At 33.6% G+C, this 72,089-nt stretch overlaps 5 protein-coding genes across 7 annotated transcripts; 1 reads left to right on the forward strand and 4 right to left on the reverse strand.

The window, feature by feature from the left end:
- Nucleotides 1-644: 644 nt before the first annotated feature.
- On the reverse strand, nucleotides 645-2,680 carry LOC115953990 (60S ribosomal protein L24-like). 2 transcript variants are annotated; one of them, XM_031071832.1, is made up of 5 exons: nucleotides 2,573-2,680; nucleotides 2,260-2,335; nucleotides 2,014-2,115; nucleotides 1,303-1,451; nucleotides 645-1,083 (listed from the first exon to the last, which is right to left on the reverse strand). In XM_031071832.1, exons 1-5 carry the CDS (start codon nucleotides 2,581-2,583, stop codon nucleotides 927-929), a joined length of 495 nt encoding a protein of 164 aa, XP_030927692.1. In that variant the 5' UTR covers nucleotides 2,584-2,680; the 3' UTR covers nucleotides 645-926. The 2 variants fall into 2 exon arrangements, with proteins under 2 accessions (XP_030927692.1, XP_030927693.1); XM_031071833.1 differs by lacking the exon at nucleotides 2,573-2,680 and having other exon boundaries at nucleotides 2,260-2,346.
- Nucleotides 2,681-7,698: 5,018 nt separating this feature from the next.
- LOC115953011 (SRSF protein kinase 2) lies at nucleotides 7,699-14,139 on the forward strand. The gene is made up of 4 exons (XM_031070419.1): nucleotides 7,699-8,195; nucleotides 8,456-9,439; nucleotides 13,065-13,112; nucleotides 13,201-14,139. The coding sequence occupies exons 1-4, from the start codon at nucleotides 7,941-7,943 to the stop codon at nucleotides 13,639-13,641; spliced, it is 1,728 nt and encodes a 575-aa protein (XP_030926279.1). The 5' UTR covers nucleotides 7,699-7,940; the 3' UTR covers nucleotides 13,642-14,139.
- A 2,792-nt stretch (nucleotides 14,140-16,931) lies between these two features.
- Nucleotides 16,932-22,797, reverse strand: LOC115954137 (sulfite exporter TauE/SafE family protein 4). The gene is made up of 12 exons (XM_031072040.1): nucleotides 22,517-22,797; nucleotides 22,212-22,371; nucleotides 21,491-21,691; nucleotides 21,266-21,327; nucleotides 21,120-21,168; nucleotides 20,955-21,010; nucleotides 20,583-20,669; nucleotides 20,352-20,402; nucleotides 19,970-20,209; nucleotides 17,733-17,826; nucleotides 17,462-17,602; nucleotides 16,932-17,327 (listed from the first exon to the last, which is right to left on the reverse strand). Exons 1-12 carry the CDS (start codon nucleotides 22,700-22,702, stop codon nucleotides 17,245-17,247), a joined length of 1,410 nt encoding a protein of 469 aa, XP_030927900.1. The 5' UTR covers nucleotides 22,703-22,797; the 3' UTR covers nucleotides 16,932-17,244.
- Nucleotides 22,798-56,948: 34,151 nt separating this feature from the next.
- LOC115953952 (late embryogenesis abundant protein At3g53040-like) lies at nucleotides 56,949-59,182 on the reverse strand. Of its 2 annotated transcripts, XM_031071789.1 has the most exons (4): nucleotides 58,825-59,182; nucleotides 58,171-58,791; nucleotides 57,735-57,844; nucleotides 56,949-57,422 (listed from the first exon to the last, which is right to left on the reverse strand). In XM_031071789.1, the coding sequence occupies exons 1-4, from the start codon at nucleotides 59,131-59,133 to the stop codon at nucleotides 57,206-57,208; spliced, it is 1,257 nt and encodes a 418-aa protein (XP_030927649.1). In that variant the 5' UTR covers nucleotides 59,134-59,182; the 3' UTR covers nucleotides 56,949-57,205. The 2 variants fall into 2 exon arrangements, with proteins under 2 accessions (XP_030927649.1, XP_030927648.1); XM_031071788.1 differs by having other exon boundaries at nucleotides 58,171-59,182.
- Nucleotides 59,183-66,451: 7,269 nt separating this feature from the next.
- LOC115952605 (probable glycosyltransferase At5g03795) lies at nucleotides 66,452-71,031 on the reverse strand. Its single transcript, XM_031069781.1, has 4 exons — nucleotides 70,373-71,031; nucleotides 68,610-68,869; nucleotides 67,660-68,008; nucleotides 66,452-67,435 (listed from the first exon to the last, which is right to left on the reverse strand). Exons 1-4 carry the CDS (start codon nucleotides 70,682-70,684, stop codon nucleotides 66,758-66,760), a joined length of 1,599 nt encoding a protein of 532 aa, XP_030925641.1. The 5' UTR covers nucleotides 70,685-71,031; the 3' UTR covers nucleotides 66,452-66,757.
- Between the last annotated feature and the right edge of the window lie 1,058 nt (nucleotides 71,032-72,089).

Raw genomic sequence — 72,089 nt, forward strand, 5'->3', positions numbered from 1 at the left:
AACAAAATAATTAGCTAATCTATTATTTAGAGACCAGGAAGCTAGTACATGGGCTGCCATGTTAGCTTCTCTTTTGGGGTCCAGTTGAATTCTAAAGAATGAACCATGTTAGCTAAAGACACGGTATCAGCAGTTATCACCTCAATTCTCCATAGAGGCCTAGAGCTTGAATCTAATATGTGGCTTCAACTAGAGATTTTTTGAAGTAAAAAAAGTGATCAACTGGAGATAATGGGTATTTAGTTAAAGGAAAAAAATTAATTGGCCAAACGACTGAAGATGGTCTTTACATAAAATTCCCAGCAACCATTCAAAAAACCAGATATGGGTAGCAGCCTAGCACTTGATGCACAGTAGTAAAACACACAATTCTTTGCAATAATAAACAACTCTGTGGAATCTTTCATTATAAGTTTATTATAACTACTAACCAAAAAAGCCAACAATTCCTTGAATATGTATCGTGTACCAAACTGCTTTTCTTCCAAGGGCTACAGTTTTATTCAGAATAACACTAGATTATGAAAAGCTCATATAAGTTTAGCAAAAGCACACTAGCAGTAACTTCAGGGAAAATGCTAATGCTAAGTTTCACACATTCACCTCAACCCACCCACCATGAATAATGTGCAAGTACTCAGATGTCATAAGACTCATAACAGCAACAATTGCAAATTCACAAGGTAGTAATACCCCCAAAAGAAAAACAAAACAGCAATCAGCAGGTTTCAATTTTGTGTAAAAACAGTTAAATGCCAGAATTGACTAAATAACTAAACATCTTCAACAACCAGGTGCCAGGCATACGATAAAAAGACGGGGAAAAATGATTGCAACAAGATCAATCAATTCTTACACAGCATTCAAAAAAGAAAGATTCTACTAACTGTTACTCCATGAAAAGAAAATACGAACAAAACAGTGGCTCAGCGCTTTCCACCACCACCTCCAAGCTTAGGACCCTTTGGTGCAGCTCCCTTGGGATTGCTACTCTTACCCTGCGACTTCTGTGTTTTGGCAACTACTTCTGCCTTCTTTGCCTTCTTTTCATCCTTTGTTTTCTTGATCCTTTCCTTAATTTCACTGCAAAATACATCCAATCAGTATGTCAAAATCTCCTTGTAATCCATATATAATAGTCAGTAAACAAATCCTACACATACAAAACTTCCATGGGTAAGGAAACACTAAAAGAACAATTAGGATGTTCACAAGATTTAACATGAGTCACATAACAATAGAAAATATATCATAAAAAGAAAAAACTGTCAATCCAAACGTAGAAAATACAAGAAAACACACCGGAGAGCAGCTTCCCTAGCAGCATCACGAACTTCTGGCTTCTCAGCTCTCCTCTTCTGGATAATCTCTAAGGTGGCACCAACGATGGACCTAGAGTAGGGCTTCTTGGCAGCACGTCGCCTCTTCTTCACAGCCTCTTGAGCAATATCCTAAGTGTGTCAAGACCATAGGCACATTCAATCAATTTGGGAAAATATATCGTAAGGTTTTCAACAATTTGGAATACGAAGCAATATATATTATCTTGCCTAGAAGCAATAGCGGTGCAAGAGTTCTCAAACCAACTTAATATCCAAATTTTTTTCTAGGCTAAGATACTAACACATCTAATTAAAGCTAAGTTATTGGAAACGGGCAAAACTTGTCCAATTCAACCAATTAATTTCAACATTGTGGTTGCATTCACCAATGCAGCACAAAATGGATCATCATCTCTCAAGGACAACATAATTCAACTATATGGTTGTGTTAGCCCAATGCACCTAAGTAATTATGGGTGCGTTTGTATAAGCTGTTGGAAAACTATGTTTTGAGTTTAAAATGAGCGTTCGTAAAAAAGCTATGAGTTTTTGGGTTTTAAAAACGCTATTTTAATCTCCCAAAACTCCTAACCGAAAGTACCCTATACCTAAGTTTTGTCTATAAGTAAATTCCAACCCAAGTGCAAGACATAATCTTCAAATCATATACAAAATTCAAAAGGTTTCACACCTTCTTATGTTGCTTTCTGTACATGGCGGTCCAGGTAAGCTTCGATGGCTTCAATTTGTTGTGGAAGTACCTCTTGCATTTTGAATTGAGAAACAGGAACACCTAATGATGAAATTTGAAAGACAGAACAAAAAAAACCCACCACATTGTCAAACATATCAATAAAAAAACAAAACAAAACCCAAATCAACTCTCTTCAAAAACATGCGGCAATACGAGAGACAGAACCTTAAATCGTTAAACTACCTGAGAATCAGAACGAATAAACCTAATGCCTCTCCCAGGGTATATCTTGGATCCACTGAAACGACACAGTTCCGTCCTGATATTCATTTTTCCAACATCATCGTATATATTAATCGTTAGATTTGAACAGCGTATCAAACAACAACTTTAAATATTACTATCTTTGACTCAGAGAAACACGAGCTGATTCTATGTTTGGATTTAGATTATTTATTAAGCATGAACCAAATGAAAAAAAGTCATTTCTATTTTGAGATCCTAGTTCTGATTTAGCTAGAAAGAGAGAGAGAGAGAGAGAGAGAGAGGAACATACTTGAGAACCATGGCTGCTGGTTTGGTTGCTTAGCTGCGCGCCTTACCTTTGATTGCAGAGAAAGAGAAACCCTAGAAAGCTGAATCGGTGAAAACGCGGTATATGTATATCAGGAAAGGATAATGAATAGCCCTCCTATTTGAAAAATAACTACGAAAATGCCACTTTGATGAGGGGCTCCATTGCTACTTTGTTGCTAGGCCCAAATAGTTAGCCCCATTTTAGCCTAAAATTCAGATCAAAATGGTTAAAGCCCGTTTCGGGTTCTTAGCCGACCAGCTCGTCCTTTGTTTTAGATGGATCCTATTGCTCGGCCCAATTTGTTGCATAGAGGAGAGTACTAGGACTGTCAACGAGTCGGGTTTGTACCCCACCCCGGAACCAACCTGCCAAATTCAGGTGGCAGAGAAGCTTACCCACTGCCAACCGTCGAAAACCACAAGTCAAGTCAGTTTCGATTCGAGTCGGCAGTGATTTGTTTTGGGTCAAAACCGACTAATCTCAACAGTGGAGATCTTGACGCTAGTGGTGGTAAAGATCTTGATGGATCTCATTGAAATCTTGCCGGATCTCGTTGAAATCTGGCCGAATTTCAATGGATCTTGTCTAAATCTGGTCAAATCTGGATGGATCTCATCGAGATTTGGCCTAATCTGGCTGGATTTGAGTCTGGAGAGAGGAGGAGCCCAGTCGGTCAGTTGGCCTTGGTTTTTCATGCGAAGACTTGTCAACTGACTCGTCGAGTTCAGTTTCTGAAAATGAAAATCCGTCGTCAGTGGCTGGTTAGTTAGGTTTCAGTCCAAGTTGGCCGGTTTGGGCGAGTGGGTCAGGTTGCGGGTTAGGATGGACAGCCCTAAGAGTATCATGGTCAAAAATATTTTTAGTATTTTTTTTTTTTTTGTTTTTTTTAATGTCTGTGATGGCTACTTACCCATGGTGGATGGGGTTAGCCATTGCTGAGGTCTAAAAAGTCACAATGTTGCACTAAGGCCCAAATTGGCACCGAGAATTGAACTCCATACAAAATATATATATACTTGAGCCTACAATAAAGAAAAAAAGATGATAGGTCCAAGTTCATTAAGGGTTTTAAGGAGGAACCTAAACCCACAAATGGGTAAGCCTTAAAAATCATGAAATGAAGGGAATAAGAAAAGCCCAGCCCACCAAGGTCAGAAAATCGCTAGGAAGCCCAATGGTAAGAACTGGGCTGAGATACCTAGGGACAACTAGGAGATCGGGATCCTCAGGAAGTACAGCAAAGCCAGGGTTGGATTAAGACAGTTCAAGGGGGGGTGCTAAGAAACATAAGGAACGAGAAACAGATATGTCCCTATCAGCCACCCAATGATGCAGAAAGGAATTAGAAGACTTGGGAACCAACAATTCATGAACAAGGGGTTGATACCTTGAGGAACCAAGAAAGAAGAACCATAAAGGGAAGTGGCTGGGAAACTTTCAACCTGGCAGGAAGGAATCAGCTCACATGGGAAAAATGATAAAATGAAAGGCAGCCAAAAGCTGAGTCTGAAAAGGTGGGGTTTAGAATCATTGAAGGAAGAAGGACCAAAGGTCAGCTCTTTAAGGACACCCCAAAATGGAAAGTTAGCAAGAGACTTTTAGGGAAGAAACCCCAAAAGAAGAAAATTATGAGGAATGAGGAAAGTACTAGCCACCAAGGTTACTGGCACGACATTGGTTCTGGTATCCAGGGGAGCAAATGGGGGGAATCAGTGATACCTTGGGAATCCTAGGATGACACTATAAAAAGGGGAAGCAGCCAATAGTGAAGGGTAATTAGTAACAGTGAATTAGAATAAAATCATGGAGAAAATTCTATCAGAATTAAAAAAAGAAAAAAAAAAAAAAGAAAAGAGAGGGAAATACTACCTGGTATTCCCAAATAGCCACTAAAGAACATATTTGGATTCAAACTTTGCAAGTCTTAGAGGCCTGAAGAGCCATCTATAAGCCTGTGATTTTTAAACTTATTTGGACCTTGTAACATATCCTAGTGAGCATAGTGTATTACATAATTAATAAAGTAATGGAATATTTTGCATTGTTTTAAGGATCCTTAATGCTTCATTTTTGTGTCTTTCCTTATCACTTCGTTTCTTTGCTATTTCTTGTTGTTTCAATGCATATATTTATTGTTTGTTAGCATGTATGTGTTGTAGAATTCGTGCTCTGTGCACCATTTGGTTCGTAATCAGCCCATTTAGTTGCGGTGAACCAAGCTCAGTCCCTTAAAACAACAAGTAAATGGCCTAGGATCTTTATTTCTACTTAGGACTGGGTACTGTCCAAAAAGGACCCACACACCCATTAACCCATGGGTAAGGGAACAAAGTCCAACATAGGCCAAGTCACATTTGTGTAATCTCACTTTAGCAATTCTCACATAGATCCAATCGTTTTAATGTTTCACTTGGTGACAAAGCTTATGTTAACTAGATCAACATTTTTAGTACTTCATATATTTTTTATAAGGCTTGTCTATGCATTTGGATTTTTTTTTTTCAATGTAATTTAATCATGCTCTATAACCAATTCCAAGAGGTATCCAATTCAATCAAAGACCATGTCTTACAAAGCGAAGATCATTAATTTAAACATTTTCTTCCCATGATTTGTATTGGTGCTATTACTTTTATTTTATTGTTATTGATTTTTGTTGATGGTAGTTTTCGCAACAAATTTTCTACAAGCTTGATTCGACTAAGCCCAACTTTCTTATGGGTCCAATTCATGTATTATAATTTATTTCATTATTTTTATCCTGATCCAAGTCATTTCATTATTTTAATCTTGACCCAAACTCATGTGACATAAGGAGAATTTGAGAAAGTGTGCTTTGGAGGGTATGAGTTAGGAACGAAGCTGGGACTTAAAGTTAGGGAAAGCAGTTATGCTATTGGCTCCAACCTCTGACTATTTTGTTGCTTAGTAGCTGGGGTTTTTATTTATTTATTTTTTTGAGTGTGTCTATTACTGGGCAAGAGTAAAATTATTTTGTTTAACATTTTTTAAAGATCCAGGTTGTTTGTTTTGAGTGAAATTAGTTGATTAGGCTTATTTTTAGTTTTGCTATTAGTAATTTTTGTTGTTGGGCTATTTTTTGTGGGCTTTGTATATTTTGTTTTAGAATTTAGATCTATAAATTTTTGTATGACCCTTAAAAGGAAGAAGATACTTGAGCTACAAACTTTTTTATAATTGCTAATATAGTGAGTGGTTATTGGTAAGTAAACAAATAATGTAAGTGGTGGGTCTAGATGCAAATTAGTAAGAAATTTTTTACTTCAATGGTTTGTAAAAACGTTGTAGAAAAGTTTAGGGTTATAACATTATTCTTAAAATAACCAATGATATTTGTTAAGAGGGGCAAAGTATAATTTCATATAACAAAAATGCTAAAATTAGTACCTCTCTCTCTCTCTCTCTATCTCTCTCTATGTGTGTGTGTATATTTTTAATTAAAAAAAAAAAAAAGAGTGGGACATTTCCCCCTAAAGTCCAAGAGTGCCTTCGTCCCTGGTATGGGTAGACTTTTCCTTAGGCCTTTTGCATCAACCCATGTCATGCGTGTTATAAAAGTTGGATGGAGATACGCACAACACCTTAGGCTTATGCAAAAGGTTTGATACTTGAAATTTTCACCCAATTGGATACTTCTAGCTCCTATTGTATGTGGCTAAACATTTTGACCAACCCATTTTAGCCCCTAGAGCCTAGCTGACCTTGCATGCTAGACATCACTAAGAAGAGTTTCCCAATGCTCTATGAAAGAGAAACCAAAGACCCTAGGTCAATTTTTTCCCAAATTGTGCTAAAAGGCATTTTGTTTTGTCCAAAAAAAGCCTATTAGAAAATTACTCTTTACCTAACATGTTAGGGGTCCAAAGCCTCATTTATTGTTCAACATCAATTAGTAAGAGCACTTAAAACTCAATATAAAAGCTCCTCATTCATATCAAATAAGGTCTATCAAGTTTTACCCTTAAAATATTAACTTCATAACAAAAGCCCATTCAGCCATCAAGGAGTGACATGATTATGAGGCATAAGGGGTGAAAATAGTGATAGCAAGGAGTCTTTTCTCTTTCCCCCAATCACCTCTTTCAAATTGTATGTGAGAGGCGGTTAAAGATTAATGAATTTTGCATATTCTTCCACCCTTTGTTGTTTAACACTCTGATTTTATTCTTGTGATGCACCATTAACCTCTATTTAATAAATATTAAAATATTGAGTTTGACTCGCTCAAATTAATCGCACTTTAAAAAAACCTAAGGGGAGTTTTAGGCACGTTCTATAATTTCAACCTCATCATAAAAATGTTCTTGACAATTTCATAATATGACTAATCTAGTGATAATTTAAAAATTGCATATTATAACTCATTTGTAATGAAATTGAATTGTAAATGGTTGGGTTAAGTTTACTTGGTTAACATTCTTTTTTATTATATATAAATATATATTTTTTAAAAGACTAGACAATAAATGACATCTCGCAAATAAAGAGAAAATTTATAGGTATAAAAAATTTCACCATTATTAATGTGACAAATTGTTAATAATAGTTAAAAAAAATGACCTTAGTAGTCCGCCAAATAAAAACCAAAATCTCATTAAAAAAAAAAAAACAAAATTATGAATCTTTTTGTGTATTATATTATTAAGCAGGCAATTAAATGACCACATAGCCACACGTGTCTATCAAATCAGTCAATTGAGTGGAAACTAGAAACTTTTATTTCCCCACAAAATGGGTTGAAAGTGGAACAAAGTCTTCACTTTTCAATAAAAGAAAATAAAATATAACTATTAAAAAAAAAACATAATAATGTTAAGAGACTTTTTCGGTCATTTATTAATAAATTATTTTAAAAAGTTTTGATGTCATCATAAATATAAAAAAAATTGTAAAAAAAAATCAGTTATTTTTTTTAATTTTTTCATAAAAAGTTACTAAAAACATTTCATAATTCATAGCATTTAAAAAAATAAAAAAAATAAATAAACGGCAAACTAAAAAGATTGTGGCAATGTGTAAGTAGTAGACTAGTTAGTTGTGCTCATTAACACTGAGGAGGATGATGACGATGATGACACCTCACTCAACAAAAAGATTTAACTGTGTTTAAACCAAAAAAAAAACAGACAGGATCCACAACAATCCACATCCATTCCCTTCTGCACAAACTAAGAGAAAATCAAAATCTCTCTCTCTCTCTTTCTCTTCAAAACTCAAGGTCCTCAAAATAATCTAAACCAAAAATCGCTCTTTCTTTTTGAAGATTTTTGGGCAAAGCACCCAAAAAAAAAAAAAAAAAAAACCCTAGTGCAGAGAAAATTTTGGAATGGATGAGAAGAATCAGAAGCAGAAGCAGCAAAAGCAGCAGAAGCAGCAGCAGCAGCAGTGTTGTTCATCGGAGGATCGGAGCGACAGCAGCGAGTACACGTCGGAGGACGAAGGAACGGAGGATTACAGACGAGGAGGCTACCACGCTGTTCGAATCGGCGATTCTTTTAAGAATGGCCGCTACGTTGTTCAATCGAAGCTCGGTTGGGGCCACTTCTCCACCGTCTGGCTCGCCTGGGACACCCAATTCTCTGTACCTCTCTCTCTCTCTCTCTCTCTCATTTTTGTTTTCTGGGTTTTTTTTTTTTTGATTGAATGTAGAATGTGAAAAAAAAAGAGAGCATTTTGAGCACTGGGTGTGAAATTGTGATTGAAATGTGTTTGAGGATTATTAGTGTTTTTTTTTTGAATATATAAAAATAAATATTATCCGTTTATGGATTGTGCTAAGAAAAGTTGGAGTGTTTGATTTAATAAAATGATTGGTTAATGATTATTGCAAATTGGGGGCAGAGATATGTGGCACTGAAAGTGCAAAAGAGTGCTCAACATTACACGGAGGCGGCGATGGATGAGATAACCATCTTGCAGCAGATTGCTGATGGTGATCCAGATGATAAAAAATGTGTGGTGAAGCTGTTGGATCATTTTAAGCATTCGGGTCCCAATGGGCAGCATGTTTGTATGGTTTTTGAGTACTTGGGGGATAATCTTTTGACCCTTATCAAATATAGCGATTACCGGGGTTTGCCACTTCATAGGGTGAAGGAGATCTGTTATCATGTTTTGGTGGGATTGGATTACTTGCATAGACAGCTCTCGATTATACACACCGATTTGAAACCAGAAAATATATTGCTCATGTCAACGATAGACCCTTCGAAGGATCCTAGAAAGTCTGGAGTTCCTCTCATTCTTCCGAATAGTAAGGATAAGGCTGGATTGGAGTCTGGGGTTGCGAAGGAAATTAGGAAATTAAATGGGGATTTGACTAGGAACCAGAAGAAAAAGATTCGAAGAAAGGCTAAGCGAGCGGCTCAGGGATGTGTGGAGAATGAGGTTGCTTTGGAAGATGAAGCAGATGCAGAACCATCTGGTGCTGTAGAGTCTTCGCCTAATACGAATTTGAATGTGGGTTCTGTAGAAGACCATCCCACTAGTTCTGTCAATACAAATAGATTATCTGATGCTGATGGAACAAAGGGCGCCAAACTAGAACATCAGTGTAGTAAGAGAGGAAGCCGCTCCACTAGGCAGAAATTGTTGGCATCAGCGGACCTCAAGTGCAAGTTGGTTGACTTTGGGAATGCATGTTGGACATACAAACAGTTCACAAATGACATCCAGACAAGACAATATAGGTGTCCAGAGGTGATCCTTGGATCTAAGTATTCTACTTCAGCTGATCTTTGGTCCTTTGCTTGCATTTGTTTCGAGCTTGCAACGGGTGATGTACTCTTTGATCCTCATAGTGGTGACAACTTTGATAGGGATGAGGTATGGATGTTATTCACTTGTTTACTTTTTTTTTTTAATTACCTTTTGTGCTAAATATATGATCTCTGCCTTTGTTTTCTCTCTCTAGAATCAATGTAATTTGAAAACAAATAATCAATCTTCAAATTTCTGTGTTAATTTTATTTCTGCTACTATTTATATTCAATTACTAATGGATAGTTATGCAACATTAGGAGTTCAATTATACAATTTGCATGCTACTCTAATGGTTGTTCCATTTGCAATTATACCTGTAGAAACATAGGGCTATAGACCCTTGTGCATAAGATTCTAGCATTACATTTGTGCTCCACTCAAATTGTGAACTCTGCAAGTAATAAAACGTACTAGATATCTTCCTCAATAAAAGAACATTGAAATTATGATGTTATTTAAAAATAAAGCTCAGTCTAGAGTTTCAATTACAGAAAACATGCTGATGCATTGTAGAATAACTTAACATGACAAGTGATTTTATCATGTGGTTATGCTAGACAAGAATGACAGTACTATAGAAATAATGCATTTGCAACATGCTACTAACCATAATAACAACCTGCCTATGAGCTTTGAGTTCTGGCTGAAATGGCACCTCTCCCCCTTGTAAGAGAAAAGAGGAGGGTGAGTTCACAGGTTCAAGACCTACCAAAAAAGGAAAAAAGTAATAACAACCTGCTAATATCAAAAAATTCCTACCCAATCAGTGTCAACTCTAATGAAGTTGACTTTATCTAGTACTTCATGCTAATTCAAACCAGGAGCTCATGCATTTTTTCCAACTTAGACCCAGTTAGGGATGGACAAGGTACATGGTTTAATTTTTATTTTTAATTTTTTAATTTTATATTATGTGTACACATAGTCATGCTCTTGTAGGTTTGGAATTGATACAAGTTATTCTAAATCTTGTACTATTCCGAGCACAAATGTAAATAGAGTAATAGACGCATTTCTCCAATGCTAGCTATCAGAAATAATATGATTTTTCAGGAGCCTATTATATTATAGTCACACTTATAACTCTAATTTATTAGTCTATTTTGTTTTATTTAAGCACATGAGCAAGAATATCTAGTAGTTTGATTACCAACTATGATTACTGTCATAAAAATACAAGTTTATATAGGGAAAAAAATCAAGATTACCAATTCCCACAACATGGGAAAGTTGGTTCAGTTGCTCTCTTGTTACCTAGAGCAAGCCTTCACAAGATTTGATTACCAGCGTCCACCAACTATGCTATGTTTGGTTGGAATGAAGAGGGAAAGAAAGAAAGGAGAGGAGAGAATGGAGGAAGGGAAGGGAAAGGGAGAATCTCCATTGCCTATGGGCCCACTATTTTGTTTCCTCCCAAATTGAGAGAAAACGGAGGGAAGAGGAGAGAAAAAATAGTGTCTTGATATTTTATTTTTTGTGTGAACCGGTCTCCATATTCTCCAACACAGGCAAACACCTCGGGGGATTAAACTTGTTCCTTCTCTTCCCTTCCCTTCCTCTTGCCTTTCCTTTTTTTCCCCCTTTTATGTTTCCTCCCCCTATTGAATTAAACATAACGTTAGGGTAATCTAAGTAGTTAATCCCTGTTAAATGTGAAAGATGTTTTGTAGTAGTAGTAGTAGTAGATATTAATGTGCTAGATGTTCAAGGACATCTTCTAGCCCTTGATTTTTACCTCCATCGAGTTTCATGGTGTATATCTGCCATCATATTCAAATTCCTACTTAAGATTTTATAAACAACGCAGATTCTTAAATCTGGAGGGCTTTTGTGAACCCTGGTGCTTTTGCACAATAATGGTCATCCCAATGATAGTATTATTTTTAATTTTGTACCATGAAGTGATACTTATTTTTTTTTTAAAAAGTACTATTAAGTGTTATATACTTTAATGGAGTAAACTAACTCTTGTGAATGAAATGCAGTTAGTAAATCCCAATGGAATAATTCCTTTGATCCTCTTGAATAGGATAATTGATACGATGTGAGATTTGAAGCAAACAATGCTTAATGAAATTTTCAAACATTACTGTCTAACAGCCTTAAAAAGTCTCACAATTTTAAAATCAGTTGCTTGTATGACTGATGTATTTAACTTAGTTTGATTGTTGCTTGGGATCTGTATATGACTTAGATATATTCCACTGAGTTCAGCATATGTTAGATTTGGAAATTTTAGCTGTGTTATGAACCTAATTATAAAAGTAGTAAAGTTTTCTTCAAATGTTTGGAATTTGGTACCACATTGTGTGATGTGGATTATTTGGAGGGAGAGAAATAATTGCACATTTGAAGATTTGGTGCTTTCTGGGGATAAGCTCTTTAGAGTTTTTTGCAACCACTTTGTTTGATTAGTCTCGTACATGGGGTTTCACTTCTTCAAAATCCATTCTGCTGTTTTTAGATTCACTTTTTTCTTGTACATTTTTTGTTTTCCTTTGTTGTTTATACATATTTCCTTCATTTACTTCATCTCTTTGATGGAGTGGCTTCTTTTTAATACAATTTTTTCTTACCTATCAAAAAAGAAAAAGAAAAAAGTAGTAAAGTTCAACCTACCTTTACTGTCACTTTTGTTCTATCAGTCATGTAATCAGATGTGCCAGTTGTTATAGATGCTGCTTATATAAGATAAAAGCTATCTAATATTGTATAAACTCTAAAATAGATTAGCTCTGTATGCTGCTATCTGTTGTTAATGAACTAACTGATAAATATACATATTACATTTGCCAAAGGTCTTTGGACTAAATGGCATTGCCTGATGAACAAGTGTGAAGTGTGATGTCTTGGGTTCAGTCTAGTATGGGCTTTTTAGCTATTTATGGAATTCTCGTACAAATTGATGAACATAAATGTGAGCTGACAAATAATGCTGCTGCTGTATTCTTTAGTAATTATTATCATGTAAATATCTGAAACTACAGTTGTCAATCACTTAATATATTAGAAATCCTAAGCTGAAAGTATTATTTTAAGACTTCTGCAAACCCAAGTTGCCAAAGTATTTAGCTTAAATGAGATAATATTTCTAGGAGGGAACAAAAACTCGTTTTATCAAGCACTGAATCTTTACAATCCACTATACTGCATATCTAATGAGAACATGAACAATCTATGTTTGTATTTTTCTAGGAGGGTTTATGTTTTTTTAGTGTCACTTTTTTAGGTACAACTTATTTGTAGTCCGCTTATTTTTTAAGCAAAATAAGCCAATTGATATAAGCTAATCCAAACAAGTGAAGACACTTGGTCATGATAGGCAATGAGTCAACATATTTGCTTTATCCTGAAGGATCTGGGCATTTGGTTGCCTATTTTACTGTTTACTTTGCACATACACACACACACACACACACACATGAGGTTTGAGTTTCCTTAGAATTGACTGTTGTAATTCTTTGGGCTGTTCTTTCCATATATAAAAGTGGAAAGCAAGAAACATCTGGATGACTTTTACATGTCTTTCTACTGTAGATTTAGGCTTTCTTAAGTTCGTGCTGTGGATAAGTATTTAGTTTTTAAGCATTCAAGTGTAAATTTTTTTCAATGCTTTAATGGGTTAAGCATTCACATAAGTCATATCTAATATGAATGATTTTTTAACACTTTTCTTTAATTGTTTTAGGACCACTTAGCATTAATGATGGAGCTTCTTGGAATGATGCCACGCAAGGTGAGGAAATTATCTTTCCCATGATTTAAGAAGTTCAGTTTGTGAGATACTTGTGCCTCACTTCTAATATGCCAACAATTGTCCTCAGATTGCTTTAGGTGGCCGCTATTCCCGGGATTTCTTCAATAGATATGGCGATCTAAGGCATATTCGTCGGTTGCGTTTTTGGCCGTTGAACAAGGTGCTTGTAGAGAAGTACGATTTCAGTGAGCAAGATGCAGCTGACATGACTAACTTCCTGGTCTCAATCCTTGATTTTGTTCCTGAGATGCGGCCCACTGCAGGTCAGTGCCTTCTTCATCCATGGATCAATGCAGGACCTCATCTTTTAGAGCCATCTATGCCTTCTAATCAAAACCAAGCAGCAGAAAGTGTGGTTTCTGATAAAAATAAGAAGGAGAAGGATGAGAGGGAAGCAATGGAGGTTGGAATGGGAAACATTGTCCTCAATTCAGATTCTAAACCAATCAAAGATTCCCCATCCAGCAGTAACCCTTCCAAGGGAGCCGCTAGTAGTTCATCTAGATAGGACTGTGGCACATTTTTCTTACTGAACGTACATCATCATCATCTTCCGAACAGTTTTATTTGATAGCTGCTGCATTCTTGTGAGGCATGATTGATTCCCTTGTTTTGGTTTGCATATTTGTATTGTGAAGGAGCATGGGGTGGATGGCATTAGCATTTGGTTCTTACAACAGCAGAGAAGCTTGAGCAAAGCAATAGCTTAAAACAAAATTGATGCTCTGATTCTGAGAAAATTCTCTTTGAAGCATATTTATTGGACAGTGAGCGTACACCTTGGCATACAATGAGACACGTGACCATTGTTACGACTGAGTTGTCCGTGAATATTTTTCATTTGAATCATTTCAATTTGATTCATGTACTGGATTGAATTTCTTGATGTTGAAACTATTGATATATATTATTCAAATCCTGTAGATTTTCCCGAGCATAAACGGTTGTTGGCTTCTTAGATTTCTCTGGATATATATTTTTAAATACTAATACATAATTGGGAAAAAATGGCATTAACTGCATTATGATTTATGAGCTGCTCGCTTAACATAAATGAGGTGTTTCTGGAGTTTAGAAATAGATGGGCTTTCTAGGACTCATGCTTTCTACATTTACAGTAAGGTCTTTCAATTTCATTAGGCTGGGGCAACAAAAAGGAGACTGGTGCTGGTCTCATGAGGAAGACTTTTGGGGAAGACTTCTTATTATTTAATTTGACAGTTACAGCAGAGGTAGGAGATTCAAATCCTGAATGATTTTGTAAGAGATTTTAACTTATTACGTTACAAGTCTCTTTAACACATTTTCCTAGTTACTTTGTGCTGATTTCGTGGTATTCCTCGAATAGTTCATAATTTATACCCATGAGTTGAATATTCCCATTACAGTAGTGATTTTGTGAAATGTCATCAATTTAATCTGTCTTGATCATCATCAAGGTGGCCTCACTTTTTTATTTGCCGTCCAACAAAAAACTTGCCCTTCCAAAACAATCATTAAGGATTGTAACAGGTGGATCAGGTCTTATCAATTACAACTTTTTTTTTTTTTTTTGGGTTGAAGCAATCAATTATAACTATTGGTTCCTCTGGGCGTGCAGGTGGTGGCAGCATTATTAGGGACCATGATGGGCATTGGTTGAAAGGCTATGCAAGGCCTATTGGGTGTACCAACAGTTGCATGGCAGAGCTATGAGCTTTAAGGGATGACCTTCTAATAGCTAAGGAGATGGGGTTAAATAACCTCATCATTGAGTTAGATGCTTTAAGTATTGTTGTACTTATGAATAACAATACCGTCAATTTGTTAATGGAGCCATTGCTTACTGATTGCAGGAACTTGGTGAGAGAGATTCTCAACAAGCAAATAGTTCACATCTATAGGGAAGCCAACCAATGTGCTAATGCGTTGGCCAAACTTGGTGCTAGTAGTTTAGACTCTTTTGTTATTTTTTTGTACCCGCCGCCTGTGGTGGATAGTTTTTTAGCGGCTGATAAAGCTTGCTTACATTGTAATAGACTTATAAATTCCTAAGTTTAATGATATTCCTTTGTTGACCAAAAAAAAAAAAACGCCAAAATTAATAATTTTCAATAGGCTTAAGAAAAAAAGATGTCATTGTTTGGTGGGAAGTAAACTTCAAAGCTTTCTATTTCTAACAGTCATCCTTTGTGCTTGAAAATTAGCCTGTTTGGTTAGTTAGTTTGAGTAATGTTGTTTAAATATTTTTGATATATGTATGGGTAAAAAAATGTGTTAAAATATGTAAAAAGTTATTTAAAATGTGAAAATTATTGTTTGAGTTAGCTAACCAAACGGTCTTATCCTAGGTTAGCTAACCAAACAGTCTTGTCAGAGGTTGATGTAATCCCGATCTTGTTACCTACTCTTGCGTGAGAGGTCATAGTTAAGTAATGGAATAACTCTCTCCTGCACCAAATTCCAAATATATGTTCACTTATCTGCTAAGATTTTTTATATGAAAATGAGTCTAATTTCCAAATTTATTTTACATTATCTCTATCTTTTGTCCCTGCTCTCACTACTTTTGCTAGTCCCATGTGGGATTGACAGCTTTATGTCGTACGAAGAATAATTTTAGTAATACACACTTTGTTGTAATTGTCTTACATAATAAATTAAGTGAAGAAAGAAACTATAGATTTTTTTGATAGTAATAGACAGTCATTCAAAGTCATTGCATATAATAATTGTGGCAAAATGTATATGAAAATACATGGCACTATAATAATTCCCGTGCAAAACCTTCTAAGCCCCACGTGAGGTAGGAAAAAAAAAAAAAAAAAGAAGAAGGAAAAAGCTAACAAAACATAAAAGAACATATGTTTTAAACTTTTGCGGTTTTTCCACATGAGCTCTTCCATGGTGATCCTCTTAAATAATATTCAGATCTTGAGGAAAAAAAGGATTCTCTTCCGTAAAGGATTCGAGCTATTTTAGCCAAACAAATGGACAGATTTTAATTGAATTCATGGGATAGCAGCCAAGCCTGTGACGTATGACAAAACAAAAGGGACCAAGGCAAATGTACCCTCATTGATCACATGTTAATACTTTTCAGTGAATAATTTTTTAATGTATTTGTAGCCATCAAAGAGCTCCAAAATGAGCACCTACCTACCATAAAAAAATAAATAAAAAATGAGCACCTACCTACCATCAATCATATTACATTCATCATCCATTGTGCGTGGCAAAACCGAGTACATCTCTCAAAGTAGGTGAAGCTCTCTCACATTAAACTATTATTGGAGGAAAGCGAGGGGTAGATGAATTATTGCAATTCAACCTTGCAAGCTTAGCAAATAGTATGGACCTGAAATTAATATTATTATTCTTAATTAAGACTTTGAGAATGAAAATTAAAAATTTCCCTTTTGTTGGATTAAAATGTTTTTTAAAATTAGGTAAAATACAATTAATATTTTTGAAGTTTGGACTAATGTCAATAAAGTCTAAAACTTTTCAAAACTAACCAAATTGATCCTTAAATCCAACTGTACTTTTAACCATTACTCACTCTCTCTCTCTCTCTCTCTCATTGTGATTAGAGACCAAATTGGTCAATTTTGATAAATTTTGGACATGTTTGTCATTAACCCACCCAAATCTCAAGATTGTTAACCATATTTTATCCTTTAAAATTTTTATATTTTTCTACATTAAAAGGCAATGCATTGTATAATGGTTAGGACTATTGCATGATTTTCCAGATCCAAATCCTAGCAAGTATAATTTTGCAAATGATTAGCAATAATAATAATATTGATGATCATATATAATCAATTTGATGATCATATAGAATCAATTTGCAAACATTATCTAAGAAAGTAATTCCATTAAATACTTTGCATAAATCTGAATGGGGGAAATCAAATGCATGTTAGCCAGTAGCTAACACACAATACAGCCTGCCTAAGCCACACCACACAAGGCAGACCTTTATTGCTTCATAACAATCTTTCAGGTTTTATTTTCCTTTGGAGGGGGATGGAGTTTGGTCAACTAGGTGTTGGCCAACACTCCCCACTGCCTTTGCATCCATTTTTCCTTAGCACTTCCAATATTGCATGGTTGCCATTGTCAACAATCACTGGCTGCTGCAGAACCCTAAAAACCCCATGAACTCATGATTGTGTATCATTTCAATGCTAGTCTCAATACCAATGACCCCTGAGAAAATTTTCACAAAAAAAAAAAAGAAGAAGAAGCTTACTAAGTAGCCACATATATTTTAAAAAATAAATAAAAACACAAAAAGAAAATGTAATTGAAATACAATTTTAGGTCTAAGGGATGTAGTATACCCATTGTGATTGCACTAGCAAAGATAACACCAGAGAGAACAAATACAATAATTGATGCTCTCTTAAGAAATGTGATTATTTTTCTTATTATAAATTGTCCCCAGAATCCAGCCAAAATAGACACTGATGTGAGGTATAAAGCTGAAACAAAAAAAAAAATTAATGTGGTAAATGTTAAGAGCTAGGAATGATTAATCAAACAAAATAATTGGTATTAATACACTTTGGAAATAAAAAATCAAAGAAAGGATATAGGAATTGAAGGATATACCATAAGGAATAGGAAACCTCTTGAGAAGATAGAACTCCACCACGGATAAGGATGAGGAGAACATCATGACAAATGTGGCTGTCGCACTTGCAACCTATTGAAAAAACAAAAAGAAAAAAACAAAAGAATTATTCTTTAAATTTCAAGAAATAATTACCTTGCAGTTTGTTTTTGTATATATATATTAACATTCTTGCATGATTTAGCTAAGACTTGAAAATGGTGGGTGCACTTTCACAGTCATAGTAAAAAGGGAAGGTTTTTTTTTTTTTTCACAGTCATAGTAAAAAGGAAAAGAATTAATACATACAAGGACAAGGGGGAAGATAGTGCATTATCTCTCACTTTACTGCTGAAAGTAACAAAAGAATATAATAATGTTTAAAAAATTACACTATTTTTACAGCATTAAATATATGACACATTTTATGATTAGTCTACAATAAATAAAAATGATGTTAACATCAAAATGATATTACACCAATTTTTCAACTTTTACCACCTCATGGAATTGTGAAAAAAGAATTTTTTTTTTATCTAACATTGTTCAATTAAGTGAAAGTTTGTAATAAAAAAAATAACTATTTATAATAAAAAATAATTATATTTTTAAATTAAGAGTCTTATAATTTAATAACATTATTTGGTCTCTTATAGGAGGAGAATTAAGGTTCACATATCTATTTCTTCACTTGTTGTAATAAATATTTGAATTATAAAAAAATTACACTTTTATCAACTTTCATCAAATGAACAAATAAACTTCTAAAAAAAAAAATTGAGTTATTAAAAAAAAAGCTTTTATCAATTTTCACCACATAAATATATATATATATATATATATTAAAAGCTAATCCAATCTCGAGTCAATATTACAAAAGAGCCGTATTTTGAGAATTGAGCTTTCCTTCCTAATCACATCATTTTGACTTTGGATCCAATGAAAGGGTGCAAGTAAAAGGAAACAGTTTGTGGCTAGTTCTTCGGTACATTGAACCCATTAGGAATTTAGGATATTTATTGGATTTTTTTTCGCTTTCGCACTGTGTATCCTACAAGTACCTTGAGACCAAGTGGCCAACTTGGTTGGCCAAACCCCTATGTTGATATTTATTAGACTTAGGGTCTGTTTGGATAGAACTTATTTTGCTGAAACTGAAAATTGAAAATACTGTAGTAAAATAATTATTAAATATGTGAATAGTACTATAAGACCCATTTTTAATGAAAAATTAATAAAAAGTGAAGTTTGTGAGACCCGTCACAGAAAACTGGGTCAACTGTTGTGGCTGAAAAAAAAAAAAAAAAAAAAAAAAAAAAAAAAAAAAAAAAAAAAAAAAAGAAGGAGTGAAAACGAGACGCAGCACTTGAGTGCTATCCAAACTAGCACTTAATCCTTTCCCTCCTCCAACAATATGAATTTGTTGCGTTTAAGGCTTTTTAAGCCCTAGAACCTAAAAGGCACTACAATTTTATTGTGACGGATAGTCTTTTAATCAAGGCCATGCTGCCATGATCAAAAATGGGTTGTACTCTATAATCTATAATCTATAAGTAGTTAGTACGTACACCCATAACTAGGACCGGCTATATTGGTGAACCATTATATATTCTGGAAAATTTTTAGTTTATATTGTAAAGTAAACATACGTTATAAATACAAAAAAAATGATAAGTATTGTACACATTTAAAAGTATATAAGAATCTCAAAAAAAAAAAAAAAAAAAAAGTGTATAACATTTACCATTTTTGCAAATGCGTATAGCATTTGCCAATTTTTTTTTGTTTATAAAAGCATTTACATTAGCTTGTGCAAAAAAATTCTTTTATTTTAATATGAGAACCTACTTTTTACTATTTTACATATTTTTCAAAACATCCTATATCAGATTATTTATTTTACGTTACATTACATTAAAATATCATTTTTTTTCTTATTTTTTAAAATTATTTCTCTTTCTTCATATATAATACCATTATCTATTCTCTTTCTTCAATCTTTGAATGCGTAAATAAAGAATAAAAAACTATATGCAAAGTGAATAGTGTAAGTGTATATTTACATGATTACTATAGCAACATTGCAAATTTACACGTTTTTAGCTTGAATAATGTAGGTGATTTTAGAAATTAAATGTATAAAATTGATACATTTTAATTTCTATTTTGCATTATTTGATGCAAACCATCTAAGAGGGTAATGTAAACATATAATAGTCCATATATTTATATATACCTGGGGGATGACACCAATCTCAAGAAGAAGTGGACCTAGAATGAATCCACCACCAGAACCAAGTAGACCACCAACAGTGCCTCCTAAAATACCACATAATGAACAGAATGCAATGTGCATTGCAGTCCATCCTATGGAAGCCTCGCAAATCGATTCTGTGTTGCCTGTGCTCATCCTCTTCTTGTGTTCTTTATACAACTTAACTGATTCATATCCAAACACTCCAAGTGCAATGGGGAACTGAGACAAAGACGACAACAATAATTAATGGTGAGGGTGACCTCACGACAGAAGAGAGTTAAAAAAAAAAGTTGAGTACGGCAAGTGGGCTCAGTGATATTGATAATTTGATATATATATATATATATATATATATATCTACCTGCACGCAGAATAGCACCCAATACCAGACACTGCATACCTCCACATCATTCTGAAAAAATAAAATTAAAAATTGAGAGAAAAAATATGCAATCAAAGAGAGAGAGAGATCTAGAAAGAGTGTGGAGGCAAGTCTCATGCCCCTAGCTGTGGGGTTCACTTGTTTGTGAGAGGTAGGCAAGCACATGAGAGATTTTCACCTAGAGAGAGAGAGAGAGAGAGAGAGACTTGCCTTGATGATCTGCAAGGCTAGGAAAGCAATCCATACAAGCACTAGCACCCAAATCCACTTCCACCTAAGGTTGAAACATAGTATTTGCTGAAATATAGAGCATTTTTCAGTTAACCTACATTTGGATTAGATTAATTCTCAATATATATATATATATATGATAAATAAGAAATTTTTTTATTAAACAAGGCCACTTCATGATACAGGCAGAATGAAGTAGCTAAAAACAAAATATATACGGAAAAACAAACTGTACAAATAAGCTATTCATAAACAAATAAGCTAATAAGCTTTCGAAACAAAGGTAATTCAAAGGCAACTCATCATGAAGATTGAGAAACTTGGAAGCTTATGAAGTAACATTTTGCTCACCATTTGAGATTTCTCCTCTCTAGGTACCAATGGATCATACTCTGTATCAATCAGAACTGCAATTACCCCAAAAAAAAAAAAAAAAACAGTAAAATTTACTTGACTACTACACAATAATTTATGAAATAAAAATAAAAATGTATGCTTGTGCATGTGCTATCTTACGTTCCCCGCAAGAGTTGACCAAAGCTTCTTGCTGTCTGGATATTTCTTTCTGCAATTTTTTTTCTTTCCATATTAATTAATTTGAAACAAGCAAATTTTATAGAAAAGGTTGTGGCATATATTAAATTACAATTCATAGAACCCACATTAAAAATAGTCTCTTCCTTCCACATCTCGATTGCCTTGCAGAAAGACCTCGATGAGGTACCTATATAATCATGAAAATTTTATAAACAAAAGAGAGAGAGAGAGAGATCTGTCAGCAGGAACATAAAGTAACGTGCACTAAAGAACTAATTTTTTTTTTTCTACAAAACTGTAAGAAAGTGATATAAAGATTAAAAAAAAAAATTGGGTAATTTTTAACTGACCCAAGAAGAGAATAATGATGAGGACAGTGATGAGCCAGTAGGGGAAGACAACGCTAAGAGCCACACCAATAGTGATGCCTAGCATAAGCATGGGCTGGAAGAGAAGGGCAAGATCATAATCTAGGATTGGCACTTCCTTTGTTGGATGTGGAACTCTTAGATTGTACCAAACTGATGATGCTGATGCCCCCATTATCATACCTGCAAACCATTTCACATATGAAAACAACCTCAACTTCAATACAAATACCAGTATTACATTAGAACAAAAAGAAAAAGAATTACTATACAATTGGTTTAAAGTTCAAATAAAAAGTGGTAAATTTGTCAGCCAATTTCAATTTCCTTCTTTAAAATAGTCATTTCTATGAATCAAATGGAATAAAGCAAAAAAAAAAAAAAAATCATTAATGCCAAGCACACAATTTTCAAAAGGACCAAAATGGATCAACAAAATGCTCTGACTTTTGAGTCCACCTCACTTCGGCTAAGTTTGATCCCACTTTTAGCTTCTTGCCTTCTTCTAGCTATTTGCCTTCACTATATTTCTAAACCTTTTAAGTTAAAACTTATCTCTCTCTCAAAAAAAAAAAAAAAAAAAAGCTACATAACTTATAAGGCCTTATTGAAATTAGTCAGACAATTAAAAGTTATTAAAAAGAATATGAATCTGAGAGAGATTACAAGGAGGAGATCAAATAATGGATGACATATATATTACATTTAGAAAGCGCAGCAGCAGACTTGGTATCAAAGCCAACAATCAAAGTAAGCATGGGAACAAAAATGCCTCCTCCTCCTACTCCACCAACAGTTCCACATGCTGATCCCAGAAATCCTATCACAGTTGCCAACACAAGTCTCCAACTGAACTCTAATTCCTGCATCAAAAAACTCAAAAATCCAATAAGCAAATACCAATAATTCTCTCATATAAACAACCAAACAAACATACATACCCACACACATTCAAACATGTACTATTAACTATATCAACAAAAGGAACAGGCTTAGAGAGAGACATACGGGCCAAACAGTATCAGTACTACTGCTGGAGACATATGAAGAGTACTGCAATAGAGTTGAGTTTGATGAAGGAGATAGAAGGTTTCTGTTGGTGCTATAACCATTGACATCGCTGAGGAAGAGGACAGAAAGAACAGCCACAGAGAAACCTGATAGGAGATAGAGCACCAATCCCCTTGTGGCCATTGGTGTCACTCTTTCCCTATTGAATTAATCAAAACTCTTTTTTTCCTCAACACCCAGATATTTATTTTCTGATTTTAACGAGCAATTATATACACAAGAACAAAATATACTGCTGTATATATTATATATATTAATATTTTGCTGAGACAGTGAGAGAGAGAGAAGAGTAATTGTCGCTATAGAGTTAATATTCCAACAAGAGGGACACCTCACATGCATCACGGACACAAGAGGGGAAAGCCAGGTCAGAGAATACAGAAAAGAAGGGAGTTACCATAATTAATCGTATAATATTTAACTGGTCATGTTACTGTACATATATGTATTTTGTCTAACTCAAATCTTCTCTCCTTCTTAAAAAAAAAAAAAAAACTCAAATCTTATTTTTATTTTACTTTTTAAATTTTTTTTGGAAGGATCTAATCTTTCATATATTATTAGAATAATGATAGATATACAAACTATTTTACAAAAAATTTTATAAATTGCTAATTTGGTGAGTAATTATTGATAAATAAAAAAGTGATATTAATGGTGGGTTTAAATGAAAACTAATAAGAGGTGGGTTACATCAATATTTTGTAAAAATGTTATAAAATATTTTATGACTATAACATTACTCATATTATTATAAAATGTGGCTTTTATATATGTAAAATGTTAACAAATGCCCTAAAAGCATTAATTTAGGAATTATTTACAGAAACATTCTTAGAGATAAATGATAAAATAATTAATTTTTCTGTTAGCTTTTTATATTTCTAATGAGAGTTGTGTAAAATTTTTCTAATATGGTTTATTATTATTTTCAGATGTACTTGAATTCAAATCCTAGTGTATACCCAAAAAACTAATTAGAGTCCTAATTTGATGATAAAGAACAATTAAAATAGGTTGTAAATTTAAAGAGAAATGATATGTCTACAATATTTTTATAACAAATTCTAAGTGGCAGGTTGTTACTGGTTGTTATTGTTAGGGCAAAAAGTAATTGCAGTGTTTTTTTTTTTTTTTGAAAGTTAATTTTAGTGTTAGTTTCAAATTTGAACCAATAACAACTAACCACTTGTGATTTGTTGTAAAAATGTTGTAGACATAGCATCTCTCAAATTCAAATTCTATCGTTCATATATATATATATATATATATTACTAGTAAATTAAGACAATATCCTAAACGGTTAAAAATTGTTAATAATAGCTCAATATAAAATTAATGTTTTTAATATTAATAATAATAACTTATCATTTGGAAGCTATGAAATAATATTTTTTGAAAATAATTATTTCTTTAAAGTTACTTTTTATAGTTTGTATCCAAACTTACAATTAAGCATAGGAATCACTTTAAGTCTTATTGGTTTGCCAATACAAATCGTTTGCCATGTAAGCATTTTCCATTAGTGACTTAACGGTAGGGACCAAAATAATTGCAAGCTGAAAATAATAGGGACTAAATTGACTATGATCCCAAAATGTAAGGACTTAAATAGTGTTTTCACCAAAAGATAACTATGAATTTTTATTTATTTTTTGGATGGGAACTGTGAAAATTCCTGTTAAAACAAAAGTAGATATGAAATTAATTGCATTATTTGAGAAGGAGTAATCTAAATTATATACATATATGAGTTTTTTTTTTTTTTTTTGTTGGAGAAATCATATATATATATATATATGAGTTGAGTACAAATAACACCTGGAAGCATCATAATTTGACTTTTTATAAAACCAAATAAATTTGACTTTTTATTGTACTCATAATATTGTATCACATAAATTTTGGAGGTTTTTTGATGTCTAAAATTATGAAACCTCCAAAACTTATGTGATACAATATTATGAGTACAATAAAAAGTCAAATTTATTTGGTTTTATGTAGCAAAATAATTTTTAAATATGTTAATAGTACCGTGGGACCCATTTTTAATGAAAAAGTTGCTGAAAAGTGAAATTTGTGGGTCCGTAAACAGTACACAATGTGCACTGATTGGCTGAAAAATGAGAAAAATCAAACTTTGCGGCTACAGTTCATTGAACAGTGCATTAATAGTAGTCGCAAGTCTCACAAACGCGTGAAAAAAAAAAAAAAAAAAAAAAAAGAGGAAAAACACAGACGCAGACGCGGGTTTTCAGCCCAATCCAAACATAACCTATGACTCCAAAATGTAAGAACCAAAATAGTATTTTTGTCTTATCTTTTCTTTTGTACAAATTCAAAAGAAAGTTGCATAAATTTCGCATAACATACTCTTGACAGTAATTCTCCTACTTGGTTTACACAAATCATTGTACTATATATAAGGTCATAAGTTGCAGCTATGTGGAACCCTTTATTTCACAAAAAATAGGATTGAAAACTATCCATCTATTACAGGGCTACCACATGATTTTTTGTTGATTGATTTTAAAGTCAAATTTCCATAAAAATGGGAATTGAACATCGACCACATGATTTTTAGGGGAGAATTAGATGATTTTCTTGTGTATAGTCAGATCTACTACGTGGAACTATCAATAAGGGTAGCTACTTCCACGGCTCTCCACTGCTCAATTAGCAGCCCCAATAAATTTCAAGAAATAGAGGCCTACATTGTGCTAATACATATATATATATATATATATTTTTTTTTTTTCCTTTTTAAAGAACATTTGCATCTTCATTTTTAAATTTTTTTTTTATTTTAGCATAAATATATATTTTAATTTCATATATTTATTTTTCAAAACACTTTATATCAGATTATCTACTTAATTTGCACTATATTTCATTAAAATATTAATTTTTAAAATTTTTCTTCTTTTTTATATATAAAAATTATTATTCACTCTCTTTATTCATCATGAGAAATTTAGAATAGGTAAAGAAATAATAAAAAGTTAAATACAAAATTAACATTGTCATTTTAAATTTACATAATAAGTATAGTAATTAATAATAAAGTATTTATATACAACTTTACATAGATTGATATTAGTAAATTTTAAATTTAGTCAGCTAAAATATGGTATTTTTTTTTTCTATTATACACGAGTGCTCTTAATCTTTTTTTTTTTTTAGAAAGATTAATCTTTAATTCTTTGTGCTACTTTCCCAGAATATATATATATATATATATATATATTCTTTGTGCTACTTAATATTAGTACTTATATCTAATAAAACCTCGCTGTCATGGCCACGTACGGTCTTGCAATTTGATTTCAATACGTTATTCTTCAATTTTTTTTTTTCTCTTTTTTTAATACACCTAAAATAAATTTGGGACACGTTACCTAGTACTACTAATTGAATGATCCTTGTCCTGCCGTTATAAGCTATAGAAACCAAAGTTGAATATTAATTTGGTAACTAGTCGTTAACCTGTGTGAAGCAACGTGCACATGTACGAATTAGTTGAATAAAAATTTTAAATTTTAAATTTGCTTAAAGTTATGATCACTTGAAAAATAAATTACAATTTAAGAGAGAGAAAAAAAAAATACTAACACCATGATAATGTTAGGCATGCCATGTCTATTATCAATGGCATCATATCTTTAATGAAAATTAAGGTCTCAATCATTTTTTTAATATGATAATTTTTTTTTGGAGAAAGAATATAATATAGTGCCTCCCATTGCTCAATTAGTTTGCAAAATCCTAGGTTTTTTTCTTGTCATATAAAATGCAACCAAGTAACCCAAAAATAAGAAACTAGAAACTATAGAAGTTTTTACGTAGGAAACAATAATTAATTACAGTAAAAAATGTCATTGACACTCAGAAAGAGAGTAATTAATCTAGAGCAATGGGTTTTGGAAATACTTTTTTTTTTTTTTAAAGAGAGAATTGGAAAAGCTAATTTAGTGTTATAGGCAATAGTTATAATATTTCAAACCGTAGAAGAACAATAACAAAAAGGCGTATCAGATGAATAGAAAGAATAGATTTCAGAATATATGAATGTAAAAAGAAGAAGAAGGTAGTACCGGTTGAAAGGCCATAGAGTTTTAATCGAGATAGAAGACGACCAATCTAGGAAGCACTTGGAATGCTCCTATTATCTGCATAGCCTCGGCTGGCACCTTCTTGCTTCTCATCTACTTAGGGCTCTTGCCTTCAAGAAAAAATGCCACACGAAACATATCAACACCCTTTTTGATTCTTAAAAAATAAAAATTTAAAGGACAAATTTATGAGGTTAACGCATAATTTAAGCTTGTTCATCAAGATAATAGAACACACTAATCAATTTATATTGACTTAGGTTAAAAGAGTCCTATCATACTACTATTACTCTTTTTTAATTCGAGTCTATCAAGATTTGGGATTGGGAATTCAAGTCCTATCAGGATTTTGTGTATGTGTAAGTATTTGTTCAATTTATATGGTTAAAAGAGTCTTATACTATCAGTGATGGTTATAGTCTATCACTAATTCTTTTCCTAAATTCAAGTCCTATTATGGTGAAGTTCGAGTCATTTGGTGTATGTAACAATGTGTAAGTATTCTTGATCTTATCTATTTTTTGTTCCCAGTTCCCACCCCTCCACAGACTCATTGATTAAAAAGAGATATACACAATATCTCTACTACTTATCCAAACCAAAAACGAAATTGAAAGAGTACCAGTGTTTTGCATTGAACTCTAGAATTTAAAGGTAGCCGAAGCAAGATTTATGTCAATCGAAAATCCGAGAGATTGTTCAAACTCATTGCCATTTCTGTTCTTCTCTTTGCCTTGGAGTTTTAGAGAACAATGAAAACATTGCTGTCTATATAATAATGTAATGGGATAAAAAGATTTCATAGATTTAGTGGGAATTGAATTCCAAATTTGTGTGTGAATGGAAGTCAAAAACATTTCAAATTAAATATTCACCTAATATAATGGGATAAAAAGATCTCATAGAGACCCAATCAGAATTGAATTCATAATTAAAATTACAACCTTAAAAGAAAATAAGAACGATAAAAAAAAGGACATTAAAAAATTAAAAAGAAAATAACAATTTATAGTGTTTTAATTTTTTTTAAAAATATTATGCTGACGTGAAAAATTGTAAGAGTTTTAGAGGTTTTGGTTATATATATATATATATGTAAGGACACGATTCGTAACGAACCGTAGCGGTGTGGAGTTCGCACGTAAAAAGGCCCAAAACAATATCATTTGTAGAGCGTGGGTTTAGAAGGCTAGGCCTTAGTCACCAGGCGGTGGGTTTTTCGTGGTATTCGTGCGTGTCTAGGTTATCTTCACCCATGGAGTCTTTCTCCTGGAGGTGGGCTGGGAGGCTCTGGTTTTTGGCCATTTTTCCCAGCCTCCTCTTTAGGTTACTTATTTTTCCTTTTATATTTGCTTGCGTTCATTGTCCTTCGTCCACGTATAGGGTCAACCTTTCCAAGATTGATACTTGTCCCATCAGCCCATACTCAAAGTCGTTGGGGGTGGTTGTAAAAGCCAAAGAATGCAGTTCTGTCAGGTTCAGAGCATTGAATGGCAGTAAGGGCAGCTTTCCCTGGATATTTTAGATCTTTCTTTCAAGTTTCAGTCCTATACCGTTTTTACCCCTCTTTCAGGGGGGACTTTGGGTCTGCCGAGGACTGAACTGCCCTCGGCGGTATCCAAAGGCTATCTTGTCGAGCTTGGGCCATAGCCTTCCTTGGCTTGGGCCTTCAGGTTCTCCCCGACGGTATCCATAGGCTATCTTGTCGAGCTTGGGCCATAGCCCTCCTTAGCTTGGGCCTTTGGATTCTCCCCGGGTAGATGGGCCTGGCCCATTAATCGTTTGGGCCCCACAATATATATATATATATATATATAAATTAAAAAATCTGAGTATGTGATAACGTATTGCGCATTTCCAATATTTGCTCTGATATATGTAATAATATGATTAATTAATATTTCTTAAAATCTAAAAGAATTTTGCCAAGAGTCACTTGTTAAACCTTTATCTTTTGCTCCCAAAAAAAAAAAAAAAAAAAGAGAGTTACAACAAAGACATTGTTTAGTTTCATAAAAGAGGCAAAGGCCTTGGCAATCAACTAATACATATCTTGACTAAGTAATTAATATGTCAAGGTATTGATAGTTATGTAATTTGAATAGAGAAAATCTTTAATATTATTAAGTCAGCATTAATTCAAGATGTATTGTATTTATCTTCTCCTTAAAATGAAAGTTTCAATTTGCCCATTTTTTAAAAAAAAAAGAAATTGTTTAGGGGCTATTTGGATTCATTTTTTTGGTCACTCAATTTCTATCACTCATCACTAATAACTTATCACTCATCACTCTAAAATACCATTTTTGTTTGGCACCATCACTCACTTCTCATCACTCAATATTTTTCATACTATTTGTGGGCCCCATACCTATCACCGGTGCAGCTTTTTTTTTTTCAGTACCCAAACTCACTTAACCCAGTGAAAAAAAAAAAAAAAAAAAAGCCCAGAACAAACCGAACCAGTGGAAAAAAAAAGAAAAAAGGGAGAACCAAACAGCCAACCTAGGAAAAAAAAAAAAAAAACCGAACAGCCAACCCAGGAAAAGAAAAAAAAAAGTCAAAAGGTGGTCAAAAGTTGCGGCTGTGGGTCCCCTATGTGTGTTTAATTACAATATTGTCATTGAGTTATGAGTTATGGAAACTGAAAGCAGCTAAAATGTGTTTGCAGTTTCCATAACTTATAACTCAAAAATCAGATAATTGAGTGATGGAAACAGAGTTATTGTTTGCCAAACAACCTTTTTGCTATGGATCCCACCATTTTTGAGTTATGAGTTATGGAAACAGAGAATTGAGTTATGGAAATAGGCTATCCAAACAGCCCCTTAGTTTCCCTTATATGGAGAATTAGGGTTTAAATTTTCCTTCCCATTTATTCCTAACAAGTATGAAAAAAAAAATCTAAAATAATTTTGTACATGTGAGTGTCCTTCCTTTTTGTTCCTACATTTATCCTAAAACAATGATCTTACCCAAAAGAGAAAGGAAAAAAAATTTATGTTATTATTTGACTTTCTTTTAATATATAAGACACATGTTTAATTTCTTTTATATATTCTTTTAAAAGACATCCTATTATTTTCTATCTTTTCTTTCAAAAAAAGAAAAGAAAAAAAAAAGACATCCTATTTGTATTAGGGACAAAAGGTGCTAAACAAAATAATTAAAACACATTATTTCCTAAATTAGATATAACTATAAAGAATAATACTAGAGATACAAATTATTTTATAAAAATTATTACAAACTACTGATGTAGTGAGTGATTATTGGTAAATGAAAAAATGATATTAATAGTGAGCCTATATGAAAACCAATAAGAGGTTGACCACATCAACATTTTGTAAAAATGTTGTAAAATAGTTTGTGACTGTAGCATTACTCAACTAAAAAATCATGAGTACAATTTTTAGAATAAATTTGGAGTTTACATTTACAAACTTCATTTACTCAATTCTATTTCCTTACTTGACAAATAAGTTTGACAATTTCAACTTGTAATATCACATTATCCTTTAATAATGTAATATTAATTTTCTCAGGAAATTTAGATGTATAATTGTGGGGCCCAAATAATTTATGGGCCAGGCCCATTTACCCATGGGGAGTTCAAAGGCCCAAGCCGAGGAGGGCTATGGCCCAAGCTCGATAATATGAAGCACAAAGATAGCCTCAGGATACAGCCGAGGACAGTTCAGTCCTCGGCAGACCCAAAGTCCCACCGGAAAGAGGGGCAAAAACGGTATAGAACTAAACTTGAAAGAAAATCTAAAATATCCAGGGAAAGCTACCCTTACTGCCATTCAATACTCTGCACCTGACAGAGCCGTATTCTTCGGCTTTTACAACCACCCCCAATGACTTTAGGTATGGGCTGATGGGACAAGTATCAGTCTCGGAAAGTTTGACCCTACACGTGGACGAAGGACAGTGAATGCAGGCTAGTATAAAATGAAAAGTAAGTAATCTAGGGTGAGAGGCTGGGAAAAATGGCCAAAAACCAGAGCCTCCCAGCCCACCTCCAGGAGAAAAACTCTAGGGGTGAATATAACTTAACCATGCACGAACATCATGAAAAACCCACCGCCTGGTGACCAAGGCCTAGCCTTTCAAGCCCACGCTCTACAAATGATATTGTTTGGGCCGTTTTACGTGCGAACCCAACACTGTTACGGTTCGTTACGAATCGTGTCCTCACAATAATATTTATTGATATTTTGATAATTGAGAGCCCGAGAATTGAACCTTGAACGGTTTCATTAGAAATATTATGAATATTAATTGATTTACAAGGTTTTGAAAGATATAGAATGTTTTTAGTTTTAATATATTTTTAAAAAAATTCTCAAGAACTTTAACAATTGATAAATGTGGCCATAAAATTTATAGTTTAGTGACATTATTTGTCAAATTTTAGATTTAACACAAACTAGGAAATGTGACGTAATGAACTTTATGTCCCGTTCAAAGCAAAATAAGTAGCCGTGGAAGGAATACAAACCTAACAAAAGCGAAGCGGAAGGAAGGCAAACATGTTCTTTAAGAATACGTGACAATTACCATATATGTTGTTTAAGCCAAGAAAGTTCATTTAATATGATTACTTGACCAATACCTCATTTGTGTTGTAAGATTATCCCTTGCTTTTCCAAAAAGGCTAATCGTTTTTTTTTTCCCCTTTTTCAAGCCTTCTCTCTTTTCTTTTACGCGGGTAAAACCTAAAAACTAATCGAATAGATTTTAATCATTTTACTTCACATATGTCAAGTTTCGGCCATATATTTTATTTTAAAAATCTCATTTTACTTATTTATTTATTTATGAAGAATGTCCATTTTCATGATAATTGCTTTTTGGTTGAGCTAATTAGAATTTATTAGTAGGTTCCAGTTAGCTCAACTGGTAAAATCTTTGATGGTTGAATAAAAGATTTGAGGTTCAATCCCTATCTACACCAAAAAACAATTGATGTCTTGGTTTGATGATAAAAACGCAATAATCAGAAACGGAGTTTAAACTCATTATTTTCTTCTAAAAAAAATCTATAAATTAAATAAAAAAAATGGTCATACTAACGAGTGCTCTTAGGACACTGGTTAAGAATCCATTTAAAGAAAGTTTTTATGGGAAAAGAAAAAAAAATAATATTTTAACAGTTTTTTTCATTTTCCATAAAAGTGATGTCAAAACTTTCTTTAATTGGATTCTTAACCAGTGCCCTAAGAGCACTCATTAGTATTTTCCAAAAAAAAAAAAAAAATTAGAACCCACTACATCTAAAATATCTCGTTAATTAATAACAAGCCGAATGTATAATCGGCTTTGATTTACGGATCCCAATTATAAAAGCAATGTTTTTTGTATATCCATACTATATTACAATCCAATACCCACATGGCAAAATAAAATGAAGGATAAACAAGAGCTGCATTAATGCACACTTATGGGGAAAACTAAAGTCACAGCTGACCAAAATATATATATTTTTTCTTGTTTCAGTAATGAGATTTATATGGGACAAGGGTGACAGCGACAATAGTTTAAAGTCGGTATATATAATATATTGTTGTTGTTTATGGTAAATACAAAATAAATAAAAACAAGTGGTCATAGCTAGTTGGCCAACTACCACGTGAGATGACGAGGAGGTTCGAGTTCAACATCACTGTGGTCCTTTGAGCTGGTATTTCATGCACAAGGCGCATGAGAGATTTTTCTGTCCTAGCTCAGATGGAACCTCTGATGAGTCTGATCGGTACTCTGTCATATATATATATATATATATATCGATGTTTTCTTTGTTTGATCGAATCGAGTCGAATCTATCAACTTTAATTGAGAAAGATGCAAAGATATTTTTTCGTTCCATCTTTTTCTTCATTAATGATTTGGTTGTGCATGCGTGGTGGTGGATGTAAAGTACGAAAGATTTCTGGCGATGGTCCATGTGGTCTTTCAAACTTCTGTTTCTTTCTTTTTCTTATCAAAAAAAGAAAAGAAAGAAGCTTCTGTTTCTTTCCTTTCTTTTAGATGTGTTTGCAAATTAGGTAGCTAAACTAATGAATTAAAATCATGAAAATTTGAAACCCTAATGACCAGGGGCGGAGCCAGAAATTTTGGTTTGGGGGGCTAAGTTGTAATGCTAATATGTTAGTTAAGACAAACTTCTACACACACATGTATATAAATTAATTTACTAAGAGAATTTATCATTTTCTAAATTTTAATGAGTATATAAAAGTCATGTATTTCTTCTATTAGACATGTAGAAAAATTTATCATTTTCTACATAGTTTAATTTGTTAAACCTCTTAAATTATATGATTTTAATACAATTCCTTTTTCTTTTAAGAGCACCATTGAAATAACTCAAAATTTGGGGGGGCCAACTTCAATTTTTACATGCTACATTTTTAAAAATGTAAATAATATACATACTATAAAATAATTTTTTTAAATTTTGGGGGGGCCTTGGCCCCCCACCTTTGTATGTGGCTCCGCCACTGCTAATGACACAGGGTTTCTGTTTATTCAGGGGAAAAAATTAACATAGTTTTGTTTCTGTGATTTTTTTTTTTATTGGAATCCAGACTCAATAATCACTACTTATTATTGTAAGGGTAAAAAAAATAGAAACTTGAAAAGGATCAATAAATAATAAAGCAAATAGTATAAATATAGAAAACATAACAAAAGTCTTATTTATTCTTAATACTAGTCAGTAAGAAATATGAAATGTGATAATTGTGATAGTTATTAATATATATAAAATATGATTGTGTTTGTATATATGGAACTTTATATTATAATAGGACAAAATTTAGTTACAAAACTAATTGTAATCTAAGACTACAAGTCTACAATCTTACTCAATAAAATAAATATTACTACATATTTTGAAAATATGATCATTAAATTGTATGTTCTTTACGCTCTTAATACACATGTCAAATTTTGTGTCAATCAGATATTATTTATTATATGATCTATAAGCTTATATTTTATGCATAATCTTTAACTATAAAAACTTGCAATTTAAAATATTTATTGATGACATAGCTATTAATTTTTAATTTTCTAGAAATTTTGCAAGCATGAAGGATATAAGAAGAAGATGTAATCCAATGGTGTATTTATTAAAATTCACCTCCAATAAAAAGATATTGAATAAGATTGTAACCTAATATTACAACTAATTTTATTGCTAAACTTTGTCCATTATAATAATAGGCATTTTATTATAGTTGAGTTTATATATGAAACTATCTATTTTTCTATTTTAAGAAACGTGATTTGGTAAGATTTTAATCTAGGGTTTAAGATCGGACAAAATGGGGATTTGTCTCTTTCGCCCAAAAGATGTAGCAAAATGCCCCTGTTCTGAAATTCGATTTGATGAAAATCGAGTAATGTGAGAAATTTTACATGGAAATTGAGTTCCTTTTTATTTATTTATTTATTTTTTAAGTTTGATTTCACATACTCGATTTTCTAAAAATCGAGTTTAAAACAGAGGTATTTTGCTGGAAAATTTTGGCGAAAGGAGCAAATGCCCATTTTGGCCATTTAAGATGATAAGGACACAATTTTTTTCACAAAGTAGCGGAGGTGTGGATCCACCATCTTACCTCTACCATTTACAACTCACCACGTGGCGAGTTGCGGTAAAAGTTATGCCATTTCATGTGATCCTAACAATACTTCTTCTTTTTTCTTTTTTTTTTGGTCCCTAGCATTTTTCTAGGGTTTGATGATGAATAGAATTTAAAATAAATAATAAAATAATAATGTGTAAATCTATGAGACCTCAAAAGTTTATATGACAAAATATTGTGAGATCAACCAAAAGTTAAAGACTTCTGTTTTAAAGATATTTAGACCGTATTTGAACTAGTTTATTCTCATTAATTTATTTGTTTAAAAAATAATTTCTGTGATTGTAAATAGAAAAAAAGAAAACTTTGGAAAACTGTAAATATTTGATTTTTTAAAAAAAGTAAATAATTAAGCTGACCACTATGAAATTAAATGAGATTTTAAACTAAAACTAAAACAAAGAGCCACATGGCCTTTACTTGACACATTGATTTTTAACTTTGCACACATAATTTGCTTTGGCATGTCTAATTTTCCCCTGCATTATTGGTCTAGAGTAGTCTTGACTCTAAAAGTAATTTCATATAGTCACAGTCTACATCAAACCTAACGCAATTATTAATGTGTCTTACTTAGATTAATTTAATGATCATATTAGGAGAATGTAATTAGCTAATCATTACATATTTGTCACTAAGCAATTTTTTTCTTTTTTCTTTTTGGAGAAAGTTGTCACCAAACAAGTAGGAGATTCCTAATACTTACAAGTTGGAATTTCCCTAATTAAGAAAGAGTTACTCCAATTCTTCTACTCCTTGTGGGTCCTTTATAATTATTAAATCTTTGCTAATCCCGATAAGGATGAAGCATTGTATTAATGTTGATTAACTCCCTTTTTTATTTTTTGGTTTTCCACAATGTTTTCTAAAAATTTTCAACTAGAAATTAATTACTGTTTGCGACGGATGGACCCATAACAGGGTAAATCGTTAACTTAAAGAGTTTTTTCAAAATGTTGGTGACCAAACTTAAATTGGAAAGCACCCAGTCAAATTGGAGACAGCCGCTTTGAGACCGAGTGCTTGGCACTCGGCCAACTGGGTTAACTCCCTTCTTTCTTTACAACTTGCAAAAGTGTACCTACCTAGCAAGAATTAGATTTTTATTTTGATATGTAAGAGTATCTTTAACCATTTTTTTTTAATACAAATCCTCTATATAATTTTTTGTTGTTGTTGTAAAACTGAGTATTTTAGTTTTAAAATTTGCTTACAAAGTTACGGTGACTCTTCATGTGTGAAGAGTCATTGTAGCTGTGGGGCCGAAGAAAGTGCAGCCCCGGCCCAGGCCCAGTTTGTCTTAAGGTCCGCGGCCCAAGCCGAGGAGAACCATTGCTGAGGACGACCTCCTCCTCGGCGCTTCACTAAACGCCTAAAGAGAGGAACAAAATGGGTGTAGGGGCAGGGCCAGGGAAAAGGTAGCCAACACAGTAATACGTAATTCGGCATCTGATAGGCCCATGCCCATGCCCATGCGCCTTTTCAGCAACTCCCAACCACTCTAGGTATGGGTCGACTGGACAAGCCATTACCCCAAAAAAGGTAAAATCAACACGTGGACACAGAAAAAAAGGATGGAGCACCAGTATAAAAGGGGGAGGAAAGCCAAGCTCGCCCAAGGGGTGTTCCCCGCAGGAACTACGATTAAAACCACTCACCTATGCCCAAACCATACCTTTGAAGCCCACTCTCTACAAATGATATTGTGAGGGCCTCTTTTTGTACGAACCCAATACTGTCTTGGGATCGTAACGAATTGGCCACCTACAATTGGCGTCGTCTGTGGGGAGGTTTGTGTCTTGGCATAGGCGACGGTGTGAGACAATGCCCTTGTCATTTTCTACCAGCCAGTTACAGCGTGCTAACTTAGAGCTTCGTTAGGGTTGTGATCTTTGACTAGGGGCTACACTTATAGCGTCAGCCACGTAGATGGTTCAAGGGGCTCTACCGAGGATTTCATTTCTTTAAAGACAAGGCCCCGCAGATGAGAAAAGCAAAAGTACAAGTTTTGGACAGAACCAAGGCCTTGTATGGTCCTCGGACTCAAGCCTCTGGGGAAACCAACTACTTAAACGAAAAAGTACAAGTTTTGGACAGAACCAAGGCCTTGCATGGTTCTCGGACTCAAGCCTCTGGGGAAACCAACTACTTACACGAAAAAGTACAAGTTTTGGACAGAACCAAGGCCTTGCATGGTCCTCGGACTCAAGCCTCTGGGGAAACCAACTACTTACACGAAAAAGTACAAGTTTTGGACAGAACCAAGGCCTTGCATGGTCCTCGGACTCAAGCCTCTGGGGAAACCAACTACTTACACGAAAAAGTACAAGTTTTGGACAGAACCAAGGCCTTGTATGGTCCTCGGACTCAAGTCTCTGGGGAAACCAACTACTTAAACGAAAAAGTACAAGTTTTGGACAGAACCAAGGCCTTGCATGGTCCTCGGACTCAAGCCTCTGGGGAAACCAACTACTTAAACGAAAAAGTACAAGTTTTGGACAGAACCAAGGCCTTGTATGGTCCTCGGACTCAAGCCTCTGGGAAAACCAACTACTTACACGAAAAAGTACAAGTTTTGGACATAACCAAGGCCTTGTATGGTTCTCGGACTCAAGCCTCTGGGGAAACCAACTACTTACACGAAAAACTACAAGTTTTGGACAGAACCAAGGCCTTGCATGGTCCTCGGACTCAAGCCTCTGGAGAAACCAACTACTTAAACGAAAAACTACAAGTTTTGGACAGAACCAAGGCCTAATATGGTCCTCGGACTCAAGCCTCTGGGGAAACCAACTACTTAAACGAAAAAGTACAAGTTTTGGACAGAACCGAGGCCTTGTATGGTCCTCGGACTCAAGCCTCTGGGGAAACCAACTACTTAAACGCACAAGTACAAGTTTTGGACAGAACCAAGGCCTTGTACGGTCCTCGGACTCAAGCCTTTGGGAAACCAACTACTTAAAAGAAAAACTACGTTACATGGGCCTTAGAATCTATCCGAGGAGAACTCCCCATTAACAGTTGGCTTTATTCCTACACTGAGTGGATTCCCTAGCCTACCCTCGGACCCTTAGTACCAAAGGGATTGATGCAATTTAGAGCAGTATGCTACCAAAAAACACAATTGAGGTCCCTCACTGCTCGGGTACCCTCTCGGATGAATTATTTAGAGTTTATCGTTCTCGGACATTGGTCTAGCATGCATTGCGTAGCACTCAGCCGTTATCCCGGTTAGTTCCAGTAATTTAATTTATTGAGGATTACCATTGTTATACTTGATAATGTCCGTAAGTTTGAACTAGTAGGAGTCTATGTTAAGGCATTTTTCTGCTCCGAGTATCCTTAAAGGCAAACTTATATTTAATATTCATGCACAAAGTAGTTGCTGCAGAAAAGAAAAGTATATAGAAAGAAATAAACTCATCTTTTATTAAGACAAAAGAATAGTACAGTGTACAATGAAAAGCTGAAATAAGCTTACATTAAAGCTAACTACGTAAGTAAAAAGAAAAATACAAGAGAGTAAAGATAAAGCGAAAGGAGAAACACAGAGGAGAGGTTGGCTGCTGTTCCAAGATGTTGTCTAAGGAAACTATTCCTCGACACTTTTACATGCCCATAACTCAGGCAGCCAAAGAACCCGACTCGGGGCCTGCACCGATGAAGAAAAGGTGCAGGGAACCTGACCTCAGGCTAACACCATCTATAGAAACGGTGCAGAGAGCCGGAGGTGGAGGAGCCCCCGTAGAACCACGTCTGCGACAAAGCAGACGGCGCTGATGGCGGAAAACCCTACTTCTGACGCGTCAAGAATCTGACTTGGCCAGTACCTGCTTCGGATTTTGGCTAAAAGAGAAGGAGATATCATTCCCACCTTGCCAAAACGGAAGATCATCTTGAGTCTGTGTCTACCTTGTCCAGACCATATCACCCTAAGCCTTGGAGGAGTTCGGCGCCTCTGCGGAGGGGGTAGTTTCTTCACCCCTACACGTGCCTTAAGCATATTGCACCAAATGTAGGGAACACTAAGTATGGAGACTCTGGTTATGGCTGAAGGGTTGCGGTTGTAGAGAAGAATGATGGGTTTGTATGTAAATGAGTGACCTACTGTTTTACTTATTTAAAGGGAAAGGAAAAGGTATTTAATGTACGCAGAGTTCCAAAGAAGGCTACGGACAGGGAACGGTGGGCTCAAGTTCCAACACCATCCTTGACCGTAGGATCCGAAGATCCTCGTGAAGGAGCACCTCGAGCGTAGGGGTGTCAAAGGACCCCGCGTGGATAGGTGAGGGAATGTCTCTTGGTTTGACACGTCCCCGTACGAGAGGGAAATTACAAATATTAATGGAGCGCAGAATCCGAATAGGCTATGATGTGGGCCCAACATCATCAAAACCCTCCTCCCCAACTAAAAGTCGGGCAGCAGGCTTTTGAGGGGCTATTGTGGGGTCGAAGAAAGTGCAGCCCCGGCCCAGGCCCAGTTTGTCTTAAGGTCCGCGGCCCAAGCCAAGGAGAACCATTGCTGAGGACGACCTCCTCCTCGGCGCTTTACTAAACGCCTAAAGAGAGGAACAAAATGGGTGTAGGGGCAGGGCCAGGGAAAAGGTAGCCAACACAGTAATACGTAATTCGGCATCTGATAGGCCCATGCCCATGCCCATGCGCCTTTCCAGCAACTCTCAACCACTCTAGGTATGGGTCGACTGGACAAGCCATTACCCCAAAAAAGGTAAAATCAACACGTGGACACAGAAAAAAAGGATGGAGCACCAGTATAAAAGGGGGAGGAAAGCCAAGCTCGTCCAAGGGGTGTTCCCCGCAGGAACTACAATTAAAACCACTCACCTATGCCCAAACCATACCTTTGAAGCCCACTCTCTACAAATGATATTGTGAGGGCCTCTTTCTGTACGAGCCCAATACTGTCTTGGAATCGTAACGAATTGGCCACCTACAGTAGCTATTCGAAAAAATTTATGCATTTTGGAGAAATAGTTGAAGTGTTGTTTTGCGGGTTTACTCTAAAAAAAAATATAGAGAAAATTGGCTTAAAGAGGATATTAGAGTGTAGAGATGCTCTAAGAGAGGGCAAGAAGAAAACTGTAGTCACTGCACATGATCAAAAATTAATAGTGAGAAACATTGGGCATGCTAAAAATTACACGTGGATAATAAAACAAATCAAAGACAAAATATCCATGTTCATCCAAGTGAAAAGATTCTGTTGCAACTTGTATTATTGAACATTGAAGAGATGTGTTAATCAAAAGATGACGCAAGGTTGTACATAAGAAAAATTGGTGACTAGTGACTTAAATATTATAAGTTTACCTATTAAAAAAAAAAAAAAAAACTATAATAGCACATGGCTATGTGTGACACATTTTTGGCAAAACATCTAGGTAATTCCATCAAATGGCTAAGGGGATTCAAAAATTGAAAGATAGCGAGAAAGTTCCACGATTCTCATAACAAAAATGAAGAAAGCACTTGGTTCAAAATTTATAGCAGAAGCTTTTCAGAGAAAAAAAAAAAATCTATATGTTACTGCATAACCATAGCAAGAGTACCAAAAAAAAATTGAGCATTTCTTATCATAATTTATATTGGTATAAGAAGAATGAAGATAAATTTGAAGAAATGACCTTAAGTCTTTGACTATTGACCCCGAATATAATAAAAAATAAGAAGAAACAATTAAGGGCTATTTGGTAGTACATTTTTAAAATAGTTTTTCTCGTTTAAGAAAAAAAAAAGTTCATTATGGTGTTTAATTGAGTGTTTTTAGTTTTAGTTTTTGAAATTATTTGCAAATTACATTGCTGAGAATAGGTTTTAAAAAAAAAAAAATCAAAACGAAATTTTCAAATTTGAGATATCTATTTTTTACAAATTGTAAAAAAATTGAATCCTAAAGTTCCTAACCATTTCTTCTTCCTAGTTTCTTGAGGCAATCTTGATTGTGAATCAACGACTCAAAGCTCCTTTACCTAACAATCACCCTTCAAATCATAACAAATGCATTAATTCTTCTTGGTCACGGGTCAAAACTTCTTTACTCTGTCGACCACTTTGAGATCGAAGTCGATGGGTGCTTGATTCTCAATGGGTTAAGAGTTCTCTGCTCACATTTGAGTTCTCTATTCAAATTTGATTGCGGTGATGACGGGTTTATGGGTTTCCTGATCGAAGAGGTTAGGCGCGAGTTGTTTCTATAATTGAATTAAGATTTTATTAAGGTAGTTGTGATGTAATGGTGATGATTTGTAATTTTAATTTTGGAAAGGACAAAAAGATATTGAGTAAAATTGTAATTTTAACTTAAAATTACAATTTTACTCAATATCTTTTTATAAGATGTAAATTTTGACAGATTTGCTATTAGATTATATTCTTCTAATATTTTCCATACTTACAAAATTTTCAGAAGATCAAAGATCAATAACTATGTTATCAATCAAATGTTTAAATTTTAAGTTTTCGTGGTGTAAAATTATGTATAAAAAATAAATTTATATATCGAATAGTAAATAATATTTAATTAACACGAAATTTGACATGTATGTTAAAAGCAAAAAAAATATGCATTTCAATGGTTAGATTTTCAAAATATATTTTTAAGCTACAATCAAGTTTGTTGCCAAACTTTGTCCGGAAAAGAAATGATTGAAACTCCAAATAGTCTTTTTTACCTATTCATCTAACTCTTGCAAGCCAAAAAAAAGAAGAAAAAAGTTTATGAGTTACAAGATAACAAAAGGATTTTTAATTTTAAAATAAAAAAATTTGATTCCAAAAACATTTGAAGTTATCTTACTCTAACCCATGATTTGACGATTGAAGAGACTATCAATGTATAGTTTTTAGTCACAAGAATTTTTTAACATGTTATGTGACTTATTTAAAATAAACATTGTTTAGTTTAAAATAGCAAAAATCAATTTTTAGGAAATAATCTTGAGAACACTTTTAAGAGCACGTTTGGTACACTAAATAAGAATTACAATAAGAATTGCAATATTTATTACTATGAATAAAATGTGTTGTGATGGAATAACTAAATCTCTTCATAATCATAAGTTTGGTTGTGGGTTGTAACATTAAAATAAAACTTAAAATTTATTTTAGGAAATATCTTACTCATACAATTATATTTTTTTAAAAAATAATATTTGTTAAATTTGAGAGAGGCCTGGATGAGTTATTTTTTTATGATTTATTATTTTTATAATTGTTATGTGTATTGTAAGGACGCGATTCGTGGCGGACCGTAACAGTGTCGGGTTCGCACATGAAAAGACCCCTAACAACATCATTTGTAGAGTGTGGGTTTGGAAGGCTAGGCCTTGATCGATAGGCGGTGGGTTTTTCGCGGTGTTCGTACCAGTTTACGTTTTCCTGCACCCCTGGAGTCTTTCTCCTGGAGGTGGGCTGGGAGGCTCTAGTTTTTGGCCATTTTTCCCAACCCCCTCATTGGTACACCTTCCTTTTTATTATATAGTCCGTCTTGGTTGATCCTGACCCTCCACTTGTAGGTCAGGCAGGAGCTTACTTCTGTATCCATCCCATCAACCGTCCCGTCTAACTTTCTATTAGTTGCATGGACCGACGTTTGCACCGCCCAAACGTCTTTTCTCATTAACCAGCTCTGGGTATTGGCAGGTGCATTTACTGAAGGGGGTGGGACGCACTTTCCTTAGTCCGAGTTCACACCCTGCTTCCCTTTGGGCCCCATTCCGTTCACATCCCCTTGAGGGGGCTGTTCGGGGATTGCCTACACCAGAGTGTTGGTCTTCCTGTTGAAGCTATGGAATGCCGAGGACAGGGTAAGTTCTCAGCCGTTCCCCTTGCTACCTCGGCCACTGATCATTCGTCTTCGGCAAGGTACCTCCTTGGCACGGGCCCTGGGCCCAGATAGAGTTTGGGCCGGACTGCAGAACTCTCGGACCCACATGTATATTGAAAGTTGATTTATTAGGAAATATATTAATTTAAAAAATTATTCATCTACTAAAAAATATCTATTACATTTCCTTTAGAGATGAATAGTTATTCCTCATTTTGAAGAATAGATATTCATAAGGATGATTATTCCTTATAATAAAAACATAATTAAACTAAAGAATAACTAAATCATAGGAATAATTATATTACAGTACCTATTACAGTTTACCAAACATGTCTTTAGTGTTTTTAGGACATTTTCCTACCAATTACTACCATACAAACCCTTTAATTAGGGAATGTTTAGTATGTTGTGATAGATCCTGTAATGGAATATTTATTTATTAAGAATGACTATTTGGTTATGAATAATGCTAGAGATACAAACTATTTTACAAATTTTTTTACAAACTGTTGATATGGTGAGTGATCATTTGCTAAATGAAAAAATTATATTAATGGTAGACTTAGATGAAAACCAATAAAAGGTTGGCCACATCAACATTTTGTAAAAATGTTGTAAAATAGTTTGTGACTGTAGCATTACTTGTTGGTTACTTTGTTGTATCTATTCCTTAGTAATAAAAAATGCAACTTTCCATTTGCACACAAAAATTATTAAAATAATAAATCATTAAAAAAGTATCTCTTTCCATTTGCACAAACTTTCCATATGCCAATTAATTTCATTCTAATTTTACAACCAAATCTATGAATGGTAATAACTAATAGTTTAATCTCTATTTGGTATACTAAACATGCCCTTACGTTCTGTTTGTTTCAACATTAACATTTTCTAGAAAATAAATCATTTTTCTATATTTGTTAGCAAATAGCAACTTTAAAATGAGTTGAAAAACTATTGCTTAACTTCCTTTATTTAGAGTAGCAACTTTCTAAAGAACAATTCTATCTAGTGTGAAGCCAAATAAGGAAAATAATTATATCTTATGTGAAGCTTTTTTTTTTCTTCTTCTCTAGAAAATTTTAGTGGAAAACAATTCTATCACATGTCAAGAGATAGTTTTTTTTTTTTTTTGACCCACTTTTTATACTACCAAATATAGGAAAATGTGAAAAACTATCTTCACATAAAGTTTTCCATTGAAATATTGGATATTGAGTGTGAACACTCACATATTCCTATTGTAATGATCAAGATATTTTCTTATTTCTCATTATTTGAGACTTGTGTTTATATCAATAATGCTTTATCAAATTTTAACAATCAAAATTTTGGTAATTGAAGCATTATAGAACCCACCCAAAATAAATAAATAAAAAAAACTAAAAATATCACAAACAAATGGCCCCAGATGCCAAAATCAATCAATTCTTCATTTCTTCTATCTCTACTCCTCCATGGGACCTCAAAGCTATCATCTCTGATATATACTTGCTGCTCTCTTGGTTCTCCCATGTTGTAATTTGTAAGGTTGAAATTTTATCAACCATCTTGTTGGCTTTATTCCGTGCCAAATTTGCTTGTATTTTAGCAATTAGTAATCATGTATTTAGGTGGGAATCATGTAAGGGTAGTGTGTGAGAGAATGTGAAGAAATGCTCAAGATTGTGCAAAAAAGCAGGGACTCGCGACTTGATCTTGCTGGTGGATCGCGGCTTGCAAGCCGCCAGAAGTTGCACACGTGCCAAGCATGCCAAAAGTTGAAGCGTCATGCCAGCTGTTGCACTACAGGACAAAAGTCCCAGGCTGGCCAGACTATTAGCTTTCGACTTGAACTCGCGACTCAGTCCAGTGTCGAGGCCAAGTCGCCAGACCACCCTGTTTGGGAAAAACTGACTCTTCGCATTTCTTTCTCACCCCACTATATATAGACCCTTATACTCATGAAATATAGAGAGCTTCTAGAGAGAATTTTGAGAAAAAAACCCTAGAGAAAAATGAGATTGACTCATCCACAATCTTCACATAGAGACTCCTCAAATTCCTCTACTCTCTTCCTCTCCATTGTTATATCCTTGAGAGGTACATTACCAAAACATTTTCTCACCGTACCCATATCTGTGAGAAAGCTGTTTGGTGCTTTGGGAAGCAGTTAAGAAGGGATCAATTTCATATTGGTTGATGTTATGGTCAAGTAGCGGAATCCGGTAAGCTAAAGAAGAAATAGGTTCGACGTAACCTCGTTGGAGTAGGAGCTTGGAGGGCTTAGGTACATTGGGTAAATTAGGCTTAGAGGGTCTTCTGGTGTTCATGTATCCCAACTACATTCTTTAGTGGATTAGTTACCGCTTAGAGGGCGGCGGAGAGGTTTTACATCGAGAGCTTCGGTTTCCTCTTCGATAACACATCGTTGTGTTGTCCTTGTATTTGCATCTCTCTTCCCTTAATCTTTTCCATTTAATTTCTGCTGTGGATGTGATTTTATTTGGTTTAGATTGTTTATTAATTTTGTATTAAGCTTATGTTCATATTTCGCATATTAATTGTTTGATTTTAAGCTTGAATTGGTAATTTGTTAATTGGGGGTCTAAACGTTCATAGTGTTTTATACACTAATTGAACTTTCATAATTAATTCTTGCTATAGAGCCTCCAATGGCCTAGCTGGCTAGCCAATTCTCTTGTCAATTGGCTTCTTTTTGTTCAACTTGGGGACCCCAACTCATCTCATCCATCCCTTAGTGAGTTTTTATTGAGGATTTTGGGCAAGTTCCCCCTTTTTGTCGATGCCCTTTGTTGGGTCTCATGATTAATAATATTTCTTCATCTTAATAAATTAAAAAAAAAAAAAAAAAAAAAAGGTCAAAGATGCCAAGAGTTTGATAGCTTATTAAAACTTCTTGACATTTTGAATTGAAACATTTAAGATTTAAATCTATCATTTCTCTCGCCTATCAAACTATGAAAAAGAAAATAGCACCATACCATGTGAATTATTAAAAACTTTTGGTGGTAAATAATAAGGTAGTACCACTAATATTTTTAGGATCACATCGTACTATCCTGCCCTGTAGTGGGTTGCTACCTAGACAAAAAAGAATTCTCATGTAAAAAATGAAAGAACACTCCAACATCATTTTCACGATCATCGACATGGTCCCATTACCATCAGCTTTCCCAGCACCCAATTTTGACCCAATGAAATGAAATTTTATAGCCACTCATTTGAACCAAAACTTTTCCTTAGCAGATATAATAGATGGAGAAACTTTCTTGAGCCAAAATTTTGTCTTAGTAGAGATAAATAAAAATGAAGAACATTTATTTACTAATTAACACCTTAGCATGAACCACTGGTGATTTGCCTTAGCCTTCCGGCTATGAATTTGTATTTCTCAGGTGAGCCCAGATCATAATTTGAAACAGTCCAGTAAATATCCTTTGATAAATACCAGTCTTTATCTATAAAGTTTGGGCCTGTAGCTCAGGCAGTATCCCACAACATTTTCAATAGCTCCAAATTGGTTGATCTAGCCCAAACTCTACTGCTCTCTCTGTCTCCTTGGGCAGCCTAAAAACACTGACTACAAGCATGTCCAAGACTCAACAAAAAGGTGTCTCAATAGTCAATTCTCAATTCTCACCACCTGAACATGTGGTAAAGATCAAGATTCTGATCTGAACATTTATTTATTTAACAAGATTCTGATCTAATCAGGTAGGTAATATAATAATCTGCATATCATTAACTAAAACTGTTGGTATTACTTAGCATTTTTGGGTACAGTCAGGTGTACTATTAGTTAGTTCTTATCTGTCAGAGCAGTAGAGTTTTAACTTTGAGTAATGCATAGGACACAGAAAAATGCACAACTTTGTGTCACAACTCGTTATGTGATGAGCTTTAATTAGCACAAGTGTGTCCACATAACCCATCATTACACTTACACCAATCATTACTCGGTATATAGACGAGTTGTGGTACAAAGTTATGCATTTTTCTATGTCCTAAGAATTACTCTTTAACTATAAAGAATGAAGTACAAATAAGATATACTTATTTTGTTTTTGAAACCATAAGATATCTAATTAAGGCAACAAACATTTAAATAATTGGACTAATGTTTTTCTTTATTAAGTAGCTTCAAGATCTGAATAAAAATTAGGCTATTTTATTTTTCCCTTTTGCCTAGTGGCTAGGCAATCCACTTGACAGCAATAAGTCAAAAACTGATAGGTACACGGTACACCAGTAAAAAAAGGCGAACCCACATCATCAAATTGGGTAAGTTGCTAGTTAGACATATATTCTAATGTTTATTAAAGGCAAAAGGAAGTAATAAGAAAAACATTTTTGAGAAATGACAACACTCAAGCTCAACACTGACTCAATGAAAGAAAAGACAATAAGTACGAACATCTTTCCCATAGAATATAGATTGACAGCGCAATTGAACATGTTCAAAATAAAAATTGGGAATTAATTATTACAAACATGTCCAAGTCTGGTGCCGCATGAAAGGGTTGAGGACTCAATAAGTTAAACGAATTAGGGAGAGTCAGGTGCCTCATGAAAAGATTGAGAATGCTATGGTCATTATCAATCAATTTGTTGTTCCAACAAAGTGATTTTGTTCTTACGATTGAGCTTCTCCCCAATGAATAAGGAAACCTATTGAATACTTTTCTCCGGCCAATGCATTAAGCACATGTTTAGAGAAGCCAACAAAGTATGGATGCTATTCAACGGTATTGTAGTCATAAACTGTTTTTACTGAGGTTTAACCTCTGCTAACCCTTGATCTGGCTGATTTGTACTTTTATTTTTTTATTTTTTATTTTTTTTAGACAAACACATTATGTTCACTCCATTTGTTTCAAATAAAATATTTTATATGTAAAATATTTTCAAGTATTTGCATGACTAGTAAAAATTTTCAACCAAACCACCAAAATCGGTGGCTCAACCAACGTAGTCACTAGTGCCAAAGGTCAAGTGACCAAACAGCCACTAGGTGGTGTTTCTGGTGACCAAACTGCTGGCACTGATTGTCGAAATGTGTCTCCAGCCACCGAACCGCCAGCATCGATTGCCAGATGCTATTCAACGGTATTGTAGTCATAAACTGTTTTTACTGAGGTTTAACCTCTGCTAACCCTTGATCTAGCTAATTTGTACTTCTACTTTTTTTTTTTTTTTGGACAAACACATTAAGTTCACTCCATTTGTTTCAAATAAAATATTTTATATGTAAAATATTTTCAAGTATTTGCATGACTCGTAAAATTTTTCAACCAAACCACCTAAATCGGTGGCTCAACCAACGGAGTCACTAGTGCCAAAGGTCAAGTGACCGAACGACCACTAGGTGGTGTTTTTGGTGACCAAACTGCTGGCACTGGTTGTTGAAATGTGTCTCCAGCCACCGAACCACCAGCATCGATTGCCAGAGCTAAGTTGAACAACCAACACCTATTGTTGGAGCGGTGGCTTTGGCCACCAAACTGGTGACCAAGCCACCATATGGAGGTAGGGGAAGCCACTGTATGTTTTTGCAAAATATTTTACCAAAGTTTTAAACATAAAACATTTTACAATTTTTAATAAAAGATTTTACCATTAATAGAAAATATTATACAAGTTTGACAATGTTTTATATGCAAACAAAAACTTTTTTTTTTTTTTTTTTTTGAGGAAATGCAAACAAACACTTGAAAATGAGAAAATAATTTTTGGAAAATATTTTTACTTAAAAACAAGCTAAATATTTGGACCCGCTTCATGATGATTGCCTTCTAATTATTAGACCGAGACATCAATTGCCAAAGGCTTTGTAGCTGAATTGGCACCTCCCAATGCACAAAGTGTTTGGGGGTTGAGGGGAGAAAGAGTTCGAGTTATGAGGTTAAAAACATGTTGTAATTATCTCTTTTAAAAAAAAGAAAAAAAGACCAAGACATCAATTAATTTAAGCCTTAAATATATAGAATGCAAAAGGTTGAGATTTAATGTCTTGCTCTCCAGGCCAACTTTTAGAAAACATCTCTCAAACATGAAAGCAACTAAATTGGAGTTTAAATAATAATCCAATGATTATAAGAGGCTGTTTGGATGGCCTGTTTTCGTAATTCAATTCTCAATTTCCATAACTTATAACTTAAAAATGGTGGGACCCATAACTCAATATCTATTTGGCTGCACAATAACTCTGTTTCCATCACTCAATTCTCTGATTTTTGAGTTATGAGTTATGGAAATTGAAAACACATTTTGGCTATTTTCAATTTCTATAACTCATAACTCAATGACATTTTTGTAATTAAACACATATGGTGGGATCCATTACATTGTTTTGTCAACTCAACTCCGGACACTTTCTCCTTCTTTTTCTCTTTCTTTCTTCTCCTAGGTTCGGTCTCCATTGTTCTTCCTCTTTTTTTTTTCTTTTTTTTTTTTCACTGGGTTCGGGTTTCTGGGTTTCTTTTTTTTTTTTTTTTTTTTTGTTCTTCATCATAGAATTTTTTGGTCTGAAGCTACACTCCATGACTGGGTAAGGATGGGTTTGGATTTGGATTTGGGGTTTCAAAATACCCACATGAATGGGTTTCAAAATACCCATTCCTTGAACACGACAATTAGGGTTTTGGTGTGGTGTCCCAGCCAAGACTGTGGACGAAGATCTCGCATCGGTTCTGTATTGGTTGATGGACGAAGACCGTTGCCGTATCGGTTTTGTATCGGCTCGTCGTTGTTGTCGCTGGCTGAGGTGGAGGTGGAATTAGCCGTCTGATTGGCCGGATTTTGTTGTTGTTGTTGTTGTTGTTGCTGTTTTTGTTATTGTGGTTGAAGCTGGGTTCGGGTTTGTGTTTTGGGAGAGTAACAGGGGTGAAGGAGGGGAAATGAGAAAAGAGAAAATGGTGGGGCCCACAAAATAGTTTTGCTCTGACCAAGTGACAGGTATGAGACCCATAAATAGTGTGAAAAATATTGAGTGATGAGAAGTGAGTGATGGTGCCAAACGGGGTGGGGTATTTTAAGTGATGAGTGATAAGTGATGAATGATGAGTGACCGAAATTGAGCGATGAAAAAAAATGATCCAAACAAACCCTAAACGTCTTTGTTTTTGTTTTGTTTTGTTTTTTTTTTTTTTTTGGCAGTGTCTTGATGTTTGTCTTTCAAATCTAATATCTCCATTATTTGTCCAAAAAAAACACTAAGATCGCAATTGTTCAACACAACACATCATTGCGACCAAAGAATTCATCTCCAACGTCTGTCCTTGAATCATTTGATTAGGAATGAGGGCAAGTAGAAACCGCGTGTTAATAACACAGTGTTTATGTTTCAATGTAACCCTGCGACATATCATTTTCGACCCCCCACTTTTTCAAAACCCCATCGAGTCATTTCTTAATAAAAACAACCTTCCCGAAGTGTTAAACATCATTTTTTTTTAGGTCAAAATGCCACGTGTTTTGTTTCCCTGGAAAAATTCAATAAAGAAGAACAAGTATCAAGTAGAAACACTGGTCCATATGAATGGCTTTGGATAGGAACAAGCACTTGTTGATATCAAAAATTAAACACAAGTAGACATAACCTTAATACTATTCTTAAAGGGGTAGTGACAATTTTACATCAATAAAGACAATTTTTTGTTAGATTTTTTACCAATTTTATGAGATGTACAACTAATATGGCTAACTTTTTAAATTTCGCTTATCGCTTGAATACTATTTTTTAATTATTTTATTAATTTATATTAATTTTTTATTAGATGAACTTCATAATAAACTATCCATCACGAACACCTTACGGTGTAATTAAAGCCAAATGGGTGATGTATAGATAGCCCTCCATATGTATCTGAATCACTGCAACAAAGTCATCAAGTGAATTGACGACAAAAAGGAAGGCCATCATCAAAATAAGACAAATGTCGCACATGATCCTAATCCATATACATTTCATTAGAAGTGACATCTTGTACTTTAACCCAATATTCCAAATAAAGTAAAAGACAACTGGAGAGCGGCAGCTTAGAATATCATTTTTCTTTTTAATTTATTGTGTTCTTTTTATATATATGTTGGTATGTCTTAGTCTTTCAAATCTCACTTTAAATAAATTAAGTACTTTTATGATATCCTGGTAAATCATCAATCAATTCTGATGAGTAAAAGTAATTATTAGTTAGTAAACCTCTTTTCCAGCATAGTCAGGGTATTGTATGTAGTGTGAAAAGATGTTCAACTGGAAATTTTTAGTGGATACATTCGGATTTGGATTTAGACACGTATTCAAGAGGGGACATGTGTCCACTATCCAACATGTCCAGTGAAAACTTCCACTGGACACAAGCCACACCCTGAAAAGATTTCTTGTCTTTACCCCCAATCCTTTCACTTATTAGAGCCGTAAACAAGCCAGGTTTTAGAGCGAAAACGAGCTAGGTTTTACTAGGTATTATATGTTCAATTTTGGCTTGATAACAAATACAAAATGTTTAAAATAAGTTTAAAAGTACATACACGTATTTTATCAAACTTATATTAACCATATTATTAAACCAATTTTAATTAGGAATTGGACCATATTATTAATTTATTTTTCAAACTTATATCAATCTTATTACCAAGATCATAAACCAAACAAGTTAATTCATTATAATTATTTTTTATGGGCTTGACTCATTTATTAAACATCTAAAATTAAGGCTTAAACTTAACTTGTTTATAAACAATCAAATATGAAAGAGTTTTTTAAAAGCCTCTAGAGGAGAATCATACATCCCTGTGATGCATATAATTATCTCTATTCCCTAATCTAACAACCTAAAAACATATCATAACTTAATTTAGAATAGGAATCTAGGATCCCAAAATCAAAATTCCATTTTTGTTGTCTATGTTTCAAAGTAAGTGAGCTTTTAGATTATGATACGAGTGCGACAAAATATGTTTATTAATAAATTATTTAATATATTTTTATTTATATTTTCGATATATTACTATGATTTTTTATTTTATTTTTATATAATGATAAACATATAAAAATTTAAGAGTATTAGTAGATAATAAAGTGAGAGATGGAGGGAGTCTGAGGGAGAGCTGGATTACTGGAGCCATGGGTTAGAGAGAGAGAGAGAAGAAACGGAGAGAACGAGAGAGTTTTTGAGATGATTTTATGGTTATTTTTTTAAAGTACGTTGTCAAAATGATGTGTTTTGATGAAATATTTTACATTTTTTTAAGCAATTATTTCGACCTATATCGGACCAATTTGGGGCCTGTTTTGGCTCGTCTTGGACCAAATTAGACCGTATCAGCCCGAATAAAAAATGAGAAAAAAAAAAAATCAGCCACGGACACGCGTGTAGACACATTCATGCATATTCGACTCGAGTGTACTGGCGGCCCAATCAACACACCTATGCTTTCTAGATTATGGCTATAGGAATTTCTTTACCAACAACATAGAATTTTCTATGTTCCTGGATCTAACAAGTTATGAACGGTGTCATATCTCAAACTAGGATCCCAAAATCAAAATTCCATTTTTGTCTAAGATTGCATTTGTTTCGGCTGAAAATAGATTTGGGAAAATATTTTACACCATATCATATGTTTGGTTACACATGTAAAATTTGGTCAAACGAAAACCGTTGCATTGAGCGTAAAATTTAGCCCCCAAACCCATAAAAGAATTTCAGAACTCATTTTACCTTCAAGCCATTTCCGAAAATTTTCACTCCTCACACACTCCACATGGTCCTACCTCCAAGCGCACTTCAGCTCCAGCCCACGCATTACCGAGAGAGAGACGGAGCTCCACCCCACACTCCGACGCCAGTCCGAGGTCCACCACACACTCCGACGAGCGACGCCGCTGTCTTCCCCTCTGCGCCGGAGAGTTTTCTCCCTTGTCTTCTCTTATCTCACTCTGACCTCACCTTCGCCCATCTCGAGCTCTGCATGTACCGATCCATACACCTCCGCTTATCTCGAACTCTCCCTCACGCCGGCAAAGCCCCACCCGCCTCCAAGATCTCCGATTCATCGCTCTAACGTCGCCGACGAAGCCAAGCTCTCAAACCCACCCTCTACAAAACCCGATCCACATCCCCTGAAACCCATCTAGCCAAATCCACCCTCAAACCCATCAAAAACCCAAATTTTCCACACCTATGCCTTGACTTCTCGGATCTGATCTTTATATATATATATATATATATATATATATATATATGTTTATTTATTTATCTATTTATTTATTTAATTATTGATTTAATTATTTACTTATATTGATTATTCGGAAGTTGATAATTGTAGTTAGTTGGTGTTATAATATTTATGTGCATAATGTTATGTCTAAATTTTTGGTAAAGTGATATTAGCATTGTTCTTGAATTGGGCTTGTTACACTACTATGATGTTGAATGGGTCCACACTGTCTTGTATTGCAGTTTGTGTTTTGGTAAACAACATCTTCTTGCTTACGCATTTGATTGAATGGTATGTCAAATAATTTGGTATGCTAAAAATATGTATGTCATAACATCAAATTGAGTTTTTAAACTGTTTATCCTCTTGACCACCTAGAGGGTAAGACATATGTCATGTTTGTTGGTCGTGTGCCTGGGGTGTACGATACATGGGAAGAAGCTCGTGCCAAAGTCCATCAATATTTTGTGGCAAACCACAAGGTGTTTAAGCATAAATTGGATGCAGAACTTGCTTTTATGAAGTTTTGGCAGATTGAAGGTGGGAATGTGCAACAAGGTACTTCATCCAGTACTCCTTCAATTGAAGATAGTTCCAGCACAGAAGATGTTAAATACGATTTATTGAAATATCAATTAGATATCACAATTGAGCAGCGAAACTATGCAATGAAGATTACAAAGTTGAATGCAAGAATACTAAACGTAGTGGCATCTCAAGTCCGGCCTAATGATGAGCTCAATAAAATGGCACATCTAACTTGGGTGAATGACCATAAAAGTTGTGTTAGGGTTGTTATTTTTGTATTTGGGTACCTCTGTTATTGTTATGTAAAACTTAGATGTGTATATGTTCATATTTGTTGTGATTGGAATTAATGGACGTGCATATATGATGTATATGTCCATATTTGTTGTGATTGGAATTAATGAGCGTTCATATATGATGTGTATAGGTATTTTGAGATGCCCAATTGTATTTATAAAAATATTTTTTTTGGCATTTTCCTAAAATGTTTTACTTTGGGGATCCAAACGCAGGAAAATATTTTCCAAAAAAATACTTTTACATGCACAACCAAACACTGAAGATACATTTGCGGTGTATTTTCTACAACCCAAAACAAATATCAAAAAATATTTTTCTTTTCATAAAATATTTTCCCTTAAAATTATTTTAAGCTCGAAAGTTCATTTAGATGGAGCCTAAACGCAGCCTAAATTTTGAAGTGCATGAGCTTTTAGATTATGGCTATTGGAAAATCTTTATGAACAGATGGGACTTTGAAATGATGTGAATTTAATTGTGTACAAAACAAAACAACCGAAATGCTTAGATATTAATGAAGAGAGGAAGAAAAGTCAATTAAGGATGATTGCACGATGGGGAAAAGTAAGTCATAAAAAAAATAAAATAAAATAAAAACCACAAACGGATATTCTTAATCAAAGTACCGTTTGCTAATATTGTTCTAAGTACTGTTTGGTAATATTGTTCTAACAGTATGTTATTTGTGTGATAAAAATATATATAAGTGAAAAAGTGTTGAGAAAATATATAATAAATTGTTGTTTAATAATCAGAATTTAGAACGCAATGATTTTTTTTTCTTAACCTTCCAAGTTGGGCCTTCGCTATATTTTCTTTATTGCCATCTAAAACACCACCTTCTCAAACCCAATAATGCCACTAGTGAAGCTATCATGGCCAGCCCATATTTTTCATGAAGCAAAATTGAAATAGAACTCTCAAAAAAAAAAAAAAATAAATAAATAAAAATTGAAATAGAACTCAAATTGAAATAGAACTCTTATTCAACTAAAACACTAAGAGAGTAAATATTTGAAACGACTAAACGAGCATTTAAATGGAGAGATAAGAGTGAAATAGTGTTTGGGTTGCAGTGGGTTTTTTCACTCTGGATTTTTGTGTGGTTATTTTATCTAAAGATCTTAAGTGAGATATTTAAAGACCCACAAAAGTTGCCAACGTTCATTTTAGTTCATACAAATTAGGACATGAGCGTTAAAGTCTCTAACGTTTATTTAAACATTAAAATTAGACCTCTTATCCACTTCATTGCCTCTATTCACAACTCATTATCCCTGAAAAATCTTAACTGCATATTTGATTATGTCAAACCCACATAGCCAATCATAGTCAAAACATGCAATTTCATTATTCAAACAATTTTATTAATAATAATCATCTCATATACAATATTATGTAAGGTAATTTCTTTTGAAAATTACACACATACACATTGTGGGTTATTTTACCACACAGTTCAACATCCATATTGTGGGCTATTTGGCCACACAATCCAACATCTCCCACTTGGCCAAATAATTTGAGATGTACAATAATTATTCAATAACTCCCATCGTACGAACATGTCCCTTGAAACTTTCTGCAGTAGCTGCCTTTGTCAATGGATCTGCCACCATCTCTTTTGATGATGCATATTCTACAAGAATTTCATTTTTTAATACCATCAAAAATATAATAATAATGATGTTCAATATGTTTACCTCTTGTACCAAGCTCACCACTTTTTATGGTGCATATTGCAGCTTGGTTATGACACAACTTTTATAGGCTCATTTGGTATTTCTTTTATATTTAAACTTTTAAGAAAACCTTTTATCCAAACAGCTTCTGATATGGCACTACTACATGGAGGATTCTGGCATTTTACCCCTAATTTTGAAAAAAATTAGCAACATGCCCCTGTTTGCAAACTATATAGGAGCGTGCCCCTGTTTCGATATTCGATTATCCTAAAATCGAGTTCAATTAAATACTCGATTTGTAGAAAATTGAGTTATGCCCGATCAAACTTAAAAAAAAAATATTAAAAAAAAAAAATTTCCATGGAACTCGAGTTTCAGGAAATCGAGTTCCATGCAAAAAAATTTTTTATAAGTGTGATTGCTCTATATTCAGGGAGCCCTATAGTGGCGTTTTTAAGCCCTATAGTGACGTTTAAAAGCCCTATAGCGGCGTTTTACCGCAAATATTTTTAGAAGTGTGATTGGCCCATATTCACGGTGCCCTATAGTGGCGTTTTTAGGCCCTATAGTGACGTTTTAAGGCCCTATAGCGGCGTTTTTCTGCAAAATTTTTTATAAGTGTAATCGCTTTGTTCTGGGTGCCCTATAGTGATTTTTTTAGGCCCTATAGTGACGTTTTTAAGCCCTATAGTGACGTTTTAAATCCCTATAGCGGCGTTTTCCTACAAAAAATTTTTATAGCCCCCAACCAAGTTCAAGGGGCCCTATAGTGGCGTTTTTAAGCCCTATAGTGACGCTTTAAAGCCCTATGGCGGCGTTTTGGAACTCGACTTCCCTAAAATCGAGTTCTATGCTTTTTTTTTTTTTTTTTTTAGTTTTTTTTGAAATAACTCGATTTTCTACGAATCGAGTATTTTAATGAAACTCGATTTTAAAGTAATCGAGTATCGAAACAGGGGCATATCCCTATATAGTTTCTAAAAAGGGGCATATTGCTAATTTTTTTCAAAATTAAGGGCAAAAGGCTAGAATCTCCCTACTACATGTTGTATATTGCACTACTACATGTTGTTTATTCTGCATCCATGGTGCTTTTAGCTACACAACTTTGTTTTTTACTACACCAAGAAATAGCTTCTCCTCCAAGAAGGAATACATAACCCGATGTGCATTTCCCATTATCTGTGTCACCAGAGAAATCAGAATCAGAATATCTATTAACTATTAAATGTTTCCCACTATAAGTCATTTTATGACTTTTTGTACCTTTAATATATCTTAAAACACCAGAGAAATCAGAATTAGAATATCTATTAACTTTCAAATGTTTCCCACTATAAGTCATTTTATGACTTTTTGTACCTTTAATATATCTTAAAATTCTTTTAACAGCCACCCAATAGGCCTCACTTGGATTATTTTGAAATCTACTCACAAGGCTTACAACAAAACTTAAGTCAGGTCTAGTACATAGTATAGCATACATTAGGCTACCAACAAATAACATACATTATGCTACCAACAACTTGAGCATAAAGTCTATGCCCCATTTTTCTTTTCTCTTCATCATTTATAGGACACATTTTCTTAGACAATTTGGTTTGTTTATGGATAGGAGTATCAATTGGATTTGGACTATCCATATAAAATCTTTTTAAAATTTTATCAATATATTGTTCTTGATATAATTGAAGTATTCTTGATTTTCTATCTCTAACAATTTGAATTCCTATTCCTAACATATAGGAAGCTTCTCCCACATCTTTCATTTCAAATTGGGATTTTAGAAAATCTTTTAACTTCACATATAGATTCAACATGATTACCAGCCATCAAAATATCAACAACATACAAAGATAAAATTATAAAATCACTCCTGCTATTTCAATGATATACACAATGATCATAATCATTAGCTCTAAAACCAAATTTAACAATTGCATTATGAAAAGTATAATACCATTGTCTTGATGCTTGTTTCAAAGATATATTTTATCCAAATAAACTCGAAGATGGACCTGGCCTGAATATATAGAATCAGAAACCAGTGCATTTTGTATTCGATGAGATCACAAGTTATATTATCAAACCTATAGAGCAACAAAATTCACTTCCAACAACAAAGATAACGAGGTCATATTCATATATACCTCGAACTGAAAAGTGAAAAGGAACACAAACGATAGGACATATATAAACAGTAACAAAATACACAAAAGAAAAACACCAACAGCATCATTATCATGCAAAATAACCGAATGGGTACATGATCACATCTTGACTTGGCGATCCACCACCTCAATACGTACTTTGCCTTCATCATCCAAATGTCCCACATCGTTAAAAGTCTGACCGCTAATTTGATCAGCCTCTTTCAGTTTAGAAGCTACATATCCTGGTTGGATCTCTTCAACATCCACCTCAACCGTCCCTACTTCCCTTAATGCTCCGGTATCATCATCCAACACCACATACGCAGTAGCGGCCCTAATCAAAATAGCAAGTTCTCATTACCACCACGAAGCACACACACACACAGCGCAATTCATGCCATGAAATTTCTCACAAAACATTTTTCAAAACTTACTACAATTTTCTAAACATACAATTTTCTAAACATACAAGTTATGATGAGAGTAACATCACATTCATATGTGATGTCATTAGTACTCACTTTTATTATGCACCAATCACAATATATTATGTTAGGATTATGACGTGTAAAGAAATTTATAAAGCCTGATGATAACTTTAGCATTTGCCACTTTTGAATTATATCTTAAATGTTAATTTCAATACCTCTCAGCTTCAGGCTCATTTCGGGTAGCTTCGTCCTTGTACTCCTGGCCCTTCAGCTTCAACCCTTCCATTTTCTGTCTCGCTTCCCCTGTTGTTTCGCTCAACTTCTCCTGCATCATATATTGTCATTTTTTAGTGAAACCTACATAACAATCTAGGCAATGTTTGATATTTCAAAATAAATTTATAACTTTTGAGTTGGTCGTTTTTTATTGAAGAATAAAAAATGATGAATCCATAAAAAAAGTGATAGATAAATGAATTTTTAGTTATGTCTAGTACACAGAGTCAGCAAAGATTAATGAATATTAGTTATTGTTTACTATGCCAAACAACTAAACAATTGTGAATTTTTTTTAGAAGTAAAATAGTGAAATTTATTGTTAAAAAAAAAAAAAAAAATTTGTTTGTATCATATGTATGATATATTATATACCTTGGTTGCCTCTTTAGTCTCGTCAGTGTTCTCCTTGACTTCCTCTTTCTTACCAGTCAAGAAACCCATAGCTCTTTTAGCAGCATCGGCAGCAGAGTCCTTAATCTCTCCAAGCTTACCCAACGTAGTATCCTTCCCCTCTATAGCTTTCTCCGCCGCATAATCCTTATTCTCACTCGCCTTTCCAACCGTCGTGTCCTTCGTCTCCTTCGCCTTCTCCGCCGCGTAATCCTTATACTCACTTGCCTTTCCCACCGCAGAGTCCTTGGCTTGCTTTGCCTTCTCCGCCGCAGAGTCCTTAGTCTCCTTTGCCTTCTGCGCCGCAGAGTCCTTGGTCTCCTTCGCCTTCTGCGCCGTGTAATCAGTATACTCACTTGCCTTTCCCACCACAGAATCCTTAGCCTGCTTCGCCTTCTCCGCCGCAGAGTCCTCAGTCTCCCTTGCCTTCTCCGCCGCCTCCTTTGCTTTCTCTGCTGCATAGTCCTTGTACTCCTCCGCCTTCCCCTTGGTAGAGTCCTTTGTTTCCCTAGCCTTTTCTGCAGCATTCTCTGTTGTCTCTTTCGTCTTCTCAGTTGTATAATCCTTGTACTCCTTAGTTTTCTCAGCTGTAGTATCTTTAGCCTCTCTTGCTTTCTCTGCAGCTCTATCTTTAGCCTCTTTAGCATTCTCTGCAGCTTGCTCTGTTGTTTCCTTTGTGGACTCCGTAGTCTCTTGGGTCTTGCCAACTACAGCTTCCTTTGCACGCTCGTATGTGTCATGAACTGCTTTCATCACAGACCCAATAACGCCAGGCCTTTGATCTTGCTCTTGGTGGTATTGTTGTTGTGAGTATTGTGTTTGCTCAGTCGTCTTAACACCTTCTTCACACTCTCTTCTTTCTCTGTTAACATCGCTGAGATCAGAAGCAGCAAGTTTCGCTGCTGCCTCGGCTCTCTCTTCCTTGAATTGCCTTGTAGACGCCATTGAAACAAATGTATTTCAGAATTGTTTTTGGTTTTCAAAACTCTTTGTTGATTTGATTTCTCTACCTGTATGAGAAGCTAGTTCGTGCTTATATATATACGTATATATATTTCTATACATATAGACGATTTGATTGGTGAAGAGATGACACGTGGTGAATGAGATTGTTGAAGATGAACACGTGGCTGTGGGGAGTGACACGTAGTCTTTGCATGCATGCAAGAAACTGTAGTCAGAGGAATTCTAGGGGTATTGTCGGTGCTAAGAGGTTATCTTCCACGGGTCCCCACACGTGTCATATTGGGCTTAACTCTAGCCAGAGTGTAGGGGCGAGCCAAGAATTTGTATTTGGGGGGTCAAACATAAAATTAGATAATTAATTATTTTTGTGTATATATTAATTATATCCATACTAGCAGTAATGTACATACAATTTAATAATCAAAATCTAAGTGTATTATTTCTGAATTACCAACTTCTAAACTTGTCCATGAACCTAGATTTTTCAAATTAAATTATCACCCATTATATATAATGACTAAATTTTTTAAAAATACTAATAATTTAAAGATTTTTAAATAAAAGACAAACAATCATTCAAATTTCAATATATAAAAAAAAATAGCTATAACTACAACCAAATACATGTTATATTATTTTATATATAAATAAAATGATAAAATTAATATATTTTAATCATATACATTTATGATGTTATGATACATTGGTTATTTTAATATTTTAAGAACAAATAAAAATATGAGAAAGTGAGAGTAGCCTACACAGCTACACACTTGCTTTTGCAGGAAGTATTTTAACCACACACATGGTTATGTAGTGGAGGAAAATTATTTAAGTGTTACCTCTGCAATATTTTTACAATAATTTCACAATAAATCCTAAGTAGTAAGTTGTTATTAATTCTAATTTTAATCCACAACTAAATAACCTTTTTGCACACACGTAACAGCCAATAATAACTTGCTACTTAAGATTTATTGTAAAAATATTGTGAATATAACATTTCTTTATTAAAATAACTTTACTATATATATATATATATACTAATTTTTTCAATTTTTTTTGGGGGGGGGGGGGGGGGGGGCCAAGGCCCCCTTGGGTCCCAATGTGGCTCCGCCACTGCCAGAGTGATCGATCTCCATCTGTATATGAATCGAGCTCAGCTATTCCTTCATGAATACTCTATGTTCAGAAGAAGTTGAATAAGACGAGGAGACCATTATTGAAGAAGTTGCTGTAAAATATATTTCAAAAACTTTTGCCATCAAAAGATTCAAAAACATTGATCACCGCCCTACTTGATATCTGCGCCTCTTTGCCAAACTTATGAGCAGGTTTTAGGACCTAGCAAGTGTGATCAATATGTGGCAATGTCTGTTCATGATTATTCTTTTGAAAAATATCCAGGTCATAATATGATTCTCAATATATATATATTTTTTTTTGAGCCAACTTAGATTTTTACCCTTTCCAAAGTCGTTTCAATGTTACTATTTCCGTCATTTGGCCCATAAAATTTACTATCTCCATATTTGAGATTTAGATCTTAATTTATGAGGTGTTGAATGCAAGTTCTATTGGGATTTCCATAATTATTGGTCTTTGGTTTTGTGTTCGAGAGTTGGGATTTCATATTTATTGGTCTTTGTATCTGTATTTGTGTTTGAGAGTTGAGATTGGGATTGGGATTAGGGTTGGGTGCAAATGCAACAATTATTATTATCTTAAAGCATTTTGTGATTTAATTTTTTTTATTTAATATATTTGTTTTTGTAAGGCTCGAGAAAAGTGCTAATTACTCTTTTATCTTAGAAGGACCAGAATAGCTTAGTAACATTATAATTGAGGTTCCTCATAATCACTTATAAACTCACGGTCTACTATATAAACATTTGATGTGAGATTTGGCTTACCCTCACAAACACATATTCAAACTATCAATTACAAACTTATTATTTGAGGTATCATAATCTTCTTTACTTAAAATCCTATTATTTGCTTAAAATCCTAATGTTTTGGTTAGGGCTAACGTTATGCTACAATGCCTTCAAGCCAAATAACATCACTAGGTTTATTTTCATACCATTTATAACAACTCGAGTGCTTTCACTTGTCACCTCTATATATGCTTAGGGATTCATAACTAGTCAATCTATATATTGTATTCTTTATAGAGTCGTCATTTTTTATATAATTCTTTCTTGAAGTTATTTTTTAGGTTGCTTTATGTTCTCATCAAGAACAAACTAGTTGACAAACTTCTCACGAAAAACAAAAGACATCTTCATATCTATTGTTATAATCACATGAAGCCTCAAACAAAATGTTGCCTTTACAAGGAGTAAAATAAGTTATTAATAAACCATTACGTGGTTAATGCTTTTAGGACACGTTTAGTACACTGTAATGATTACATGGGAATAGGAATAAGTATTACAAGGAATACATTAAGTTGGAATGTAATAAGTATTACTATTCATTAGTTTGGTGACCATTTGGGAATAAAATCCTAAATATGCATCCACGATTTAGTAGAGTATAAAAAGAAAGTGTAATTAAATTATTTTTGAGTCAGATTTCCTAAAATACACTTATTTTAGGGTGTTCAAAATAAAGCTAATAATTAACAAGAAGGAAAATTTATTTTCTTTCCTTTTGAAAATGTGGCAACTAATGGCTTTTTAGGAAATTTTTAAAAAAAGTTATTACATAAGGTGAATAGAATAGATATTCAATACTTTTGATAAGGAATAGTTATTCCTTATTTTGAAGAATAGTCATTCATAAGAAATAACTATTCATTGTAATAAAAACATAATCAAACAACCGAATAGTTATGCCATAGGAATATCTATTACATTACAGTGTCTATTACAGTCTACCAAACGTGCTCTTACTTTACCTAGTCATAAACCCACGCAATGAATAAAAAAAAAATATAATTATTTTAAAAGAATATAATCTAAAATTTATATTTAAAAGTATATTATATTTTTATAAGTTTTAGAAAATGGAACATATAATCTATTTTTCATTTTGCATTCAACAACAACGTTATAATTATAAAATTATTTTATATAAATAGAAAAGATGTTATTAAAAGGATTTCTTTTGTAAAAAGAATATACCACAATCAGTTGACTTATTTGAACATATCCAATATTTTTTTTTTTAAAGTACACCTCCATTCCATGGAATACATGTAACATATTACATTAAGTTTAAAATATTATATAAATTTAGAATTGAAGCATTTTTTTTTCTTTCCAAATATAAGTATAATGCTGATTTTATTGAGACTTGAATTTTAAGGTAATCTTGTGAGTATTTATCATTTTTTAGGGCTATATTTCTAATTTTCTAATATCTTTTTTTTTTTTTTTTTTTTGTATTTTTTAGCCTAAAACTAAAGAGTTTGATAGGCCAAGAATGTATTGACCATTTTGGTAACTTATTCAATTATTTAGCCAAGTGAATTAATTAGATTCAATTACATGCAATAAGCGTGGTAGTACAAACAAATCACCAACTAAGGATCTGTTTGGATAAAACTTATTTTGCTGAAACTGAATGGACTGAAGTGGACCAAATTTGACCGAATGGACTAAAATGAATTGAAATGGACTGAATAGACCATAATGAATCAAAATAGACTTAATAGACCAAAGTGGACCGAAATAGTCCAAAGTGGTCCAAATGTACCCAAGTGGATCAAAATGAACCAAATTGGATCCAAGTGTACCGAAGTGGACTAAAGTAGACCGAATTTAATCGAAATGCTACATTAATATTGCTTAACAGAAGCGTAGAAATAATAAATACTATGCGTCAGTTTTTAGATATTATATTGATGTGCAATGGTTTAACAACTTAGACTACACCTAGATATCAACATTTGTGCCTCTAACATAGCTGAAATGGTTTGGTTGCCTATTGTTATTTAAATATCCTTTCCAATAAACCCTATGGCACATGCCTTTGCTCCCAATTCTCTCTTCAAAAAGAAAATAGATGAGTTTGGATTCATTAAATATATGTGGAAAAAATTTGAGATTTAATTACTAAATTTTAATAGAACTTGGAACAAGTTTGAAATCTATATATTTTTTAATAAATTCATATTTAGAATAAGTACTCTCAAGTCTCAAGTCACCTTATTGCCGTGGCCAAATTCTATTTGGCTTTTTTTTCTTCTTTTCAATTTTCACATATCCATAGACATGTTAATACTATTGCTCATAAACTTGCTAGACATGCTAGACACGTTAGTGATTTTTAGGTGTGGATGGAAGATGTTTCTCCACACATCAACTTTGTTCTCCTAGCTATTTTTGGTTAGGTTTTCTTTTTCCAATAAAACAGACTGATTTTCTTCTCAAAAAATAAAAATAAAAAATAAAAAAGTCTCAACCCAGTCTTTTCTTTTCCAATTTTCAAGTAAGTGCACTGAAATTGATCAAAATAACTGAAGTGGACCGAATACCCTGAAGTGAACCAAATGGGCCGAAGTGAACTAACATCCCTCTCCAAGCCAAGGCTGAAGCCATCTTATGCTTTGTCCAGCTCGCAAAGGCTCTCAATTTGGGAAATGTCTTGATCGAAAGAGAATAAAAACCGGGCATAGAGTCCATTCAGCGTAAGGTTGCAGAAACTCCATAGAGAAGCTATTGATCTCTTTGCTTTTTTTTCTCCTCCTGTTCCTTTGTTTGGGGATGTAGAGAAGTTAACAGAGCCCCTCACCTCATGTTCTAGTGGGCTGGTCCCTCAAGAATAGGTATTGGGGTTATTTTGATTTAGTATATGGGCCTCAAGCCTTTGAAGTGTATTCGGAGGATCTTAATCGGATACAACCTGTCTAATTTCTGTGTTTGATGTTTATAAAATCTTTACCATTTAAAAAAAAAAAAAAAAAAAAAAAAAACCCTAAAACCTCACACACGAGCCTTCCATCAACAATTTAAATTTTTAGACGAAAACACTATTTTGGTCCCTATAGTTTGGTGTAACAGTCAATTTGGTTCCTACATTTTAGTAACGGTCAATTTGATCATTGTTATTTTCAACTTACAATAAATTTAGTCCTTATTGTCAACTCATTAACGGAAAATGCCTACGTGAATAACGGATTACACAGTTGTCACACATGAAGCTGACATGACTAATTAAATGATAATAATAAATTTAAATAATATTAAAAATGCCAAGTAGACCAATAATAAAATAACAACAAATGAAAATAAACACATCATCACCTAGCCAGCAATATGAATTGTCTAATAAGCCACTAATACATTTCACCACTTATCTAGATGAATCTCACATTACCCATGTAACCAAACAATTTTAAATCTTCACCAATAGTCAGATCTAGCCCGATGTACACACTTCCACCTTCACATTCAACCCGAGAGTGCCATGGCCGCTTCAACTTCACTATCCCTTCCAAATCTTCAACTGTGCCATGACCGGTTTTGGCATTCTTGATCAGATCTTGAGGTTCATTTAAAGTTTTGTTCATCAAAGGGGTGTTGGGCTTGATGAGATTGATAGAACTTTTTTCTTTTTCTTATTTAATTTGTAAAATAACATTAAATACAAATGGTACCAACAAATTGAAGAAAAAAAAAAAACCCAAAATCAAATATCAAGTTCCACTAGTTTCTGGTTGATATATCCTAGAATCAAAGTAACAACAAATTAAAGAAAAAAACAATTACATAATTGAAGACTTTGTTGGTAATCGAATGAACTTCCGGTAAAATTGCAGACACTTAAAAATATACAACAGTGAGGAAAGAAAAGGAAAAAACTCTCACTTCTACTAAAATAGCCTAGCCAACACCTTTGGCAACAAAGTTGACCCACCTTCATACACTCCGGTGATGAATGTGAAGGTGGAGGTTCGCAGATTGACAACTGCTAGATCTTATTGGTGATGAAGATTTTGGAATGATTGGGTACATAGTAACAGATCTTTAAGGTTAAATGGTAAATTTGTTTGAGTTAGTGGATGAAAAAACTCATGTGGCTGACTAGGTGATGATGTGTTTCAGAATTTTTTTTTTGTTTGATGTGGAATTTTATTTATTTTTACTAAAATGCTTACATGGATTTTTTTAATATTTAATTATTTAATTTTATATTATTATTTTAACCATGTGTGCACCAATTATGCAAACTGTTTGCCACATCTGCATTTTTCGTTAGTGAGTTAATGGTAGGGACCAAATTGGTTGTAAGTTAAAATAACAAAAACCAAATTGACCGTTGCCAAAATGTAGAAACCAAATTGATTGTTACACCAAAATGTAATGACCAAAATGGTGTTTTCACCAAATTTTTATAATAACCTATATCACTATATGTGAGATTGTAGGATATTATTATAGATTGATCAAGTCACTCATAATTAATACCTCAACTAAAATAATGTGGTAGTATTTAATATTACTCCTAAGTGAGATAAATACTCCTAAAAAGGTGAGATAAATACTGACCTTCATGAAATATTATGCACATAAAATTGACATATAACTTTTTGGATCAATAAAATGAATTAAACGAAATTAAATTAATCAAAAATTTTTTTTTTTGGGTCAGAATAATGGTTAAAAACTGCAAAACTTTCCTACAAGTATTTTCATCAATGATTTTGGATTTTATAAAAATAAAATAAAAAAAAGAAGGGGGGTGAGGGAGGAATAAAAGACTTGACTTTCTCTAATTTCATAGACGCTCATTATAAAAGACCAGAATGAAGATTTGTCCAAAGCCACTAAACACCACCATCAAAATGATCATGAATTGAAAATAGGATGGGATGAGTTCTGTCAATTAACTATCAATTTCCTGTTTGTGGGAGTTGTAATCAATCAGGAATCATGTACTTTTACAATTGTTGCACAATAAAAAGATTGGTGCATCAAGTAGCATCGGTTGACAACTTGACATGTCCTATTACAATAGGTGTATAATAGATTGATACAAGTGATGGTCCTATTTGGAAGTGATATTCCAACTACAATTTGAATTTGTAAACTTAACAGATTATTGAAAATAGTTATTCATCATTTTTATAATAAAAAAATAGATGAATACCATCAATTGCAACATGGTTTATCACCTTAACAGAGTACTGAAAAATAGTAATTCAGAATACCATCATTTGTAACATGGTTCACAAGGAGCATAATTGAGAGAAGAATGAAGACTATCCATTACCCAAGCCACAATTGCCATCATTTCACACAGAATCTAAAATGATAATAAATTGAAAATTTTAGATGAGTTGTATTATTTACCTGTGAGGGTAAGAGTATGTTCTAGTGTCAATTGCCTACAAAACAAATACCCCCATGTTGTTATTTCTTAAAAATATGCATAGTTCTGAGATGTGCGTCCAAAAAAGGACTGCATACAACCACAACTATATTTTATCCAACAAAAGTACAACTAATTTTTTTTCTTACACTGAACTAGTTAATCAAAATGTAAAGAATTCCAAAATCTAACATTTCTGCTTCTCTACATGGCCTATTGCCATTCTAGATGGTTCAACTTACAACCTTCGTGAAACTGTTCAAGTTGATGATGCATGAACCAATTACAAAACATGAACATTATTTCGGACCCTAACATTCAGTCTTCTAAGCCACACAGAATGTACGACCATATGAAAGACATCAAAACGCTTAGGTGGAGAATGAACCTCAAAATGTCTCCTTACTTGTACCACTCTCCTTTGCATCCTTATGTACTGCCTTGTAGGAATGCTCATTAGTATTTTCTTCAAGTTGGGAACATCCTTCACAGGAACCTCAACAGAGAATGACTTCCAGTTCAAAACATCACTAAATGGTAGAACATAAAAATCTGAAATCAGCACAGGAACACACCCTGCGTAAATGGCCTCAACAATTCTTGGACTGGCAACTTCATAGCCACTTGGACAAATGCAATACTTGCTCTTTTTCATCATGTCAAGGTAGGATACCCCTTTTGGAAGGTACTTATGCACCTGTATATCTTCGTCTTTGTTTTCCCAATGCTCAAGGAGGACAGGTCTAATGGGGCCATGGAGCCCTCCAGCAAAGAAAGCCAAGATTGGACGGTGAGATGGGGATGGACCGCCGATAAATCCATCTATTGAACCGGTTTGGAGATTGATCTCTGGAAAGGACACATCCTTAGTGGGGTTGAATCCCTCGGATGTATTAGCATTGCAAAGAACGCGAATGGAGTTTTTGTGTAGGTAAGGAGTGGCACGGGAAGCTTCTGGCCCCTGAAATCAAACAATAGTTGGTCAAATATTATTATCAGAACAATGGTTAAACGATTAAATTCACTATTTTCTAACAATTAATCTTTGGAGCAAAACGTTCGGAGAAAGTGGTACTTTATCAGCAATAACTTTTAAACTTCTAGTATATGAGCCTCATACTTGGACAGAAAGCAAGATGGATTTTGTAAGAATGTTAGTTATGAACGTAAAGCAGCTGTCCTTACCCAATCATGGCAAGAAAGCATAAAATGATCGGCTCCTAGGCTTCGATTCCAATAGGGGTATTTTCCTGAAATGATATTGACATAATCTGTAACAGTGTGTTTAATGGGACCAAAATCATGTGAGTTTTGCACATAGACAAATCGGACCAGCATTGCCACACTGAAGGGAAGGAAGAACACATGTGCTTTCTCAGGATCCCTGGTTCTGAACTGGTTATTTATCTCAATCCCATGGATTAAATTCCCTTCCGTAGAATATATGCTCTTGCAAGGACCATTATGAAACAATGGGTGCTCCCCTTCTTCATAGACATAAATCTTGAATTGCTTTTCCATTTCCAAGTAACTCCTGTAGTGATTACAGAGAAGTGTTACTGCATTAGAAAACAGAACTAGAGTTTATATGCTCTAACTTAAAAGATCCCTTATGCAGCACTAAATGCTGAGTATGTTGTAGTAGGGCATGTTCTGTTTCATATCACATGATTGGAAGAAACCACCAAAAACTGGTAACATGGAAAGAAATTGAACATGTTGAAAACTTTAATTTAATTATAATACAAAGTTTGGATGGTACTTTTTACCCAGGAAGTTATTGTGTGTATGCCCAACTGCTGAAGCCTTATTTATAATGTTTCACTCTTCATGAGGTCTATACCTAGAACATGTTCTTTAATAAATTCAGTTACTTCTCAAGTAATTGAAGCCCAAGTTCATTTCTAGTGAATTGAATTGACCAATGACTTTTGCGTCAAATGGCACCTCCATCACTTATAACGGTAGGGTGGTTGGTGAGATTGCAAGTTCATGTGATCATGTCCCTATGGGTGTGTACATAAATTTACCAAGACAAATGACACAAAAAATTCAGACTTTTCAGTAATTTTAACAACACATATCAACTTCACCAAAAGAATGAATGAAAGCTTAATAAACCTCAATCGGGGTACCTATAAAAGACATTGGCATTTCTATACATAGGACCTAGTGGAACGAAGCCAGGATCTTGAGTTTGGTTTGCACGTTTAGCTTCTCTTATTGCAGCTCGAGCTCTACTAAGACCGGCTTCAAGTGTATCTAAATTGCTGTGATCTCGTCTAGCTTTCAAGAGTGGATCAGGAGATTTGACTGGGTCATAAGATTCATTCATGGGAGGAAAAATACCGAGTCTAGCCACAGAAAAATTGTAGATGCCTTCCTTAGTCCCATTCTGTCCAATTAATTAATGGTTAACATCACTAAAAAAAAAATTGCTTCAATCAAATTCATTTGGGTTGGGTAATTTCAATAGACTTCTTACTTAAAAGAAAGCTTGAATTTTTATCTTTAATAAATAAAATACTAAAAAAGTTAACATCAAAATTAAATGAAAAAAATTCCAAAATAATATACCGCTCCAATAAGAATTGAAAAATGTACAAATAACATAGATGAAAGGCACAATTGGTAGACATTTCAAAAAATGTTCTATTTTTTCTATGGATTTTGTTAATGTACGTCCTAAGGGCACATAATAAGAAATTTTTTTCTCAAAAATTAAAAAAGTATTGACAACTTTTTTTATTTTCACTTTTTCAATTTTCGAGAAAATAGACACACATTAACAAGAGCCTTCTTCTATTTATTGTTTTGCAATGCAAAACGAATATGTCACATCATGCAGGAATACTAAGTTTGATTTTTAGCTCCACATAAAAATGGGAATACCTTAGTTTTTCTAAAAAATGAAAAACAAAAATCAATGCAACGATATGAGAAGATGCATCTTCTCATATCGTTTCTAAAGGAACCATATGGTCCCTTTAGTTTCTCTATGCTTCTCTAATTCAATAGTGTCATAAAAGTAAAATCTTTAACTTCCATATTCATTTAAAGAAAAAACTTCCATATTCATTGAGGAAAAAAAAAACTATAATTCCTGTGCTAGCTTAAAATCTTTTATTACCTTTTAATTACACCATTCACCAAATGCTTATCAACTTTTCTTTTTCTTTTTCTTTTTTTGGAGAAGAAATGCTTATATCAACTTAAGCATAACTGCTACTTTTCTTTAAAATACAAATTTGAAACAGACTAATTGTCTTCTTTATTAAATAGAAAACCCAAATCATTTTCTCTTGAGGAAAATTCAATGGATAAAACAATATAGAGAACATTATTCGAGACAACAATCACACATGTCGGCCAAAGACAACACGTTTTGACTTCATATGGTTTTACGAAATTCTTAGTAAAACAATAAACTTTACTCTGGGAAACTTCAATGATCACATATAGAATTTTTTAATGAAAAATCAAAGTTTGCACTAACAAAAATCGTGACATATGTAACAAAAACAATATTACAATATAAATTAAAGAAATAAAATTGAAGGTGGAGGAAACAAATTTTAGAATTTCATATATGATAATCCATCTTCTAAGATTGCTCAATATTTTTGAGATTTTCTTAGATTTAAGATTGCTCAATATGGTCCTCAAAACAATTTTCTTAGTGATAACCATAGAAGACTTTAAACCAAAAAAAAAAAAAAAAAAAAAAAAAAAAAAAAAAAGAGGAAAAAGGATTTGCTTGTAAAATTGGAAACCAAACAAGAGTAACAACATACCAAAAAGAGCAATTAAAATAAAACAAATATCATATATTTTCTTTGAAATCATATCATTTGTATATTAATTTTCTTTTAAAAAGAAAGAAAGAAAGAGTTCTTACAAGTTGTACTTGTATAGCTTCTATAGTTTGTGGAGGAGTAGATGAGCGATTTAGCACAGAGTCATCTGAGATAGCTTCTTTCTTATTATTCACATGAATATTCTTCATAGAAGTGACAGCCCCAGTTGATGAAGAAGAAGAAGACGACAAGAAAACCCAATTGGACTCTAGAGGACCCAATACAGAAACAAACCCACATACCACAATCAGTGAAACCATGAACAACAAAAGCTTCACTGATGCTGATGATGATGATGATGACCACAAATTACATGCACAACCACCCCACTTTTTGTCACCAACACTCCCCATGATCTCTCTCTATTAAGCTCCCTAGATAGGAAAGCTTTTATTTACAATGAAAACAAGAACTCCACGGGTGAACTAGAACATGTTTTTCAGATTTGAGGTTGGGACTTGGAAGAAGAACATTTGGTAATAAATAGTTGCACCACCACGCCAAGCGTCCTGTTGTTTTTGGCCTCTATTACCGAGTTTCTTCATGCAATGTTTTCCTGTTTTTCCAACTCTACCCTTTCTTGTCACCGATTCCTTAATTAATGCAAAGCTTTCAACGCCAGCTGTAGAAGTAGAAGATTAATTTTTTTACAGTTTCATGATTCATCCAATGTAACTCGATCGCTTTTGTAAGTGGTACCTAGCCACCAACAATGAAAATCATCAATGCTCTATTAATTCTCTAGAGATTATATTTGTCTCAGTGCATGTTTTTCTTTATACCATTTAAGGCCTAGCACCTCATCAAAAAACAAAAAGAAAAAGAAGAAAAGCTTAGCACCATTAACTGTCCTCTAAAGTCTAATCTAATCTCTATGATTTTTATTTTTTTATTTTTAAATTATAGATAAATAGTGGGGAAAGGAAAAGTTAGTTTCGAACTACAGACATTATACATTAAAAAAGTATCACCTAATTTCTATGATATGATCGTAAATGAAAATTGAATGGGCCGATTTGTTTTTAGTTTTAATATCATATAATAGTTCATAATATCATATTTTTATATATATAGTTACAATTAATAGTAACTAAAATTTCATATATATATATATATATATATAAATTGAGATCTTTTTATTTAAGTTTAATATTATTAAATTCTTTTTTGAAAATTTTCAATTTAAAAAAAGAAATTATATGTTGCACACATTCATAAATAATTACATAAAAATGTAATAAATTATAATTGAATCTTTTTATATTTTCTAAATTTAAAATTCATGAATTTACACAAAGAAATTAACTTAGAATGTACTCAACATTTTAAAATATATTTAACATTAAATTAGAGTATAATTTAAAAATTAATCGGCATAAAATTGAAATACCATTAAAATGTAATTAGATTTTTTTTTTCTTTCTTTCTTTTGAAGTCACACTTTAGTGAATATATATATATATATATATATATGTATGTATATATTTATAAAGTAACATACGTAAGAGTCGTTTTCTTTGACAAAAGGGCTGCTATAATGCATTACTTTTTCAGAGCGGGCCACACAAAATATGCTCACGATATGTAACTTACTATAATATAATATAATATAAGATAATTGAGAAAATGTGAGATGTTTATGCTGTGCAGCCTCTAAGTTTAAATCTTCTATCCCATTTTTCCTGCTTCACTTTATACTCCACAGCATAAGTGACGATAGGCCCCATTGATAAGATTAATAAAGATTCCAAATTGAAG

This window comes from Quercus lobata, chromosome 7 (genome assembly GCF_001633185.2).
Source record: "Quercus lobata isolate SW786 chromosome 7, ValleyOak3.0 Primary Assembly, whole genome shotgun sequence".
Taxonomy (NCBI): Eukaryota; Viridiplantae; Streptophyta; class Magnoliopsida; order Fagales; family Fagaceae; genus Quercus; species Quercus lobata.

Bases quoted from the DNA above. Each gene is read 5' to 3' on its own strand.
- LOC115953990 (XM_031071832.1), bottom strand. The intron at 1,452-2,013 runs GTGTGAAACCTT...TGACACACTTAG, and splicing joins ACAGAAAGCAACATAAGAAG to GATATTGCTCAAGAGGCTGT. The intron at 1,084-1,302 runs GTGTGTTTTCTT...TGTATTTTGCAG, and splicing joins GCTAGGGAAGCTGCTCTCCG to TGAAATTAAGGAAAGGATCA.
- LOC115953011 (XM_031070419.1), top strand. From the start codon at position 7,941: ATGGATGAGAAGAATCAGAAGCAGAAGCAGCAAAAGCAGCAGAAGCAG. The intron at 9,440-13,064 runs GTATGGATGTTA...TAATTGTTTTAG, and splicing joins ACAACTTTGATAGGGATGAG to GACCACTTAGCATTAATGAT. The intron at 13,113-13,200 runs GTGAGGAAATTA...AATTGTCCTCAG, and splicing joins TTGGAATGATGCCACGCAAG to ATTGCTTTAGGTGGCCGCTA.
- LOC115954137 (XM_031072040.1), bottom strand. From the start codon at position 22,702: ATGGCCACAAGGGGATTGGTGCTCTATCTCCTATCAGGTTTCTCTGTG. The intron at 21,328-21,490 runs GTCAGTTAAAAA...ATGATTATATAG, and splicing joins CATCATTATTCTCTTCTTGG to GTACCTCATCGAGGTCTTTC. The intron at 17,603-17,732 runs GTATATCCTTCA...TTTTTGTTTCAG, and splicing joins GAGGTTTCCTATTCCTTATG to CTTTATACCTCACATCAGTG.
- LOC115953952 (XM_031071788.1), bottom strand. From the start codon at position 59,133: ATGGCGTCTACAAGGCAATTCAAGGAAGAGAGAGCCGAGGCAGCAGCG. The intron at 57,845-58,170 runs GTATATAATATA...TATATGATGCAG, and splicing joins AGACTAAAGAGGCAACCAAG to GAGAAGTTGAGCGAAACAAC. The intron at 57,423-57,734 runs GTATTGAAATTA...TATTTTGATTAG, and splicing joins AATGAGCCTGAAGCTGAGAG to GGCCGCTACTGCGTATGTGG.
- LOC115952605 (XM_031069781.1), bottom strand. From the start codon at position 70,684: ATGGGGAGTGTTGGTGACAAAAAGTGGGGTGGTTGTGCATGTAATTTG. The intron at 68,009-68,609 runs GTACCCCGATTG...TAATCACTACAG, and splicing joins AATGCCAATGTCTTTTATAG to GAGTTACTTGGAAATGGAAA. The intron at 67,436-67,659 runs GTAAGGACAGCT...GTTTGATTTCAG, and splicing joins TGCTTTCTTGCCATGATTGG to GGGCCAGAAGCTTCCCGTGC.